A 70,974-nucleotide genomic window follows, 5' to 3' on the forward strand; every position below is an offset into this window, starting at 1 on the left:
CGCATACGTGATTGCGCAACGAGGAACGATACCAGAGTCTCGAGAGGCGAGATATGAGAAGAAACGCAAGAGTAAAACTTGTAGCTGTGCGATACACATGTAGTCGGCTAGAAAGGCTTGTTCTAAATTTCGATTACACGTTACATAGTCACGTGTGCATACGAGAGCTACCTACAAGTATAGCTTTTCACGGACTACTGACCGACTGCTGCAGCGCAAAGGGTTTCAGCCCACGTCGCATTTAAACGGATATAGGTGTAATGGGCGAGTAGCAGCGTCGACCGGAAACGGAACCGTATAAACTGTACGTGAAATTTTCATTTTCACGGTCGATTGTTCGAGGACGTTATTTCGCTGATGCCGGTTCGGATGATGAAATAAGAGAAACACGGGCGGTTTAGAACGTAACAATTATGACTTTATAATAACATTATGGTAATATTATTATCGTTACAAATGACAGCTATAGGTATGTATCGTATGTATATTGCGTGTGTGCTTCGTACGAGAAGATTGTGAGTTTACCAATATTACTCTACGTGTATCTTATGCGTGTGTTATAATATTATTATATGCGTGACGATGAGGAAAATGATGCTAAATATTTTACTTACAAATCTTCAATTTGACAGCTAAGAATGAGTTGTATACCATATGCATTATACAGTAATTATAATTATCCAATATATATGTACACTCACATTGTACGAATATAATTATAATTACTTACAGAGATATGCAATAAAAAATTGATCGTTATCGTTAGAAATAGTTGTATGTATATTATAGCTAAGTGATCGATTTAGAGGTATGTTTAAGGTACATCTATGACGTAGCAGAGGGTGAGGCAGGTTTCACCTTAGGGATATTCGTATATACGTTTGATAATATCTATTGTATAACATATGATCTATTTGTGACGCTAATAGGCATGGTTTCGTATTTACGGAAACGCCAGTCATACAAACATTATATTATATACGGCATAACAATGATTGTATTTTGTATATAATATTACGCTGATATTATATGTATAGTTATAATTGTATAATTAGTCGCTGATGTCGCGCATTTACGAATTCATTGTGTATATAACGCATATTTTTCTTACATTGCAATGTATATAAATAGTCATTTTATATTATTATAGGTAGGATCGATAAATCGAAGCGCAAGATAAAATATTGAATAGTACAATAAACACAACAAGGATAATTATTATGTAGAGAAATAATTGTCATGTCTGTGAGAAGCTTCCAGGTCAAAATCTAGATAGGTATACCTAAAATTTTTAAACTCACCGACGTGTTCAGTTATTTAATTATTAATCAAATTCGTCGATATTAATCAAATTCGTCGAGTTATCAAATATATTATTTTCATTATCTTTATTGTTGCACCGAGAAAGTTCAGTGTAAACTTTGTGCAGAATCGAACAGAGAAAAAGGATTGCTATTCCTCGCCACAAAACGATTATATATTATTCGAATTTGACGTGATAAAGAGAATTACAAAATTGAAGTAAAGAAAACATAATGTTGGGTGGTGAGTTTGAAAATTGGCTCCCTAAATTGTCCGGAAATTTTCACATTCGTCATATTCTCATTTACAGTACACGTTCAGCGTACGATAGAATTTTGAAGAATAATAGTTGATACGTATATTAATTGGAAACGAATAATAAACAAACAACGGCTCTTATTTCTACAAACACAATAACTATCGTTGAACATACACCGGATCCTTCGTAACATTGCTCTGATACGAGCCGGAAATCAAGAATTTAAATGTACAATTATTTATCTAAATCCATAAACAAGACATATAATATATGTATATATGTAATTGTCGTTAGTATTCTCAACAAATAATCCGCTGCTTTGATACCTAATGTATACAATGTATGTATGTATAATATATATTTAATAATTTTACACAGTTATAAAACATCCGACTTCAATATACATTAATTACAGCTATACGTAATCTCGATTTTTGTATAACAGCAAAACAATGATCCACCAGGCTTGCTTCTACGTGACCGTTGTAATATCAATCTGCATGCACGTTGTACAGTTACAAATACGTTATCCTTCGCGTGCACGAGACGATTCTTCTCATATCCAACGTGTGCCTATTTACAAGTAAATTTATACGCATCGCTTGTTGTGATTAATGTTATCGTAACAATCAAGTTTCGCTGATTTTTCTTCCAACGGCGTCAGACTTCTCAGTACAGTTTACACGATTCTTCAAATCTCCAAATAACTCCCAGTTCATCGACTAGCATCGTCACTCATTATAAAATATGATCGTATTTTTTTTCAATTTTTCACAATTCTCCAAATATTTCCCAATATCATCAGTCAATAACAACCATTCGTCAAATTGAGTTGTTATCGCTGTATTATGAAGAGCCGAGATCGAGGCTCTGCGTGTATTTTCTGTCCAGCGGATTACACATGTAAGTTCTTTAATAATCACTTTTGAAACCCGAGATACATATTTAGCGTTACATACACATGTGTCGATTTCTCAGGCTGCACAGTTTTGAAATACGATATCCATATATCGCCGCAGTAGGCACATGCAGTTCCCACTGGTTACCCGGGTATCGCGTTACCTTCCGATACACTGAACGGACTTCCGGTGCCAGGCGAAAATCCGTTACAGGTGCACTTTCCCTCTCCGTTTCAATTGCGGTCGCAAAAATTATCGGCACGTGAGAAAATCGCACAAATAGCCGTTCACTTTTCCTCTTCACATCCACAGGAAAATGGACATTGGGGGAAGGGGACTGAAAACTCGACATCCGATCTGATGCAAGGTCATTTTCGCGACTCCAAAGCTCCTTAAACTCCACAAGAGGACTCTTCTTCCGGTTCGAAGCTCCTCTCGTTGCCCCGTCGATGGGCTCCAGGGTTCGATCCGTCCATTGGCCGTTCGGCGGAGGGTTGGTCTGTAAAAATAACCACCGGGTCGCCGTCGGACGACACCGAGGATGGCGTCGACGCCAGGCCTGGCGACGGTGGCTGGGAACAATATCAGAAGACGCATGTGCAGTCCTCTGAAACCCGGGCCTACCTCGCTCTCTTCCGATTCAGCTTTGCCAGCTTCCTCCGCTTCAGTATCAGCTGGTAAAGCGTGTCCAGACCCTCGTGCAGACCTTCACCGGTTATCGCGCACGCCGGCTGCACTCGGATGCACGAACTTCCCGGCATTCCCGTCAGCTCCAGCACTCCGAGCTGCTTCTCCAACTCGCCAACCTCCTTTGCTCCTAAAGGTGCTTAGGGTCAGATTCTAAGAGCTATCGGAGACAACTTGAAAATTCTGTGAAAGTGTTCGTTCAATTTTGACGTGAAATTGAGGAATTGAATAAGGGTACTCAAAGTCCTTCCGATATTCTCTTTCTCTTTCCAACGGATACAAATTTGAATATAAAAGATACTGACTAATTCTTTCCAATCTAGTCAAGCTATTTTAAAGTTGTTTTGAAGTTTATCGGAAAGTTGGACAAAATTTGGAAATTGAAACAAAACAGTGGTGGTTGTTATAAACACAGAAACTTCAAGCTTTTTTTTCAAAAACTGTCCAACATGGAAAGCAAGTCTGAGAAAGGAAAAATATTCCTTGATAAATTCTAGATCAAAGTCTAAGTTTACATCTACGGATATTTCGCACCGTTTGAAATATTTCATACAGATAACATTGAAGACAAATCGTAAAAAAACATGAAAGGTTTGGGAAAGTGAAACCGAGAACTCTTATAAAACATTCGCAGAAGAATAATTTTACTTTTAGTAGTTTTCTGGCTAACCGATCCTTTTGAAAAAAGTTGGGATCTTCAGAAGAATTGAACAATTGCCAATGCACGCCTTCCTAGGCTTTTTTTAAACAGCTCAAACTGCGTTTTCACAAAATTTCACATTACCATAACAATTTCGGTGCAAAATTGCCGTCACTATAACTTTCAAGAATTAGAACAAGTGGAAACGATATAACCTGACGAGCATTTCGCCAAGATGAAATAACAAGAGTCTGGATACGTGTGCCGTAATGAATCTGCATCGTAATTTCTCTTTCGCCTCGCTGGTTTTTATCCACTTACCAGGCAGGTCTTGCTTGTTTGCGAGAATCAGGATCGGGACCCCAACGTTGTCCGGGCTTCTGGCTGTCCGCGTTAGCTCCATTTTTGCCTCTTCAAGCCTCTCGGCGTCGCAGGAATCCACGACGAATATGATGCCGTCCGTGCATCGGGTGTACGACTTCCACAACGGTCGCAGCTTCTCCTGCCCACCAACGTCCCATACCAGAAAGTTGACTCCTGCAGAATGAAGAATCACGATAGTGGAATCGCCGCGGGGAAAGGGAAACCTCGGATCTCAGAGTTCTCCAAAATTTTGGACACTGGTACTCACCTTTGGCCTTGCCACTTCCGCCCCTTATTCGTTCACAGTTGAAGCCGATGGTGGGCACAGTGTTGAGGTACTGATCAAACTTGAGCCGGTAAAGGGCAGTCGTCTTACCCGCACTGTCGAGGCCGAGCATTGCGACGTGAAGAGGCGTCCCAGTCGGCAGAGCCTCTAGAAGTCCTCCCCCGCTTGTACCACTCCTTCCCATTCCAGCTCCCATCTCTTTCCTCCCTCGTATACCTCAGGATATCCCTCGCACCATGCAGGAATTACGGTTATAGCTCACCGAGCTATACATATACCAACCTCCCGGATGACTTGAAGCGCACGACCCCTCGACTCACCGTCCCATCCCTGTAACAAGAGTAATTGGGTGTCACTATGCTGGTCCATGGTGTATAGTTTACTGGCAGATGTGACAACGCGTCCTATTGATATTCGGTACGTCGAAAGATGCGATAAGGAGACAGTCGTATTCAATCACAAAGTCACACACTACACTCTTTTAAAAACGGCTAGCCACAACTAGCCGCTCTAATAACCATCTTTGACACCGTGTTATACCTCAATTTCAGCGACAAGTTGTTAGGACTATCGGTAGAAGTATAAACGATCAGCTAGAAATAGGGAGAATGTTCCATGACCAATTCATTGGTAAAAGTAACAATACTCGCCAATGGGTTCCAGCACATCGAAGGACGCGATACGGAGGCAGTTGCATTCAATCATGAAGTCGCACTGTACTTTCTTAAGGACGCTTACCTTCAGCTGGATGCTGTATGAACCATCGTTGACATCATGCTAAGCCTTAATCTCAAGAACAAGTTTCTGGGGCTACCGACGAAAGTAGAATCGAGGTGGAAATAGATGGAATCTACCGTCAGGTTCAATCTTCCAAAAATAAGAAAGGATCTGGCGAAGCGTGATTGAAGAGTGACAGATTTAAGAAGTAAAACGCGCGGTTGGTTTTTCCGTAGAGAGAATTGACGGAGGTGTGCTTCGTTTACGGTGAAACACTCACTGCAGAATGTCTGCCCAAGCCGGACTGATAAGCTCCTTATCAGAGTGAGTCATGCCGAGTAGCTCGATCATTGATAAAGGTGGGGAGAGTGAGCCAGAGAGTCAGGCCATGGTTGTAATGTAGTGGACGAGATCAATAAGTTCTCTGCGATCGTCAAGATCGTGAATACCAGCGTCCTCACGTACTGCTTGATAATAATGAAATCACGTTGGTATTCCGTAAGGCTAAGTAAATTGGACCTGATTTCCGAGATAGGGAGGCTCGGAAACTGCTTTTATCTTTTGACGTCCGCTCTCTGCGAAGAACCCGAAGGTGCGCCTATCTTGAGAGTGAGTGGTGGGCATGCTGTGTATTATACGTGCCTACGTCGGAAAAAGAAGCCGGTATAATTATACACTTGATATCTGGCCCAGTTTCGTAACGGAAACTATATAATCCTGTGTTTATCGCGTGCCGGTTCCTCCGCTTTTGATCGACTCGGAAGCCTCTTGACGAAAATAGAAGCCCGTCTCTCTGAGGATGATCGATACTCAACCGGGCACGCGATTCACGAAATCATGGAACTGGATTTATCTGCGGTAGAACCACCCAGAAGCGTAACCGCCAACGTTCATACGCCAGAGTCGGCTTACTTTGAATACAGTGAAACCAAACCGCGGGCCTTAATATGACCCACTTGATGGACCGAGTCCCCAGTTGGGCGCTAGCTTTGGCGAACGGCGCCTGCAGCAGGCGAGAGAAAAGGCGGGCCCACTATTTTGCCGATCCATCAGTTAACGATGGAAGCTTATACGCCCCGCGTACGTGTCAAGTGTGGCTTTGATACAAGACTAAAACGAGGATCGGTGGCGTCGCCGCGAAGTTTTGCGCACAATTGGCAAGTGTCCGGGACCCAGGTGGTCGGGTGCTCGATGCCAAGATGAATATAGACCGCCGAACGACCAACGGTGGCCAGCGATCTAGAACAGAGGAGAACCAGAAGGGCAAAGTGGTCCACGCCTGGCAAACTGTATAACTTTCTGAAGATCTTGGTATAAGATTGCGCGTACCTGATACAGCACTTTCGAGCGGTGAAAATCTACGGGCAATCAAATCGAATCGTCACGTTGTTCAGAGATTGACACCGACTTGCATATCACGAGTTCGCTTTGCTTCGAGTAACCATCAAACTTTACGGTATTCCCGAGTTGCCTCGCGTCGAAACGGTCCTACGTCTCATATTTTCGGATCTCCTTCTTCCCAACGGATTTAATTATTCCGTCAGGTAGGTACGGTTATCTAGGATTACAGGGAGACCATCAGGTAAGCGTTAGTCCGGTGCTCCAGGCACGTGAATGAAGATTGATTTCAACTCGTAGGTATGTAGGAATGGTTACGAACTGAGCGTGTGCAAGATCAACTACAATATGCAGTTCGAGTATGAATTCTTTCGAAGTTCAAAGCATTCAGACGTGGCCTGCGCAAAGTGGTCGTTATTCAGACTTTCGGCTCGTCCAATCATCTGTCGTATTGTTTCATCAACAACTGTAACAGTCAGTGGTAAAAATCGCTGAATTACGATGATCCATATAGAATTCGTCTAGAACTTAAAAAGTAGCTCCATAAAGGACATGTATAAAACTACGGTGACAAATGCTGCGGTCTGATGCTGTAAAGTAAACAATGATGGTGTAGAAAATTACTCGTCACGAGGTATTAACGAGCTATAGGCCATAAATTCGACTCAAACAACGATCACTAGCCGGTACATGCTACAATCTTGTGGTAATACCACTTAGATGCCGGATTCGTAATAGTGAAAAAAAAGTTTTGCACGGTGATTATCCGAATCAACGATTGGCTTCGTCATTCAATCGCAAGGCAAATTCGTTTCGCGACGAAGACTTCGCAGCTGAATTTATCCCCGATGATCGTATCGAATGTCACGCCTTGTTACGATCGTTCGCTTCGAAACGTAGAACTCGAGCCATCTTGACTTGTCATAATGGCATACCGATGGTTTCACCTTGCTAGCCACTGTGGAAGCCGGTTGAGCAGGACGAGAGGAAACTTAACACTGCGATGCTTCTTCAAAAACTTCAATTACTCACACATCAGTCTCCCGGCTAAGAAGCTCCAATTCACGGATACCTGGAACCAGGACCTCGAGTTCTTCTTGCCCGGAAAAAAGCAGCTGAATCATTTCCAAGAGTAGCAAATAGCGCCAAGCCGGGTCCAGTGCTCTCCGTAACTACAATCCCATCTCTCCGACCGTTCGTAGCCATTCCTCTCTCGATCTTCCAATGCGGCAGCAGGTGTTGCCAGCCAGTGGCTCGAGCCGAGATGAAATGAGATGGCACGAGTTAGCCGGAGCCGGTATGGGCTGCTATGCGTGGAGCTGAAGGTCCAGACGAAGCCAGTGGGTCACCTGCCGCCACATCTCCGCCTCACTCGTCCCTCGTTTTCTCTCCATCTCTCTCCGTCTCCTCGATTTTCTCTCCCATTATCTCCGTCCCTCTCCGACATCTTCGTCCCCGGCACAACGAACGGAGATGATAGCGGTCCATCGCTAGCGAACAGTTAGCTAAGGCCAGGATTCCGATGCGGTTGCTGGTGCAGCGATGAGAGGAGCCTGCATCGCGCCAACCCAATGCGAGCTTTTTATCGTTACGTCCAGAGTTGAAAAAAACGCATGAAAAAGAAAGAAGATCCTCCTATTTCTGAGCGGCGCTAAGACTGGAAGAGGCTCGGCCTCTGGCTAGACTCGGTTTATTAGTCGATTCTTTAGCGCCGTGTGGATTTAGTTATTAGCGTTGACGTACGTGTCTCTTCTACTTATACTTCGCTGATCAACTCTTGTTCGGTATTATTAGCATCGTTGCGAACGAGCGATATCGCCTGTGTTAGCTGGCACCTTTACCGTCGTCGTGACGGACCTGGTCAGTGTAGACACGGCTGCAGAGTTTGACCTAGAGTGCTAAATTTCTACGGCATGCTGCACTGCGCCCACCCAAATTGGCGATGGATCGTTTTATTTATACGCGGACACAACGCAGCATTTATTTACCCTGAATCATCGCATGCGAACGGGCGCCATCGGGCTGCACCAATGTATTTGAACGTCAGCCAAAAAATTTCACGCAAAAAAAAATTCGCCGCGTAAGCTGCAAATTTTAGAACAATTTTTCTCTCCATTTTATTTTTATTTTATTTTTTTATTTTTTAGCTTCGTTTTATTTTTACTTTCGCGACTCGTAAGAGATTCTACGTTTTCGTTGTGCGCTTCAATTTTTTGACCTTCTTTTTAAATTTATTGTTGACGCTCGTTGTATTTTGATCAATTTTTATTGATTTAATTATTGCCAGAAAATATTTGTACGCATGATTTCACTTGATTATTATCGTTCGCAATGGGTGATAAAATAATCGTAAACTGATATAGACGGCGTAGACGGAAATATACGCGATGAGAAATGGGAAATGAAAGTGAAAAAATCCAAACAGGAATAATCGATTTTGTACGGCCTCTCTTATAAGTCAACGGTGAATTTTAACCTACCGACTCCATTTTCTTGTATAATCCTTAAATACATAATAACGATTACGTTTCGTAATTGAAAATAACCTTATTCTTACGACTGTGTGTATTCTCTTTATAAACAACAAAAAGTATCTATTCGCTGAAAATTTACTCAATCTTTTGCTTTGTTTTAAATAAAAAGTTTTTCTACCCATTCAAATATTGCAAACACTTTAACGACTAATTCAAAATCCTATAATTACTCATGATCAAACGGTTTTTTTGTGGTCATATTTCACAATTTTCATGTTGAGTATGTAATCTTGCGTATAAATTCCGAGAACCAAAAATCCTGGTGATAAATAATTTTTCATTGGCTTTCCTCCAGACCACATGTATGCCAAGATCGATTCTTCTTTTCATAGAAACTAAGTGATATTAAAAAAGCGGGATAACCGATCAAGAACTATTAGAATTGTGGAACCAAAAGTATTTCCCTGGTTAGCAAATTATTTATATATTTTGTTAGAATGATCAAGCAGCAGTCTATGAAGCGCATATCGTGCTGATCGCTGAAGCGGAAAAAACCGGTGGGACCAACGCAGTGCTGGGTGGTTGAAAATTGACACGAGTTTGCATAAATAGACACTGCGGATTAAGTTTTATAACCTTCACAGAGGCCAGCTAGCTGATATAGCGGTCAGAGATTCGACTGAACAAACACAGGAGTTACGCAATGCGCAAATTCGTGCTTTTTAGCCAGGATGTAATAATTACACACGTGGGTACAGAACGTCCTCGAATGAGAATTACAGTGTTGAGTTGTCTCTGAAAAAAACTGAAATTATCCGTATCCCGTTTCCCGGCTATTCTGTAAAGTTATATTAGGATGGCGCAAGTTCCGTGTTTCCGAACGAGCGATCGTAATTAACCGTGATAGTCGATAATATCATCGGGTATCTACTAATTCGACTGTGAAATCTTTGTCGCGAAACGAATTTGCCTTTCGTTCGAATACCAAAGTCGATCGTCGATTCGTATAATCACCGTGCAAAACTGTTTTTCACCATTACGAATGCGGCATTTATATATCTTTAAGTAGTATTATCTCAGCACTGTAGCATGTTATACCGACTAATGATCGTCGTTCGAGTAGAATAGATGTGCCTACTTGATGTCCCGACAACTCGTTTATACTTCGCGTCGCGTAATTTTCTGCACCGTCATTACAGCCAGACAGCATTTATTATCGAATGCATTTCCATAGTTGTGAAAAATAGTCACATCCACTCTAATTAGCAATATTTCAATCAAGTTTCGTAGCACCGTTTCATACAGAGGTACTTTGGAGATACTAAACGAATTGAGTACGGATCATCGAAGGTTTTCCGATTTTTGAACGCTGACCGTAACCATGTCATAATCTCTCTGTAAACAATTTGATAAATTCCCCGAGAATTCTCAGAGGACTTATTGACGCAGAAAAATAAATACCTGATAATAAAAATTTAACGTCTAAGATTTATCCAAAATATCGGTTGATTAAGCCAAATCGAAAACTGAAGTTTTTTTTATTATTCTGAACTCTGATTGTAAACGAATATAAAATTTAGCATCAAGGTTACTATCTCATGGTTTTTGATAGCTTGATATCAAGTTTCATTTACTCATCAAGACGCGATGATTAGAGATTTCGATCAAGCTTGATTGACCAAAATTTCAGGACAGTTTTTTTTTTGAAAACTTTCCATATCGTCCGTGAGGTTCTTTTGTTACATTTAAAGACTGCGCGTTATACTTCGTAATGGATTTTCCAGACGAATCGTTTCTCCAGAATAAACAGTGCGGAAAATCTTAAGTATAATTCATTTGGTTGCGGGATTTGTGTGGCTCATGTCAGACGAGGCTTGAGCGACACGATAAGGTCAAAGCCGTATACCGGATTCGATTTTTCGAGGCTTGTCAACAGCCGACCGTGATCGACGATAAGCCGCTGTTGTAATTCACCGAAGGGCAGATAACGCGGTGCAATCTTATGACAACACCTGCTGTCCACAGCGGCACCGTGATGCAGCTCGCGTATTTTCCTAACGCGTGATGCAGGCACATGAATCAGTAATAAGGTTTCCAACGCGTTGATGACGATGCGTTCGGTTGCCGCTGGCGATCGCACGGCACGAATACGATAAAAGGATACAATAAATGCAAGTTCAAAGTGTAGCATGAAGCGTAAATTCGTTCCTCATAGTGTGTATAATTTCACGGTAGACAAATTATTTTTGGCTACTGTACAAAGAAACAATACATCCAAAGTCCACTGTTGTTGAGGCTTCGAATCAATCGTCTTGTAGACAGTCGGACGGCTGTTTCTCGCTTCTTATCTCCTGCTGCAGTGTATTGTGTCTGAGACTGACAACGAATGGCGAGGAGAAAAGACGCGTAACGACGATAAGAGGACTGGACTGCATGCAACGATGAAGATGAGTGCCAACATGCTGCGAATTAGCTACCAGCGGCTAACGACGTAACGGTAGAGTCCAATAATTGCGACTCACTTTGTTCGATGTACAATTACCACATTCCATCCAGTTTTTGTACGACGGTTATTCGCAGTCTATGGTTCAGCCTCTCATTACCTCCGAGCAAACCGCGATCCAAGTCGGAAAGACTTTTCTAAGTTGGTTGAGTTCATCTTCCTGAGTTCGAGTTACGATTGATCAAATTTCCGACTGACCACGATTAGAGTTCTCATCGTCACCTTTATTCGCGATCCAGGCATCATTTAATGCTTGAAAGCTTGGAATTGGAGCTTCGCCCGTAACAAGCATAATGGATTGAAAACAAGGCCAGCTGTCGCGTCTTGTCCTCTTTGCGCAGTTGTACATGCACAGGGCGCATTTAACGGACGTCTTCACGCTTCTACCGCGTACTCGGGAGACCCGAGAAAGATTTCTTCCCAACAATAATACACGTCAGCTGGTTACAGGCACGGCAACAATGAGGAACACGCACCGCACGTGCATCTGTACCGTTTCGTTTATTCAATTCGGTTCTAAATTGGGGGCTAAAACGAAAGCCAGCCTTAACTGATGAACGTCTCCGCTTCTCAAGCGAGAGCAGTGACCCGCAGGATTCTGCTGAGAAATGAGGAGCTGAAAAAATCGGATCTTCGAACTGCGGCTAATTCAAGTCTATCCGTTCCTCTTCGTATCTGTGCAAGACTTTTCTGAAATTCATTCAACGATCTTGAACCTTTTGCAGTAGACCGAGACTCATGTCAGTTAAGGAAGCTTATTTGAAGCCCCTCCTTTATTCTCCTGCCAGTTTGATTGTTAGTTGGAAAAGACACGCGTGTGTCATAGAAGAACGCAGACAGATCCAATATTCGTACATCGATCGTTCGGGTCTTTGCACCTGTCCGATGAAACTCGTACGCCCCCGCAAGCCCATATCCTTGCTACTACGTAAATATTTGACCGAATCAGGTGTAATGGAAGGAAGTAGAATTAAATCGAAACGTGAGTAAACGTCGTGATCTTTGAGTATAACACGTGCTGCACTTGCCGCGCGATTCTACCGAGTCCCGTTTCTCCGGGTGTTAAAAACGAGGAAATCGGTATTTGATCACCGATGATAATTCGCTCGGGCAGTTATTACCCGGGGCGCAAAAATGACAGACGTTTGTTTTTGCGTTCATTCCAGAGTCATTCAATTTCTCTGTAACGAACTCCTGCAGATCACGGTCCTCTGTCGGAGGTGTGAACCGGGCCCGACACCAGACGTGCTAAACGTAATCCCCATGTGCCGGTGATACCTACCCGAGGCTTATAATTCGAGTGTGAAATTGTAATTAAATTTCAAATGGGCAGGTAGACGACTGGATGAAAGACTCTGCACGGTCTCGACGGCCGTATCGACTGGCCATATTGCGCTTGCGCTGCCACCTTCGGCCATGGTGCCAAGGGGAACAGAGAGACGCATGTTGGCCACGATATATATATATTGTCAAAACAAATTGGACGATTTTCATCGTGCTCGCTGACAAAGTTCGCGTGCTCGCAACTTTTCCTGCCGTTCTCAGCCCCGTCAATCTCGTCGGCTTTGCTTCGCTGCCGCGATGACAAATTTTCGAATTCAAAAATTCCGAGCCACCGAAATGCCGCGAAATCGGTGCAGGTGATCCGATTTGACGAACAGGTGAACCGCATCACTCGAACGCATCCCCCGCGGAGAAATCGCGGTTAACTGGGTATACGGGAATAATTTTCTCCTATTACACAACGGAACGGTATTCATGTATAATACAACTGTTGTAATTGCGCGCACTCGTTATCGTTCATACGGGCTGTACAGGCGTAAGGCGAGGTGAAAAAGGCTTCGCAAATAAGGAAAGGAAAAAGTATTACCATTCACCTGCAGCGTGCTGTTTCTTTTTCTTTTTTTTTTTTTCTTCTCTTGTTATTTGTCCAAATGTTCCTCTTCGCTTGTGATTTATATCCGATTCCGAAAGGCACTCACGTTACGATGGCGTATTCGCAGGATGATCGCACACGCTAATCACACTGTAGGACGATGTGTTGAAAAATTGGCCAAACGTCATTTCGTGATTTGGTCACAACGGAACGGTGAATTTCTGGTTTACGCCGAATCGTGCGATGTTAAATTATTCCATCGACTGGTCTATAAGCGTGTCGTTTCATTCGAAACTCTTCACTAGCATTCACATAATATTTGTTCGTTTTTATTTACAACAGCATTGTCATTAGTATTATTATTCGGGTGTATTAATCAAGTTACAGGTATAAGTTAAGTTGCATCCACTTGTTTACCGGATTATTATTTCGTATAAAAACACACACTCGCAAAAACGCACGCTGACCAGGCACGGGTTTACATAATTCTGGAACCGTGGTATACAAATATATCTATAATTCAGTCGTGCCAAAGTTAGGTCGGAATTTTGAACGCTTGAATTAAAAATGGTTCGGAAAAATTGGACTCGGGTGAAAATGGGAAAACGAAAGACAGGCGGACCTGCGGTGTTTGGTGTACGAGGGTGATTAGCTAGCCGGTGTTTCGACGCCGACTACACCTTGACCATGCATCGGCGAGCGATGGCTCCAAACTGTGTTCCGCTCGGCGACAGCCTCCTCTTCAACTACGAAACGACGAGGCGAGGAAAGTACCGCTAGGAGGCAGCAGACGTCAACAATGCTTTCTGCGTGTTCGCCGCACCAACACAAACGCGGCCGGATTCAAATGTCCGCGGTTCATGCGCACAACAACCGCTCTGAAACGATGCGCGCATCGCGTATGCTAATTTCCTGGATTCTACGCACAAATGCTGTTATTACGTGCCTGTCCTACTGTGTCCTTTTCGTGTCCGTTACGCCGTGCGATTGCGTATTTGTTTATTTAATTTTCTTTTTTTTTCTATGCGCTTCACTCGGAGAAAACTTTTTGCTTTTTATTAACAAAATCTTCGAAATAGGGAGAAAGAGAAAGACGACACAGCTGTCAACCGTCCCTTCTATAAGTGCCAGACAATTATTTTAATTGTATTTTCAAGTTGTTTTCTTTAATTTTATTCTATTTTTTAAAATGTATATTTGAGGTAGGGGGCTCCACTCCCAATCCCCCGGTGGGAGCTTGTTATGTATGCATTTTTGAGAATAGATTTTTTCTTTATTAATTTACGTTCTCAATTTTGCACCCAATTCCTGTTCCGATGGTCGATTAATCTTCGACTTTATTCCCTTGTTACATAATGTACCAATCTTTGACACCTCGAAAACACTTATTTGCAGTAAAAGTAGGATGAGCTGTAGTTATCAAGATGAACTTCGGACACTAATTCCGATAGGATGCAACCTAATCATTCTTGATCAAATACCATTGCATGAAACTAAGGTTGACAAGAGCATGTTCGCTTGTCGTTGTTTGACGCTCCACTCAATTCGAGTTACATAAATTGCATTGAAACTATCATTTAATGCAATTACAAAAACTAAACGATCATATTGCAATCTTTTTATGTATATAATTACGTAATTGCAACAAAATCTTGTAAGCATTTCCGTTTACTGCTCAAGAAAGTTCGCATAAATTTTTTGTTTGCTCCGATACAACCTTCGGTGGGTTTCGTATTAATCCAAAAATTTACTCTTGGCAACACAAATTTTGGCTCTCAAAATGAAACACTTTTCTGAGTTTCTCCATTCCGTGATAGGTTGCCTCATGTTTTTGTACGGATACAAGAACACTTCAAAACCGATTGACTGTTGCTTGTCTCTATCTGCTCTTCCTCGCCAATTCATTACAAATCTACGGTGATCGATGATAATGATGATGATTATTGGTCTAGCGGCTGAAATATACATACGTACGTGTTTCGGATCGCGTGCCGTTTACCCAGGGTCGGACCCCTGCACACCTTTCGATTTTCACCTTGGTTTTTTTGCCTTTTATTGTTATGCTCCAATGCGGCATCGAAGACTTTACGAAGGTTTTTTAGCATTCTGTAACTGAGCAAAGGACGGTTTTTTGACACATTTGAGAAAGAATAATTCCGTCACTGAATCCAGCAATTTTCGCAATACTCTGGTGTCTCTTAACACTTGACATCAGATCACCAATCGAATTGGAGCGTTGCTCTATACCCCAGTCGTTTTTCCGAACAATGATCATATGCTTAATTCCACGTAAATTTCATCGATTACTAACGACAAGTAGATTGAAGTGAGCATCATATTCGGAATTTACCTCATTGATTATTTTCATGGATCCAAACAATTTTACTTGAACAATACTTAGCAGTAAACTCATCAATTAACGTTACTGAATGTGTCTTAATACTATTACTTAAGATCCGGCACCTCTTAGTTATAAAATGAAGGGCAAAACGCTGTTTTTCCCCCACAAACTTTATCTTCTTCTTTATTTACACTTAAATTACTACGCATAGTACCAAAAGTCTCGTCTTATGATCGAACCATGAATCGCGAGTCATGCCGTGACGAATTCGTGAATTTGTGATTTTCTCACACCAAGTTGCAGTTTGGTTTGGAAAGCTGCGTTCTGCTGTGTCACTGCAGCATGTGTCCCAGCTGTATGAGATCCGGAAAACGCCTGCCTTCCAGGCATGTGTGTAATATAAAAGAAAGGAATGGTCATACATAAAGCACTGCGTGAATTTGAGTGAAAAAGTTCCCACGTTTACCAGCTGCTGCTTGTTTGATCTGTGATTGCTAGCAATCTTGTCAGCGCTTTTGTTTTGTGCAGGAATCGAATTAGCGATGTGAAATCCCAAGGAAATTCTGTACATTATTTTTCACAATTGCCGTATCGTGAACACGGGATTCACTCTAATCGTAAGTGGTTCAACGATCCCACTTGAAAACAGCAGTAAAAAATAATTATAAAATTAAAGTAGAAACAAAACAGGTTCAAAGGCAAACTGATGACGTCCAATTAAGCTTCGAGAGCCTGATGATAACTGTCCCTGTCCCCCGTAGACAAATGCGGTATAATTGATCTTACTGGCTGCAGAACGGTATAAGAGCAGCTATGAACAACTATTTGGTTTGTATCGCCGAGCGCCGCAAGATGAATTGCTACTCGGGGAGTATCTGTATGATTATTTTTTGTTCACAAACATATGGATAACCAGTCGTTGTGTGAAGCAGAGGCCCGGGTGATTACCGTCATCGTTGCAACGGCGCATCTCAAGGTAATCGATTCTATAGGTCTCCGGGTCATTTTAGCAGCAAAAAGTAAAAGAACGAATCTGAGAAACAAGACATGGAGTGCTAAGGAAATTTAAAACGAGCGAAGATTTTTTTGAAGATGTACCGTAAGTCCAATTTAACCGTAACTAATACGGACGGATAACTTTAGAAAAAGATATAAAAAAATGCGGAGCAACGTGTAGAAAATTTGATCTAGAATGTAATTGCATAAAATATCAGAAAAATTTACTATTGAAAGATATTGAAAATCTGGATTTATTTAGAAATTGCAGAATTGTCGGACATGTAGCGCAACGAATATTCAGACCCAATTCACCGTCGAGATTCCCAGCTCTGATGAAACGGCTGGGAACAATGAGTTTGTTGTATTCAGTGGCCTGATTTCTTAAAATGGATCTGTCAAGCGTATCTGCAGGGAGCCGTAGGACTGAAGCGGGCAGTTTAAATTCGTTAAACTCTACTTACCATTAGTTTACAGGGTTTAGAGTTCAGACTTTCAGTAAGCCCATGATACGCCTGGCTGGACCACACGCTGATATGGTCAACGAACAAAACAACAAAGATGCGACTTGTAAGTACCATTATTTGACCCTATATAGGGAGCTTGAGAAAAAGTTCTCAGCAGCTGCAGTTTCACTCCACTTCTCGGCCCCTTGTGAATAAACAATCAAGAGAATTAAAGCCAGATTACACACTCTTAATTAAATCGTCCAACGATTCTCTTTTTTTTCTACTGCTGCGTAACCGTTTTTGAAAATTCTTTACCCTTTGGTTTACTGACAGAAAAACCTCCAAGAGATCTCTCGTATGTAATATTTTTCAAACAACTTATAACCAGCGTCTTTCCGATGCATTTAATTTGAATTTCTATATCCACACTATTACATTTGTTTACGAATCAAATTTACAATTTGAATATAAATAATTTTGTGAATTTTCTCTATGCGTAAAATCGAGCCGCATTGTCGAGTCCAAAATTATGCAAGGAGTCCGTTATAATTGACTGGAATTCACCACCAACAGGACTATAATTCCTTTCAACTTTGCAACTAATTACTCAATTATTCAAGTCCTCGTGAATTACAAAACAGACGTCGACTCGACCGACGGAAATTTATTTTTCGACTCGTTTAACGGATTACTCAACCTCGAAGTAAATTAAGTATATGCATTTAAGACGAAGAGTCGTATACAGACGCGCGTGGGACTATCAATAACTTGGGGTTCATATCATTGGTGGAACGTGCGCCAACGGAAGATGTACTATTCGAGACAATGGAGTGTACAAACGTACATAAAATACCGTCCACACACATAATACAATTATCTGGCCACTTCATCGGTTACTTTCACTAGCTTCCGGCTATTGTTGGATGTGTAGCTATGATATTCAGACACTCGTCAAACGGACTGGAGACCGGATATCGCGGACAAAGCCTTTGCTTACCTCAATAGCTCGTCACATTAGTCAGACTAATCAAATGAACCCACGACTCAGGTTCGAAAGTACTACAAATTGGAATCATTCGTTACTAATATCTGTTACTCAGGGACTGTTACACGAGGGGAATATCAATTCTAATGGAATTAGGTGACGCGTGAGTATAAAGTCACTTAGTTTTCTTGAACAATATCCCTTTTCCTAGGTTAATATTTATTTCATCTTTTCGTAATAGTAAAATACAGTATAAAATATCATCACGCAAATTAATTCGGTCCCACTGATTGATTTGTGAATCTCCTCGATGACTCGCATCAATTAAATTCCAGTCAGTTTTTTACATCATGTGATCATCTTCTCATTTCTCTGGAAGCCAGATGTCCGAAGTGCAATCTCCGCCTGGGTATCTATAATTTTGGTCATTATTAAACTCATGACTTCAATGATAAAAAAATAACAAGTAACATTCAAAACAATTACCAGATTCAATTTTATGGCTATTGAAATTTTAATCAAGTAAGGGTTTTAACCGAGCAAGTATATCTTCTCGTTCCGTTGCTATTTTCCCTTAAAATTGAATGAACAGTTCAAGTACTGTACAAATGATAAAAGAAAGTAAAATTTGCAATTTACGGCAACTTATTTCCCCACCAAACTTCATTACTTTAATTATTATTATTCGAACGCAAACCTCATCTCGTGAGCCAATAGAATTTCATCCTTATCGGCTCCAAAGTCGACGAGAAAATCTTTATCCAGCGTCATGCCTCCGTTTTGAATATCGACATCGAGTTTCACCATGGTAGATCCGTGTCTGAAAAGCAGCACCGTAAATAACTTTCACGGACCATGATTTGAAGCATAATTCTCCCGGAAAGTACAGGCTCTCAAAATCTTTCACGTACTTGACTTGTTCTGGGTAGAACTGTTTGTCCCAGGGTGAGAACAAGGACGTTGTGACGTAGAGGCGACGTCCATCGAGACTGAGCTGGATCATCTGGGGAGATCCGTAAAGTCGGCGTCCCTTGACGAAGACGGGTTCAGGCTGCTTGTCCAATTCCTTATCTTCCACGACGCGAACTTTGCCATCTGAAAGAATACTACCTCCGAGGAAAATCTGGCCGGTCAGTTTTGGATTCCGAGTATCGGTGACGTCATATTGCCGAACGTCACCGTGGAGCCAATTCGTCAGGTACAAATACTTGTCGTCGAGACTGAGTACGATGTCGGTGATCATGCCTGGAACGGTCGCGTGACGAATTAAAATGAGACTTCCAGTTGAATGCTCACGTCAGTTTCTTTTCATTTTGACACACTCCTGATCAGGAAATGGTCACACGGAAAGAGAAGAAGAAGAAAAAATTGGAGAAGTCACCTTCCATGTACGACTGTATCCAGCCGTCCACTTTCTTCGCGGGAATGCTGATGACCTTCTCGGCAGACCATTCGCCCTCCGATTTCTTGAAGAACCGGAAGACGTTCGAGTGTATCGCGCATCCTACGAAGCCTTCGGCCGAGGTTGGGTCGTGCAAAAACCGCGTCTCCAGCGGGGCGAAGCCCTCCTCACCGAGGTCTAGTGTTTGCAAAAGTTTCCGCTCGGTCCACGAGTAGATGTTCAAGCTTTTTCCGTAAGTTTCTGAAATTACGCGATGGATGAATGAGGATTTCTCGAGTTTCGAACCACTCTAATCTTACCCGCCGTGACGTGACTCGATGCAAAACCCTTCTTGAAGGTTCTCGGCACGCCCCACTCGCTCGCTACCAAGACGTCATGGTAAGGTTGGTACCAGAAATCGTATCCGAAGGAGGCCTCGTCTTTCGTCCAAGCGCCAGTCGTCTCTAGAGTGTCGCTGTCAATCGTCAGGAATGAGCCAAGGGCGTCACCGTTGGGTTTTCCCATCGTGGAGATGATTATTTCACCAGTCGGCGAGCAGTGGGATGTGTGTGGAGTGGCCAGACCCCATTTGTGCATCTCTTTTGGCTCCAAGACCTAAGGTGAAAAAAAGCATTCCATTTATGATCAAGGCCAAGTGAGCAGTAATAACGGTCATTGGTTTCAGCAAGGTGCAACCTTCTTAATCTTCGGGTTCCTCTCCTCGGAGAGGTCGACGAAGTAGACGCGGTCCGAAACCAGGCTGGGAAGAACCATGGTATCCCGTTTCTTCGGCGAGTCGTAACAGCTGCTGCAAATGTTCCATCCCGAGTGATGAAGCTCGTCCCCAACATTCGGCATTCGGAGTTTGTGGATTATCTGCGAAATTTTTAATCTCGTGTTGATTACTGTTCCATAACATACAAACAACAAAAGCAGCTAGCAACGGACAGAGCATATAGAAAGTCAGGTTTGGAAAATAAATTATCGCGATGAATACAGCTGGCTAAAGGCACACGGTATCATCTTAATTGTATAGTTATGAGTTCAATGATAGATTATAAAGGCGTAAGATATATATATGATGTCGGTAAGGCTTACGAAGATTACGCGACGGACATACGAAGTGTCGCAAGATAAACACATCGGTGGGTAATCTCAACAAATTCCATTTACAAATAATAAATTATCACCCTGTAAAAATCTGGCATGAAATAATGTATATAATACTTTTGATAAATGAACGCGCCAACGATAATGTTTGTTACTCAATATGTAGATTAGATTTCCGTGGCTGTACCGAGCGTCGCAGTTTGCCCGAGACTTTATTTTTAACTCGTGCCACTGCGACAACACTCCACCATTCTTATTGCTGGTTAAACAATCAACTGTCTTTTCCACCTGCAGTCTGTTAACGACTGTATAATTTATGCGATGCAGAAGTGAGAGCCGAAGATTTTCATCCACACACCAAAGAGTACTGACTCGGGGTCCACGACAAAATTTCTAGGGGTTTGACTATAGCTCGACGCGATTTCGCAAGGGATCAGCCGATTAAAAAGAGATGAACCAGTGAACCTGGGAGTACGTTGAACTCTTCGGGTCCACGTCGACCGTCGCAAGGACATCGGGTTTCGTGGGGTCGGGCTGGATGCAGACGACGTAGATGATCTCTTCTCTTGGTCCCTCAAGCATGGCTGCCAAGGGGCTCTTGTACCCGGGTCCAGCACAGCATCCGCCTTCTGGAATCATGACAGACACAACGATGGACGGACAAGATCGAGCAAAAACCTGCGGTCGCAGATTTCGTTCTTCTGGCTCAGGGCCAGAACCGAAGCTGCGGATTCACAGCGTAGATGTAAATTTGCAACGTGGCTCAGGGAAAGAGAAAGGGAGAATGTTTCCACTCAGAGTTGACGAAAACCAGGGCAAAAATATAACGCTCACCTTTTATTACCGTTGCCATGATTATTGCGTTCCTGTTCGATGTGCCAACGTCTGGTAAAGACTGGTGCCGATGCGACCCAACGACGCCGGGTAGCCGAGTCAAACTAAACACATCGGCGCCTCTGTGCGTCAGTTGACTGTGTTCGAATTGAGCCGGCTCACTCACTCACTCGTTCTCTGCCTCTGTCCTTCTTTATTTTTTCACTATCTCTCTCAGTGATACTCAACAGCCTTGACCAAGACCAAGACCGCTTGGCTTCGGTGACAGCAGAAGACGTGCCACTCGAGTTGCATCCGGACGGTCGTAAGGCGCAGAGTTCTTATTCTCGACTTGTCGGGCAAGATTAAAACAAGTCCAAGTGATTCACCCTGATTTTTTTCAATTCACCTAGATATATAAAATATTATTCGGTCACTTTCTTTCGGTTCTTTGCTAAAAATATCAGATCGATTTCGTCTAATCGTATTTTGATGATTTGTAGGACAGTCAGGATGATTGTACGTATGTAGGTGAGCAGCGCTTCCAAAGTTTCGGGGAACTTTTAGCGCTTCTTAGACGGAAGCTGATCTTTCCATGGCTTCGTGATTGACCCTAGCGTATGGAGATCAGCAGCTTCTAAATTGAATTAAAACAAAAGTCTGATAATTTTTTTCTCGCAAGTACAATGTACACAGCAAGTAAATATCAATTTCTTCGCCCACCGTTACCATACGAATGATCAGCATTCTTCTCGTGTTTTTCGTGAAGTAGAGCACATATCATCAAGTTGTCTCTATGTAAAGTCGCGAGCTTTCGGAGTTGACCTTTAGCCACTTCCGTTCTCGACGCGATGATGTCGAAGCCGTCGTCCAGTTTATCCAAGTCGGTGCTAATGTTCGCTACCATTTCCAGTAGCAGAGCATTCCGCCGGGCTTCCAAAGCGAACTTTTTACTGGTCAGAACGGCAACCAGGACGATGGTCATGAAGACACTGAGACCCAGAAGACTCTTTTGAAAGCCAGTCGTCATGCCGCAGGAATGCAGTTGACCCTTGCAAACGTCCTCGACCCTCCCATTTCGTGCGGAAAACTCTGTTATGCTGTTATAAGCAAGTCAAGCACTAATTCACCTTTACCAAAAAACACGGAACCACTCGACACTGGAGGATTTGTCAACGGCGATGAAATGGTCTGGCGAATCGGGTCCCGCCTGTATCGTCCTTCGAAGCAAAATCGGCGCGACTCTTCGAGCGAGTGCAGCAACTCAAAAGCGAAACCATGAGCACTGGGTGAGGTCACGGTGTAATTAGATAACAAAGAGCAATCATTCCCGACGAACTCCATGAAAGGCTGGAGTTGGTGTATAAATAGACGATGTAATATAACTCACTTGGTACTTGTTGATACACCCGCTTCTGATGGCCGATGTAGGCGACCGCCCCACGTGCAGGCGCGGCTCACCCGCCCTCAGCGTGGACTCCGAACTGCCTCGCCGTGTGACAGTTAATACAGACGACTCTTAGCGGCCCCGACAGCGCATGCGTACGCGAATCAATAAGTTCGCATTCTCATGGCGGTTCTTTGAACTGGTTACAGAGTCCAGAGCGCCGGATGTACATTCTCAGATAACTAGGTTCTAATGGTTTGCATGTTATAACGTGTCCCTACCCCTTTCAGTCTACGCCATTTTTAATCGACAAGCCATGAATATGCTCGATCGATTATCAATGTTCGTGATGTTCAGCTATAGAGCTAGTTACTACCATAAATAATTTTACAGTTGTCCCTCAACATCTGGCTGCCATACGTATACCAGTCACGCGATGGTTACCGGTCATTTGATACCACTGAAACGAAATGGTATGACGGGACAGGTAGAAAAGCTTGTTGGAAATGAACGAGACTTATTTCTCCTTCGTGGAACATTTTAATTCGTCTTGTACCCGTACTTAACAACAGTGTCGAGCAAGATCCTTGAACTAGCTTCCTTGTCACGTTCACTTGCGAGCTATTGTTCGCACAATGTCTCATTGTAAGGTAAAAGGGTATTTTCACGTATTTTTACACTGCCCGTTGTTTTGTATTAAAAATATCTTAAGACTAATTTTGTGATGTTATAATTTGTATATGGAAATGACATGTGAATGATATCCAAGTATGGACGATGAGATTTACACCCAATGGTTTTCAGCGTGGCTCATTGCATAGCTTCCTTTTCCTTGTCTGGATTAATTGGTATCGTGGGAATCAGTGTCATCCTCACATCTGCGTATTTTTCTCGGGGCAGGAATCTGTGGTATACATAAATAAAATAAACCTCACATTACCTGAGAAGTGAGAATTTTAAGACAAAAAATAAATCGAGGAACTATGAACCTGTGTATCAGCGGCGAAAAATGATCCCTGTCCAGATCCTTGGGGTCTGGAACACCGATGATGTAGCTCGCGATAATGCCACAGATAACGACAGTTACGTAGCCGACAAGGGAATAGTAGAGGAAAGAAACGGTAAAGAGGATCATGGGTTCGTCTTCCGGCTTCACAGGCGGTAGCGTGGGCTGGGTCCAGTAGGTAGCGTTTAATGTATGCGGACAGTTATCCGTGGACGTTGGCAGTGGGTCGTACCGTATGTTCTTGTTTATTTTGTGAATTTGAGCACCCATGACGATCCACGCCGATACGGTGGTGCCTATGATACCCCCGATTATGGTGCCCTTGTTATTTGCCCATGGGACCAGCATCCCCAGGGTAAATAAACCGAGAGTAGTTCCGGAAGTCACGCCAGTCATGCTCGCGGACATTGTGAATATATCACCTAACTGCTCGGCTACCAGAACCAGGGCAACGCAGAGCATTCCCAACACAACGACGGTGGCCTATCGGTTCAAAGTGGTTTCTAGTTCTGATACTGATTCTATGATTGCTGTCTATGTCTTTTCTATATGCCCTCACCTTCATAACCCTTGTTGCCGTTTGTTCCTTTGTTTCACTTTCCGGTACCCAACGGGAGATGAAATCTTCCCATATCGTTCCAGCCACTGTATTCAAGGCACTGCTCATGGATGACAAGGCGGAGCTAACGAGAGCAGCTAGGAAGAGACCTGGCAACCCGGGAATTCTACCGGCAATGTCCATCACATAGTAGGGTAGAATCTGGTCTGGTTGGGATACCGTCTGTGTGATATTTAACATTTTTTTTTAGATGATGAACAGTCGTTTCAATACTAAGAATAGGTTGCGAAAACCTTTCAGAAATCAACTCACGTTTGTCACAATCGGATCGCAGTCATGATATTTGGAGTACATTATCAGCCCCGTGTAGACAGAAATGCCTTTTACCACGACTATACCAGCGCACATGATCCAAATGGTTCTGTTGGTAGCACAATTAATAGTAGACTTTGAGAATATGAAAAATAGAGCAATCTCGACATGGAAAAAACCTTACATTCTGGCATCTGAGAGAGATGGTACTGAAAGAAACCTTTGTAAAGAATTCTGACTGATGCCTATACAGGAAATCCAGGTTGTCGTTAAGCCAATGGAAACACCCCAGAAGCTAGTTCGAACGAATGGGCTGGGGTTCATGCTACGCCACAAAATTGGACGGTTACTTTTTGCTGGATACTTTCACTAAGAATTGGTTAATTGGTTACCTACTCGAAGAATATAATGCGGCCACCTTCTTCGGATATACGCCAAATTTCCTGAAATCCACCGATCGAGATTATGCCAAGAATGAGCACGGTGAAGAGAGTGATCACTGTTACAGTGAATTGAATTGTGTCCGTCCACACTACTGCTTTGAGTCCACCCTGAAGTTATAAAGAACTTTGAGGATTGATGATTATCCATTTCACTCACACGATCAAAATATAATTCATGAACGATACTCACCACAGCCGTGTAAAAAATGCAGACAAGTCCGATGATGAGCGCGATATAGTGGAGATTGAAACCAGTAACCTGAGCGAATGCCAACGCTGGTCCGTAAACGACGATTGGAGTGTGAAGTATCAGATTAAGGATGAAGATAACCGAGGCAAACTGTCGAACTGATCTCGAAAACCTAACCTCCAAGTATTTGAAGGAACTGGTTAACTGCAGTTTGTAAAAAACCGGAAGAAAAACGTACGACGTTACGAGGCCAGTGATAAATGTGGTGAATATACAGGCTGCGTACTGTGTTCCGTATCGGTAAGACTCGGCAGGAACTCCGAGCAAAGTAATTCCTGACAGGTGGCTGAAGAAGGACAAAGTAACCACGTATGAACTGAGCCACCTCCGTGGTATGGAAGACTGCATATAGTGAAATAAAACATTCAGATACCAACCTAGCAGTTATGCTCAACGCTACTGGTAAATAGCTCATGGTTTTTCCTCCTAGTAGATATTCCGTGGTAGTATCTTGCTTCTTGCTGAAGAATCCGAAGTAAGCTCCGACCACTGCACTAACGCAGAGCATCGTGACGAAGAGAAAGTAGTCAACCCATCCAAAGGTGAGTGGTTCAATATTGTTCTGGATGGTATTCACCAGCGAGAAATTGTTTGTAGACATTTTTAATTTTATTTCTTGGTACTAGACCAAGAGTGTCACGAGCCTAACAAGTAGAAGTCGAAGGTGAACATACGTGGCCACTAAAAAGAACGGAGACAAAATGATCGTGAATAGAACCAGAAAACGTGAATTTCGAAGAAATACTGACAGACAACTGCAGTATACAGTCGCTCACAGTGGGTATAATTCTATGCATGTTCAGCATTTAAAAATGACAGATAAAATGATTTAGTGTTAGCTGCCGCCTTAACATATGCAAATAGACTGTAATATAAAGTGCTTATTTGAATTTCCTGTAAGCCCAGGGCTGAAGTAGTGTTGGAATTTGTAGTAATAGGTGAGAACACGAATACCAGCCTCAATTTTTATCATATTCAATTTCCAAATGAACCAATAGTCCCCAATAGTCCCCTTCCAGATCCAGGCAAAATAAGTAGGGGGGATGATTATTTTTTCTGAAGTCTCATCCACAAATCAGATTTCAGACCATGACTTATACGACGGAACGCTGAGCCGTTCGTACGATGTGTCAGTCATGTTTGGTCGTTTGCATTGCATAAAGCGTCTGGCCCGAATACTTTTGCGAGGAGAGCAAATATTAACGAACCTCCTCCACAGATTTCAACTCACAAAGATAACGTGCAACGATAAGATCGGTTTGAATGAGACACGTGCAGTTCAATATTTGGCAAATACAGGTTTAATAATAAATTGCTCGTTTACATGTTCACCAAATACATTTATAAATAAATAAAGCTATCATACAATGTAGTTTTGGCCGAAGTTCTCATGCGGGAATCAAGTTACGCAATCCACAAAGCAGCTTTCACTCATGTCTAACAAAATTTATATACACAATTTTTTATGTCATGCTCCATCCAAACTGCGCAAATCTGGAAGCAGACTGACATTCCGATAATTTTAGAATAAACTCCATGATGCTGCTCGAGTACCGATGTAGTGATTGGAATAATTTGAGTCTCTTTAAGCTCCATTCGATGTTTTTCGCCGTCACAGTGAACAGAGACTCTTTGAGTAGGGGAATCACGTTCACTTCACATGGCCTCCTTTTCTTTATCCGGTACCTCGGGAATTGGCTTCAGGGGTACTTCAGTGTATTTCTCTCGAGGAAGGAACCTAAAATTGAACAAAAATAAGAAAAATAAGACGCAAGTTCAAGTACGATAGGGTAAGTAGCCCCACAAACCTCTGAACAATCGGAGCAAAGTGATCTCTGTTCAATTCATTGAGCTTTGATCGACCAGTGACAAAACTGGCCATAGTTCCGCTCACTACGACGACTGTGATTCCGATCAGTGAATAGTAAAGGAAAGAAATGGTATAAAGGATCATGGGTTTGTCTTCGGAATCGACGGGCGAAGCGGACGTCGACTCTGTCGAATGCGTCATGTTCGGTTGAATCGCGCAATTAGCTATCGAGGTTGGTAGTGACACGTAGGTGTCTTTCACTTTCTCGACTTGGGCGCCCACTATGATCCATGTTGAGGCGGTAAAGCCTATGATCCCCCCGATTACGGCACCCTTATAATTCGCCCATGGAACCATCATCCCGAGAACGTAGAAGCCCGTGATAGTTCCAGCCGTAACACCGTTCATGGTCGTAGACACCATGAATATGTCACCTAAGTGTTCTACGATGAAAACGAAGAAGATGCACAGGAATCCCAATAAAACGACGGTAACCTGTTTGCAGAAATCGATTTTTCAAGATCTCACTACGATTGCTCCCCTTCGGTTCCTCACCTTCATCACTTTTGTGGCCATTGCTTCTTTCTTTTCACTCTCTGGAATCCAGGGGGAGATGAAGTCTTCCCATATGGTTCCAGCTGCCGTGTTTAATCCACCGCTCATCGTTGATAAAGCAGAGCTCACAAGAGCGGATATGAAAAGGCCCGGCAGTCCAGGAATGTTTCCTGCGACGTCCATTACGTAATAGGGTAACATCTGGTCTGCCTTATCTACAATCTGGATTATGCTTAAAGATTATTTCATGATGCTGTTTGACATGTGACGTACTTCAGCCGAGGAATTGAACTCACGTTTGCTGTAACCGGGTCGCAATCGTGATATTTGGAAAACATTATCAGGCCAGTGGCGATGGATATCCACTTTGCAGTGACCAGTCCAACACACAGTACCCAGAGAGATCTGGAGTATCAAGATCTTAGTACCGTCGGACCACAGACGAGCTTGCGAAATGAAAATTTAGTATGAATAAAAACCTTACACTCTGGCTTCCGAAAGGGTTGGCACAGCAAGGAATCTCTGCATACTACTTTGATTGACGCTGATGTTAGCAGCCCAAGATGTTGTCAGACCAAGAGATACCGCCCAGAAGCTACTTCGAACGAATGGACTGGGATTCATACTGTCGGAAAATTTGAACCGTTTTTAAAAGTTTTCATATTCCTTGGTTATTTTCTTAACAATTACTAACTAGTCTCGTTCTTACTCAAAAAATATCAGACGACCTCCTTCCCCGGATATCCGCCAGATCTCGCCAATGCCCCCAACGGAGATGATGCCCAAAGTAAGAACGATGAAAAGAGTGACAATAGTGACCGTGAACTGAATCGTATCAGTCCATACCACGGCTTTGAGTCCACCCTTGTGTGAGGAAGACATAAGTGGATTAATAAAACATAACCGCTTGTACGTGCAGTTTCGATGTTACTGAAGCTTAAATTACAATTAATACTCACTACAGTTGTGTAGAAAATACAGACACCTCCTATAGCAGGAGCGACGTAATGCATATCAGAACCAGTCACCTGGGCAAAGGCCAGTGCGGGTCCATAGATAACGAGGGGCGTATGAAGGATCAAAGATATGGTATAGAGAACCGACGCAAGCTGTCGAACAATCCTTCCAAACCTTAGTTCTAAGTACTCAAAGGTGCTGGTCAGCTGGAGCTTATGGAAGACCGGGAGGAAGATGTACGAGGTCAAAAAGCACATGAAGATGGTAGTGAATATGCAGGCTGCGTACTGAGTCCCGTACTTGTAAACCTCAGAAGGGATTCCCAATAGGGTGATACCCGATACGTGACTGGAGGAAGAGACTTTTTGCAACAAATGGCTTGGACATACAATTATATTAATCTGATTTCCTTTCTTTTATTTGCATACTTATTGTCAACTGATCACTGTCTGTTGACCGTGTCTTCGAAATATGTATACTGACCCTGCAGTTATGCTCATGGCGACTGGAAAGTAGCTCATTGCTTTCCCACCGAAGAGATATTCCTTCTTTGTGTCTTGCTTTTTGCTGAAGAATCCAAAGTAAACACCGACTGCGGCGCTGATGCTGAGCATCACGAAGAACAGAGTGTAGTCCATCCATCCGAAGGTTAGGTACGCGACAAACTTCTGGCTGGTGCCCACTAGAGAAGAATTATTGGTTGACATTTCTGGCTCTTTTCTTCCCCAATAAAAGGAGGCAGCAGCGTCGTGAAGCGTGTCTTGAACACTGGGCTGTGGATCTTTGAAATTTGATCAGAGTAATGATCCGACACGGAAAATGCGATCACCAATCTGAGTAGAGAACGTCTAGGAAGTTCGAGGAATACTAAAGGTAATCTAGCGATGGGGACTCGTGCGTGGAAGACACGATTCCACGTATATGTTCATGATTTACAATCGACAGATAAACGGACTCTGACGCCTTGAAATTTACAAACAAGTTCTACTGCGTGGTTGGAAGGTTTGAACTATCATATGCACCCAGAGATGAAATTCCCTTAGAAATGGTCGTCCTTTTTGTCGTAGGTTCCGCAGCAAATTGTACATTTTAAGACTGCTTTCGGGATCTATGCGTTGTTCATTTAGAAGAGAGATGCCACGATTTGCGGTATGCGTCGGAGTGCCGAGATTTGTAAAGTGATACCGTTTCCTCGATTCTGCATCTCGCGAACCGTGCATTTCGTTATCTATAAATTGCGGAATTAACGGCACATCATGTTCCTACGTGTTGCATCAGGGTCTGCAATCCGGTAATGTCGTGAGTAGCCTGGTATCCGTGACCTTTCCTTCAAGCCAAGACAAACAGTCGTTAAAACCGCTGCAAAAACGCGGTTGGTGTATCAAAATTATCAACGTCAGGTAAAAATAAGCTATTTATGGTCAAAGCACATATTACCTAAATCAGAATCAGGCTTCTACGCGCGTATAAATTTGGCAACAACGACCTTGTGCTCCGTTTAGCTGCGTTGATTTGCTGCTCTGCAAACTTTATCTATTATCTTATATTTTCGTCATCTCATATTTACCTCAAGATATAAATCTGCCAATTAATTGTTCGTACAGTGATTCCTTGAATGAAATGACGATTCAATTGACGATTTTTAGGATTTAGAAAATGCATCAGAAAAATATGAACTCTCACTTCAGAATTTATTTCAATATTTACAGTCTTCCGTTTGCAGATGTGAAGCCGTGTAAGACATATTTACAATCTATTTACAAAACTTATTTCCTTTATCACGACTGGCATATAGCCAGACTGTTGATTCGAACTTTAAATTTCACTGGGGGTACGTCCCTACGTCACAACTATCGTCGTAACATTTTTCTAATTTTCTAATCTTAAATCATACAATTTAACCAATGTACATCTAACCAAGTAGTGATATGCCGATAGACAAATTATACCTTGTTTCTAGCATCTATCATATAATATTCGTATATGATTATCATTTTTATAAACACCAATAATTGTATACCTAATTTCTTTTACAATAAGTGACTTTGAAATCGGTTTGCTGAGTTGTAATAGGCCGAATATACTAATTCTAAAAAAAAAATTCGCAACTGTTACTTTTACAATACAGTTAAGGTTATTCTAGCTAACTTATCGCAATATTCACAAAGATTCACAATTTATCGTACTATTACCGTACAACAGTTTTTCCCCGTCATCTTTTTAACTACGCGATAAGCTTTCCAAGGAAAAATATCCACGTGCGTGATACATTATTTCTTTTACATCGCGTTCATTTCGTGTAAAAGATGTACGACCAGTTGAGATACTCGCTACATTCACTATATATATATATATATATATATATATATATATATATATATATCAGAATTATCTCGAAACCGTTTAACTAAAGTCAAAAAAGATTCCGTCTATATAAAGTTGCACCCTAGTGTCGATATCTCATCAAAATGAAGGAAACGTAAAATTCTTTCAAGCGTTTCCTTTTCATAAAGTTAAACGGAAGAATAATAATATTATATCTTATAAATTAATCTATTATAGGTTTGATTTTGATTGATTTTTCAGGTATAAGATATTGTGGTTCCTTAGATCCCAGACTTACAGCCGAGAAGTGAATTTATCAAGCCCATGTTCGTCACTAGTCGCCCGAAACTGGTACGAAAACCCTCCGCTCAGGTAAGTAGCCTTAGCATCGCTCTCAGAAAACTGAGAAGCAAGAGCGGAAGGACAGTGCCAGGTTGATTATGAGCGATCGCCGACGAGGGTGAGAAGAGCCCATACTTGAGCCCGACGATGGTTCTGAGATGAGCGCGAAGTCCGGAATTGTGAGAACTGGTGGGTCCGCACTGATAGAGCGGAGCGTTCCAGAGGCTGCTGTCCCTGGGCCCTAGGAAGAGAGTGTATTCGCCGCTCCAGGTGACGCCGACGCGAGCCCTGAGTCCAAGGATAGCCGGCGCCTCGAGGGAACGCGGGATGCAATCGGGGGGCCAGGTGGCGAGCCGGCCGCGGCCGCCGCAGCGAGCAGCGACCCCTGGGTCACCGGGGACAAGAATGGACTCGGCGACGTGGAGGTCAAGCTCGGTGGTTCCGGTCGGAGTCGGTGGCGTCGGGGTGACAAAGACGCTGGGCGTCGTTTCTTCGTAGCGCTGGTTACCTCGCAGCATGGCGGCGAAGGAGAGCGCGAGAGAGGGATGCGCGTCTTGAAGCAGATGGCGGTAGGAGTCGTCCTCATCAACGAGGCTGCGCTTGGAAAGGTGGGCCTCAGATTCGGGGACCTTCGGCGCGTCGGGCGACCGTGTGATGGCCTCCTGGATCTCGTCCATTGACGGGAGCATCTCATCCGCCGACACTTGCTCCCGTTTCGGGGCGTATATGTCCCATATGTTCTTCGCCAGCTCCGGAGTCATCCAAGGCACCACTTCTCGTCGGGCCCGATCTTCGAGGCGGTCCCCGTCCATCGCGAACTGCGGAGCTTCCGACTCTAGCTCTTCGTGACGCCGTTGTCGCCCAGCCCGCTGAACGTAGCTTCCAGCCGCTGTCACTGCGTAGAGGAACGAGCTGCACTTCGGATCCCTGAAGTAGTCCCATTGCCCCGTCCACAGTTTGTCTCCCGGCCATACTCGAAGTTGTCTCCTCACCCACAAGCCTCCCTCTTCGCTCTCGCAGCTCTTGCTCGTCCAGCTTCCACCCAGCAACGCTGGCAGTGCTGCGACCTCGTGCAGAACCGGAGGACTCGTCTCTGTTCCTCGGGATATCGCGTTGCACATTGGACACCCCGTTGTCTGGTGACAGAAAGAGAAATCATTTGAAATTGATCAATGTCACCTACAAATGTATGACTGACTGCATCTTTTTCTACATGAGTGAATTTTTTTTCAATTTCTACTCACCGTGTCAGACCGCAGAAGCGCGGTTGACTGTAAAGCCGTGGGCCTGTGGGTGAAGCGAGTTTGAGTCGTGGGCGGAAGACCGCCCAATAGGAGTTCGACTCTTGGTCTGCCTACGGGCTTGTAATGGGTCGTTTTTGAGACCGAGGGTCTCTTTTGGACCCTGAGGAGTCGCAGTTCTCCAAACTCGAGGCCGAGTGTTTCGAGGCAGTCGATGCCGCGCCGATTCTGCGATGGCTGATGACCGTGAAGAGAGTTGTACCTGGGCCCTTCCCACAAGGGATTGGGAACGCGGTGATGAGGTTGTTCGTAGACGAGCTGAGGGACATACGGCCGCCATTTTGGCTGCGGCCCGCACGTTGAGTTCACCCTGAGTCCCAGTTTGTGGGCAACCTGCGACACAAGGAGTGATTTACCGCTGAGAGGTCTTGTGGGTATAATTATAATCAGTGGCGTCGTGATAACAGTCCGTCTCGTACTTCGCTGTCAGTCAAACTCACGGTGTTTCTCTTTGGCACACAGTCGCTGGATCTGATTATCGTTCACGTTGGCAAATTGACGGCACCGTCTGGCTTCGCACCGCGCAAAATACGCCTCGTGATGTTAAAAAATAGGAGACTCAAAATCGTATCCATGCTTACCTGCCGATTTAGGGGGATCACGTGGACCGTGTCCAGCTGAAACCTAGCTTCTGTGGCTCCAGGAGTTAGAATGGACGCTGAGAGCAGCCGCAGCACACCTCTGGCTGTCACTGTGTGAGTGGCCACACTGCACGACTCTTCAGCGTAGTGGTGACGCAGCAGCAAAAATGTATCGTTCTCGTAGAAGGTGTACTTTCGGATCACGTACTCGGGTCCCGATCTCGTCTCGCACCTTTTGAACGAAAAACATGGAGTTTGAAAGGCTGTTAGAATTTTTTTTGTTCATTGGTAGCACTAAGTTTAAATTGTCAACTAGCAAGATATTCAGCCCAACAAAATGGCCAACGTTGTACTTCAGGCCACTTTGTTCTTAATAACTTAAAAGAAGATAAGAATCCTTCAACATATGTTCATCTTGCGGATTCTCCCTTGTTAAAATAGAAGCAAAGGACTCGGTACACTTCGGGAGTAAGAGTCTTGGAGCGTGAGTTGCCGTCGGGGCTCGTCAAGTAGGCACAAAGGGTCGCAGTTTCTTATAAGCACGCTACAACTGCTGCAAGTCGGTAACCTATGAAGTATCTGACTGTCTTTTTGTCAACAAAAATAGCTTCAAAAGTTTTTCCAACATTTCTGTCAATATGAAAGCACTGCCGATGTAATCAAACCTTTTTTTTCGCGTAATCATATACTTTTTGCAAAATTTTGATTGCATTTTTCTTCGGTTAATGTAACTATTATCAAATTGTTGGTGAAATGACTTTACTAGGTTTGCAGATTATGAATATCTTGAAAGAGACATGGTCAAAGATCTTACAGGCTGTGAGGAATGTCGAGTTATTTTCGTTGTTCAGGCTAAGATCTTTGTGATCGAACATTCTACGACCGAACTGAGCAGTTTTTTCAAAGAATATCCGTTCTAGAGCTACTCATTTTGGTATAATAATATATATAATTCAACGTCTCAAAGCGTTTCTGAGAAAAGTTTGATCATGGCTTTACAAAAAGGAGACGTGAAAATACAAATAGAAGTCGTCGAAGATCAAGACCGAGGGGTTGACTACCCTTAATATCTAGTGTACACTATTCATGAAATCTCATGAAATCGTTCAAAATTTCCGCAATCTTAGAAATCACATGGAATCTCTGAAATCCTATAAAATCCTTAGATCTTTGAAATCCCCTTAATTCTTTAAAACTATGAAAGGTAAAATCGTCTGAATCTATCTCTTTAAAATCACACGAAATCCCCCCTGCAATCCTTTGTAAATCATTGAAATCCTTTGAGATCTTGCAAGATTATCGCAAATTTCTGAAACATTATGAAATCGTTTGAGATACTGGAATCTTTTAAGTCCAATGAAATCGTAGGGAAATCTAATGAACTCATTTGGTTATCCAAAATTCTTCAAATCGTACCGAAGAAACGAATTTTGGGAACGCAAAGAATACTAAAGATGGTTCAATAAAAACTCACCCCTGTGATAGCCAAGTGGCGTGCAATCTCAACGGGGTGGAATCACCAGCGGTCGCAAAATCGGAGACGACGGATTCTCTGAAGAAGGCCTGGCACTGGTCTCCGCCTCGTTCGGGGCCCCAAACCATGCCGAGGGACGGACCTGGAAGACAAACGGTAATAAAAAGGACAACGCATATAGTGTCATACTTAGCCTTACGGGGTTATAGCGCTCCGGTACCGAAGGGGCGCATCCTGGGCTTTCGGATCTCGTGTCCGAGGTATAAAACCCAGCAGGTACCAGAGCAGCCCACCCGCTGAGGCCCCGCTCCGACGAGGGGTTCGAGAGTTTTAGGGTCTGACAGATTCCGAAAGATAAATTTATTCGATGATTCTAAGTCCCCCGCCACTATTGGACTGCCTATGCGCCTGGCCCGGGATCGGGGCCCCCGTAAAACCTCGTCGTAGCGACAACCCGAGATCTGGCTGGATAAAATATCCGAAATACTTACCAGTCAGAATCCGACCGACACAATCGGTAGAAACGTTCAACCACTCAAGCATCTCCCTGAAAATCCGTTCGCAGAGGTCTTGCGCAAAAAAAAGGACTCTACGCTCACATATTTTATTGGTATTTAAAAAAGTACATTCATAAAAGAATGCCTTGTAATCTTTGAACGTTTTTTAATAACATCATAACGGCTTTATTTTAATTGTTTTGCATCGACGTTGAGATGTTCTGGACGTTTTCTAATTTTTCATGATAACAGATTTCTTAGATCTCGATGTGATACAAATAATTGCAATGACTTTTAGGGTGAACTTGGAATCGGTAATTTCATTTGTGAAAGGGAATATTCAGTCGACAATTAGAAATTTTCACTTCACTAGTTTAATTGAACCTCGGTGAAATAAATTGGTGATTTACATTTATGCGTCTTACTTGTTTTTTTTTTCTAGTAATGGTTGTAAAAGTTTCACCCCAGAATCGGATAAAAGTGTATAATTATCTAAGCAATTTTCTCAAGGGAATAGAATAATTATTCCTACATTTTAATGAATGAGAATTTGAATTCAAAGTTTTCCTTTCAAAATTTTTGGTACACGTCGTTCGTTCAATCCGCTGACTCAATTTGCGGGATTCGTGCGTCAAGGCTCTGGACAGCTGGGTAAACTCTGACCTGGTACGAAAATCGTTCGAGGATTGATCACTGACAGTGAACAGTAAACCCAACTCTACGATTCTTGGGGTTCCGGGACCCGCATGCCTCGTTCTTGGGTTTCAAGGGCTTTTTACCCTCTTCATCCTCCACCCTCGCCCACCATGCAGTCTTCGAGAATGATGTTATGTTTTAAACATATGCGGACGTCTGCGTGTGTATGCAAGGAAAAAGGCCGAGGGTTTAAACACGCGATGGATTCTTGAAATCTTATAAAAACATGCTACTCGCTCCGTGAACAGTCTGCCGCGTTTGCTACTTGTCGCCCGTTTTTGAACCCTGCAGCTCGACAATGAGTCGGTATTGTTCAAATACATACTTATGTGAAGGAATTTGTTATTATCAATTACGACGTGCTGCCAAAAATAACGACAAATTCATTTCACTTCAAAATCTACACATTTCGTACGATTGTTTGGAAATTTGATAGTGACCATAGTGATTTGTAGATTTAGATGAAAATGAAATTTCACTGATACTCTCTTTTATCAAATAATCAAATACACCTTTGTTTATGGAAAATTTTGATTTTCTACTAATCAGTATCGCAATACCGTCAATACCGTGATTCAACAGGCAAAAATCTAAATAAAATCTTGATTAATTATACCTGTAAATTGAGTCGTACTTCATCCGTTCAATTATTAAAAATCCATTCCGTAAACCACATAAAAAAATGTACAATCAACTTATTAAACTAAAAAAGTAGAGTAAACCTCAGAAACTGATTTTGCGTAGCAATAACCAAAAAAGGATCGACGATAGCGCAAAATGGTTACGCGTACCTCGTTTTTCGTAATTTCAACAATATTCGAACAGGTTTTTCAACGTTACCTGTTTTATTGAATTTTTCTAGTTACTCTAACAAATTAAATTTTTCTCAGTGTATTACGAAAATTTGTCACTTGATTAACCCGTGATTGTTAGCATCGATCAGTTCACAAATGCCCAATAATACCCGCGTGCACCGCGCTTAAGCGTTCGTCCGCGAAAGAAATTCCCACGTTCGGTGGGCGCCACGCGGCGATACGTTGCCTCAGCTGATTGCTAATCTTCGCATTTCGTATTCTGCCCAACTTGACCCGGCTAACGACGACTGCAACGTCAACAGTCGAGGTTGAAGGGGGTGCAGCCTCCGTGGTCGTGCAGCAATGCATCCCGCGGCGCTTATAAACTTAAATTAAACGATTCCAAGCGGTGAAATTGAACAAAGCTTCGCATGAACCCCCGCGTCGTTTTCCCATTTCCATACGTCTTTCCCCCACGGTATGATAGTTGATTCTTAAAAAAGGCGCCGCAATCGCGTGGATAAAGCATTACAGTTACCAAAGCTCAGCGATTTTAAGCAGTTTTATTCTCTTTGATTATGACGATACAAAAGATCAAACGAGATTTTGGTTTCGTTGCCCAGTTATTATAACAAGAATTGATTTTTCGAATCATTCATATTTTGGACAGCTTGAGTTTGTTAATACATCAAAATCAAAAGTCGGGTTTCAAGTTTAATACGTTGCAAACGAAATTTCGAAATTTTTTCAAAATCTTGCGGTGAAATTTTATCGAAATTTTTATCACCACCTTGTGTTAATCAACGTATTATATAGTAATAATAAACCAATCAGTTGAATTGATTCGGACGGTTAAAGAATATTGACTTACAATTGGAAAATTACACGAGGAAATGTATAACAATCTCTAAATAAACGCTAATGATATTGTCACTCACCGATAAGGAGAATCCCAAGGTGGATGATCAGGGCGACAGCCATGGCGTTGTATTAATATTCTTCGAGATGTTATTGCAACAAAAATTAAGCTAAGGATCCTTCTCCATCGTCATTTTCGACTTTCGTGTGCAACGACGCAGGACTGTTCGTCTTCCCTGTCACTTCAGCCAAAGTTTAGTTAAAACTTCTCTCAGAGCCGACCTACCCCACGCTTATATAAACTCTCGTCCCCACCGAGGCTCCCAGTGAATTCAGCGTCGGACCCAAGGGCCCAGAGCCCATGCAGGGGCGCCGAGTCTCGGGCCCCCTGCTGGTCCCGCTGTGAACATCGAGCGACGGGCCCATTCCCCACCTGCACAAATTTATGTCCACCGTACGTACACAACTATTGAGTTTCCTGTGCCGCTATCTCGGCAATAAATCTCTGGGGGTCCAGTGAAATCCGAAAACTGGCTTTGAAAAACTGAAGGCTTTGATAACTACGGTATATGTCCAGTTGAATTTACCGAAAATGTGTTAGTTTAGACAAAAATGGAAACTTTTCAGTAATTTTATTACGAGGAAAATTTCTTTTTAGAAAATAGACAAGTATTAAACTTTAGAATTTAAAACAAAAACTTTTATCCTTTGTTTTGAATTGCTTTAAAATAGCTAAAAATGTAGTAACTTCAATGACAACGTTGAACTGGTTATTGAAAAAAATCTGTTGCAGTGGCTTTGAAGAAAATAGTCTTTTGAATAAAATGAGTCATCGTAGAGTGAAATCGGACAAACCTACTAAATTTTCAACCATGTTTGAAGCAATTTGAAACGTAGCACCGATTTCTAAGCACTTGTTGATTACGTAGATATTTACTATCATTGCATTTTGAAAAAAATTTCCGTAGCTTGGGAATATAATAATTTGAGGAATGGTATGGAATTCTTACCCACTTTCTTAATAAACCCCTGTGGATAGAACAACTGATAGAAAGCGACGATGGGATAGGACTGGTCGACAGAACTTTCGGCGATTCTCGGTAGGCCTCTGCTTTTTCTACCTAGGGACAGAATTGCGATGAATGCCGGTGCACTAAGTTTCACGGGGAAAATGCAGGATAGATCCCGAACCCTGAGGACAAGGGCGCATTATTGTTCCGGTGAGCGGTATTGTCGGAGGGCAACTGGAGTTTCGAATTTTAACTTGGTTCGAGACTCGGGATTCTGACGCGTCAATGGACGTGATTGAGAAATCTCTCTTGGGTGGCCCCCGGCCCGCTTCTATGGACCCGGAAAGAAGAAAATCCCGATACCTTACGCCAACATCTGCTCAAAGCTGCACGCCGAATTTAACGGTCGTTTGGAAAAAATAATTCATTCGGCTTACTATGTGCACGAGGCAATGTGTGAATCGCGAGGGGGACGAAGGTTGTGATCATTCAACTTGCGGTCGATCCTAGATCTCAATTCGTCCCTGACGCGCTAATTTCGTTTGATACTCTGAAAATCGCACAGCTCTCAAGAAACGTTTAATTCATGACTAAAGTTGTGTAACTGATGACATTAATTTTCAAGTTAACTTTCAATAGCTGATATTCAAATGAGCAGATTCGCAAATCAACGATTGAACGGCTAGAAAATACTTGCTTTATCTTCATTCTACACTTTAAAATTTTACGAGATGTCTACAAATGTTTAAACTATGACACCTTCGACGGGCAACAGAATCCTCCACGAGCCTACACTTTTCATGTTATTATCGTGTTATTCACTATCGAAAACACAAGAAAAGCTAGGCGCTTTTACATTCAACTGCACTCTTGCAGGTATCGCCGGAATAAAAAACATAATGTCGTCACTTTACTTACTTTTTTCAGTTTTGAGAGACTTTGTTTCGAGTAAAATTAGTGTAACGTTGAGCGTTTATGGACCAATCTTCGAATCTGAAAGCTTAAAATAAAGTTAAAACTAGTATCTTTCATGCGTATAGAATTGTTGCTTATTTGCAAATCCTCCCGTATCTATAACAATTATTTAAAACTATCTCTAAAATAAATCGTGAAAGGATAATCATTACCCTTAAATTTATATTCACGGAATAGTCGTAATATTTTTCTCCAACGGTTTAATATCCAAGGCCTGCTCCAAAGCGTAAATAGAGTTCCCAATTTCCGAACCGATATACCTTTATGTTTACATTTGTATATTGTGAGAGGGCAGTAGGTGCCTGGATTAAACTGTTTACAAATATATTAGAGCGCCTCACGTCCTTACTTCGCCAGTATAGTCACAGCCGTGGCCGAGCTGATTTGTATCCGCATTTAGCGATAGAAATAAACGTTCTGTTCTCGTTGAAGTATTTAACACGGAAAATTGCAGTGAAATAAAGTCGGCGCACGCGCACATTTGAAATTGTATATTTTATGCACACGGGCTTTCTTTAGCGCACGCGTATTTTCCAACAACTGAATTTTACGCTCTGTGTCATTGAGCGTAACTTACCTAACAACGATGTTACGCGCTGTTAGTGGCACCTTTGTTGCTTCTCAAATTGAAGTACCAAAGCAGGTGTTGGAAAAAATAGTGTGGGTAACATGTGCGGGTGAGCGATATCTAACTCGAGTGATTACAGAACTCGTCTTCGCCTCGTGTCGCCAACTTTGCACTCGTATTCGTCTGAACGTAGGTAGCACTTACTTACCTTTGCGGCTCAAGATACAAACTTTACACTCATCAAAAATTGCCCACTCTCTACACTTGTAACACAATACGCGATTTTCCAATTTGTCTTGTTAGTCTTGAATTCAGTTTTTTCGTGTCTAGTGCGATGATTATATGTAAAAAGCACGGATGAAGTCTTTAGTGACTTGAGAGAAAAAAGGCAAAAAGTTTCGCTCTGTGATCAAGCTAATGATAAAAATAGAAGCAATTAATCCAATTGCGAGTTGTTCAAGGATCTCGGATTTTGTGATTAATTCCGATTCCACAATGACGAACGTTTTCGCAGGTTTGAATGGTAAATCGAGCAGGCGGGTCTTGACGCCAGGTAGGAAATCGTGGTCTGCGTACCTCGCCTCTTATTACTAGCCGACGGGTAAGACCAATTCGTGTTATGCAGGTGTCGTCGGGCGTGAAATATCTTCTTCGAAAGTATCGTGTTTAATGATACGAAAATACAGGTGTACGTGCCGAAGTAAGCAGGGACAGATAAGATAGAGAGACTTGGAGAATTTTCGTGGTGACGATTTTGGTCTTTTGAAACCGGCTGGAGACACCCGAAGCTTCTTGGAAGTAACAAGAAAAACCTGCATTAGCATCAAGGTTGAAAGTGCGTCGTTTCACGAGAATCTCATAGAACCAGTGAGGATCACGGATGGCCATCGAAGTGGATGATTTTCTTCAATGGTCACTGCAGTGACCATTATAAGCAGCTCACAATGGTTGAAACGGTTGGCTGACTGCTTCGTTGAACGAAATTCTCCGCATGCTAACTCACAGCCGTGAGGAGAATTCGCATCTCGACTTGAAGAAGCGTGTGACGCACGTGCTTACACAGCAGTGTTCAGAAAAATCATTAAACTGCAGGTTTCAAGAAATTGCTGCGACGTGGATGCGTTGAAATGATCGAAGAATACTAAGTTTTGCCGCGTGAAGAACGATTCTCAGTTTTCGCAATCATTGTTGCACTTCTTTTCGCCACGAACAGAGCAAGAAAATAATGTTGGCGCATGCGCACAATGGAGCGTGGAAATACGAGAATTAACATACTCAGCCTTCGAAACGTAAAAATATTGATTACGTTGAGAAGAAATTGCGGACTCGTGAGTTTGGATCGCCACACGTTTTCCGCGCGCAAAATTTTTAAAATTGCCGTCAATAATGAACAGTGCTGTCAGACTTAAGACAGTATTAACCGTCTCATTGGAATGTTGTCAAGACAAAAGTATTATACTTTTGAATTTAAAATCAGACTTTTTATAAGCCATTATGTATTTTCACTTCTGCTGTTTCTCTGCAACGAACTCAGAACGATGCACCAAGCATTTTAAATTGCGCAACAGCACCTAATTCCTGCAATCCTAACGGTTGGAAACACATTTTAGTACGTCTCCACCGGCATTATCATCGGAAGAACATCACATTGACAGTGAGTAACAATGAAGAAAGACAGGTTAATTTTGAAAATGATTGAACATATACCTGATATAAACCATTTATGGGTGACATTACACTCAACGTCACTCGATAAAGTATTCACGACTGCATAATCGATAAATAAATTTCGAAAACAGAAGTCGGCGGAGTTCATTGCGTGGCGTGCCGCGAACGAGGCGAACAGAGCCACGCGTGGCAATACAGAATTGCCAACTGTCAGTCGAGTTGTAGCGTGTTACCACGGGGATAATCGATCATTCGGAACGGCGAAGGTATCGGCGCAACGTTCAAGCGGTTGTTTGCGATTACTTCAGTCAACGGCGATTAGTTGGTAAGGTCTCGACAGTGAACGTAGCAGGGTTTCTGACATCAAGGGTGAGAGAGTGCATCAGATTTTGTAACCATGCAGAAGGTTTTCTTCAAGTCGGGTTTGCCACTGGCCGGTAATATGAACGACGCAACGCGAGAACGGGAATCATGTTCACGTATCCCGGTACGATAGCGATTCGAAAAACTGTGAACAATTGAATAAAACGGATAACAATGTTCGGGTTACGTTCAGTGTGCATTCAGTTTCGTAAATTGTGGCATTGGATAGTGATGATTGGATGGTCCCGATGGATGATGGATGATCCCGAGCAAGCGGAAAACGACATCTGGAATGGAAAACACTTCGGGCGGTAAGTAACACAGACGTAATTTCGTAATTGTGATGTCCTAATGATGTTTTAAAACTCGTTATAACCCCCCCTCCCCGATTAGTTTCGATGCATCACAAGTTTTGTTTGTTTATTCTGATTCTGAATAATTGGTTAGAGCTAGATGAAATTGCTGTTAAGATATTTCAGACACCTACGTTGAGAAGAATCTTCTTTGTGTTCTTCTTTACTGACGTTAAAACTTACCAGTACGGAATTCCCTTTCTTACCGGCCGCGAAGGGCTGAGTGAAATTGCAGACAACCGGATATTTAGATACGTAGAGTGGGTTGCCGAATGTCAGGCGAAGCGGTATTAACGTAGCGAGCGCCTCGCCGCTGTGGTTATTAAGGCGCAATTCTTTAAATATTGATTGAGGAAAGACGGGGATATTGCTAGAGACAGCGCTCACTGACTCGGCTGGGGAGAGCGAGATGAGAAGGTGGCTAACGATAAGGAGAAGGAGGAGCGGGAGATGAGGGAACCACTGGGAAGGGGGCAAAGAGGGGGCGAGAGAAGAGAAGAGAGAACCGTGTATTATATATGATGGGTGCGGCCGTCTCTATGGATTTTTTTAACCTCCCCCCAACATTATACATGCAGCCGATTACTTTTTTATGCTCCTTACTTTTTGCTTATCTTCGAGCTTTCGTTTCTCTTCTGTACCTCGATTCTTAATTGCAAGTACGCTGGAGTGACTTGTGTGTTATAGGTACATCTGCTAAAAATTTTATTAACGGCTGGTCACAGTCAAGTTCATATATGCTTGGCCATTTTTCTTCTCATCTCTCAGCTCTCATCGTGATTGAGAACGAAATTCATATATCCCGATTGTAATTATTCTTCGTCGTTAAATGGTGTTTTTATTTATAAATTTTCCTTGTTCAGGTTATTAGGAAGTGGACGAAGAAAGTTACAACGATGTAATAGCAAGGTTTTAAACCTATAACAGTTATACTTAAAATTTGTTGCGTTAGAGACTGAATCATGGAATGAAAGGAAGTCCTGGGACCATTTCGTATGCTTTTGATCAAAAATAAAATTGAAATTTTTAGCCTAATTACGGTGGTTGGTAGATTTTCCACTAACGCAAATACCTTGTGATTGTTCGCAAGTCGGATAAAACGCATTTTTAGTTTTCGTTTAAACGCCGCCCGATTTTATTCGGCATTCGAACAGTGGACTGCTCGCATATACCTATCATCCTACATAGTCGCACATCTGTCATACATAGTTGGGGTGAACTTTTGCTCATTTAGATGACGAGATATATTTATCTCAGTAATACGAAACTATTGCCAAGTGACATGAAGAAGTTTTGTACAAAAATGCAAGGATTTCATCACTATTTTAACAATTGGTTTACTCTCTGACTTTCCGTTCGCAAATATATCCGCCGGTTAAAATTTTTTTCCTTACACTTTTCTCGTTACATCCGAAATTGGACTGTCTGAAACAGCCAAGAGAATCGGTACGGATACCAGAGTTTGAAGATTCATAAAATCCTCTCAAATATTACACTATTCTTCTACTTCGTCCCAGGTACCCGCAATTATACCCATTTTGGTTTATAATTTATTTACAATTCACCATACAGTATAGAATGTCTTGTTAGTGAGGATGCAATCAATGTAGCGATGATGAAATTCTTAACTTTGTAAATTAGCACGAATATAATCGTTTCATACGATACAAACATTTATGGTATAATCGATTGAGAAAGGAAGCTGATTCCATTCGTTCTGCCTGTCCATTTTTTTTTCTCTCGTGAACACACACTGAGAAAAATTTCATTTGTTACAGTATCTAGAACAATTCAGTAAAATAGGTATCGTTAGAAAAACTGTTTGAATGTTGTTGGAATTACGAAAAACAAGGTACGCCTAACCATTTTGCGCTATCGTCGATCCTTTTTTGGTAATTGTAACGCAAAATCAGTTTGTTCGTTATACTGTAATTTTTTAGTTAAAGAAGGCTTTAACGTCAATTTATTGTTGCACAAGCATTCAATTTTACCAACAGTTGCAAGAAAATATAGCAACAGTGATCGTAATAAAAAAGAATAGTAACGGATACTAGACTTTCCGGTAACAGCTAGAAAACTAATTTGCATTTTTTACCTACAACTATGTTCTTCAATTGTGGTAAAAAATGAAAAATAGTTAAGGACTGGGTAACCGGAACTAAAAATTTCTCTCAGTGCATGCATCGTACACTTTAGAATACTCGTACAAAGCTAGAAACCCATCTTTGTACAATGAAAATGTTATAAAATCACAATCGTACTCTTTATTCGTGCAAAATATACATATAATTCATTTTTTAACTTATCGCACATTTTTTATTGTATTTTACACAATTCGTCGTTACATCATATCAGGATAAAGACTGAGTATCAACACGATGCAGCAGGCTGTAGCAGTGACCGAAAATTATAAAAACATGCGTGTACAAAAATACGTATGCATCGTCGTCGCCATGTTGCGGCTACCTTAAAGGCCAAAGCGCGAGACGCGCGAAATGTCGCCGGCTTTTGTTTTGCCTTTAGCGCCAAACGCGCCTCCCTTAAGCCGCGTTCTTTCCGCCCCCCCTCTCTCTTCCTCCCCTCTCTAACCGTCCGACTTTCCTTTTCTTCTCTCCTTCTCTTCCCTCCTTTTACATCGAAGACGTCGCTCTTTCGACTAAGGAAAAAAACGTAAGAGAAAGACGCGAGCATAATAAGGTTGCGAATAAGGGAGGGGGGGTAGAGCCGCGACAAACCCCTATGGATTTTTTTTTCCCACCGCTCCGGCACCCGACTCTGCATCCCCCGTCCGACCGGGTCGTCGGCTTAAAAAATCCACCCCCCACCCCCCCAATCAGAATTCTGTCGGTCCGTTCGCGCTCACCCCAACGATTTGTTGGCCGCGGCTGTTTAATTGCGATATCGAGTTTGTTTTTCTCCTTGGGAATCTCCCCCCGCCCCCCCCCGCCTTATAACCCACACTCTACCCTCTCGCTTATGCATATTATACGTATTATATGTTACCCCAGGTTTTTTTTTTATCGCGCTGTTGGTGGTGTTGTTCCATTCTATTTTACTAATTTTTTATTATTTTTTTTTTTCTTTTGCTTTTACTTCTTCTCTTTTTTAGCCACCCTTCAACCCCTCGTTGCTGTTTTTTCGCAATTTTTTCAAGCCGCTCTACATGTACCCGCGATTCATCTCACGGGTTGGTAATTATGTGGGCGCGCCGGACCAAACAAGGGGTGTTCCAACGTGCTGCATGTGGCTTTCGCCGCGAAAAAGGAGATGCGAGCTGCGAGAGTGAGAGAGACGGATGCAAAAAAAAAACTGGGCAAAAAACGCAAAGGAACACGCTTAGCATAATTACCATATTTAAGTCTAACAGTAGGGATTTTTTTTTTTTGTTTTATTTTTTTTCACCAGCTCAGGACGAGGCGCGGCGTTAGCCTTGCGGAGTATTTATATTGCGCTGAGGAAGGGGGTAAAAAGGGCGCGTGCCCGGCTTGTTTGCACATACGCGTATCCGGAGACAATTATATCGGGCCACTGAAGACCGCGACGAAAAAACTGAGGTACGATCATAGGGGGAAAGGGAAATATGGAAGTAAAAAACGTTTGGAGAGAGAAAATGAAATGTACACGAATGATTGCAGGTAAAGGATGAAAGATACGCGTGCATGATGTGTGTATAGAGGCAAATTATTACACGCCCAATTGCTGTAATTGCTTTGTTTAGAGGGCAGAGTATATACTTCTGATTTAGACACAATGGGCTTGAACCTGAACAACCTGAGAGTGAAATAATCATCTAATGGGATATGGAGTATTAGATTTCATTTCATTCGCGTGCCTGTAGTTTTGCAATTCTATGTATTTGAGATCATTTTTACGCGAGAAAGAGAGTAAGAAATGTATAAAATCAGGAATAATTTATAAATCTAAAACAATCAAACACGTAGCCTTGGAGGATTTTGTCTCACTGAAATTGAACTGAAGTTACACTTAAATTTCACTTCGATTGCACTTTGATTTGACAGTTGGTTGAGAATTTTTTGTACTGTAGTTTTACCGCAATTGCGTTAAAAGTATAACAAATCCCAACGGAAAGTAACTGAAATAAAAATTTTCAAACCTACTAAAATTACACTGAATTGTAAATTCATACTTATAACTGAAATCACACTTGAAAGATACTAAAATTAAATAGTGAGGAAATACTGTATTTAAAAAAAATCTTATCAGTGATACCAAAGTGGACTTGCGAGTATAATTTTGGTAAAACCGCAGTGACAAATTTCATAATTACACCGAAGAATTGAGTGAAAATTGAGCGATTACTTGGAATATCACTTCAATATCATTGATTTTAGGATCCACTGAAAAAACACTCTAATAACACGATAGGACCGAATCCGCCAGGGAGAAAAACAAATACGAGGCATTTTTGAAATTATATTATATTAAACTGTTATTCACGTGAAATTTTTCAGACATTTATATTTACGTTACAGTCTGTGAGAGGAAATTTCGTAGCGTGTAAGAAATATTCATTTTTATTCACTCCACAGCAGTGATACTGAGACAAGGCTTGAGAAATTCACCGTAATCAAATAGATACTTCTTCCTATTTAACTTATAAAGCAAATCTCGCTCCACGCTGATTTTAAAAATATACAATTTAAAACAAAAGTGGAATTGAGTAAATATTGTCTTTCACTGAGAAAAGCGTCTTGTCATAATTAATAAATATATTTCGTTGACTATTTTCAGGAACCATTTTTTAACTGTTAAAAAACTTATTAAAGTCTAATAAATATGTGTGCTGTTAGAACTACAATCGAAATTTTGTAGCATTTTAGGCAAATAGAATATCAACCTCACCCTAAAGTACGTCTAATATTGAAAACATTGTACTCTAAAATTGTGGCAGATAAAGCGAGAATTAGTTCAAATTTTTTTTTCCTTATCAAAAAAGTAACACTAATTGTAAGGAATATCAAACCGTGTTGTCCCAAATGAATATTTATCAACAGCTGACGAATCTTGTTTGAGGATTAGAAGTTCATAAACCCAGCAATCGCACGTTCCAAGCACGTTGTTTATATTTTACAAGCAGTTCGTAGGCCAAGCGGTTGATTTATAATAAAAGCCGGTAATGTTACGGAGCAGATATTGAAATCTTGGAACTTATCCGAGCTTCTCCCGACACTTAAATGTTAGAGCGGTGTGTTTTTATTCCTAAATTTCTGATCTGGATATGCGAAATTATGTTTAGGGTTAGGTGCGTGCGATATAAGATTTATTTCCGACTCACACGGAGACATTCGGGCGTTCGTTTCACCGACTCGATCCAAACTCACGGTACTTAATGTTCATGTCCCAAGAACGACGCGAACTTTTCGATCGTTCCAGAGTGACTCGGTTTGGAAAAAGTGACAGTGGCTGTATCCGTAGTACGGTAATTACGCAACAAGTATGTAAGTTTGACGTCACTTAATACGATTTTCAATAAAATGGGTGATAGATTAACGATTAATATATATTCATTCGGTATCAATGTTTGATTAGTTTAACATTGTGCTCGATTGATTTCTATAACAGGATACCGCTTTTAAAGAAATAGATGACTTGTTAAGTATTAACAAATCTTCGTTTCACGCAAAGAAGTATGCATACAAATCCGCGATTCCTTATCTATAACTAAATATTCATTTCGCCATATTAAAGTATACGATTTTTTAACAGTAAATAAATCCTCTTCACTATAACAAGACTCTCTTCTCAGTGTATAAGAATTCGAGTAAAAATTCTTCTTCACATAGCTATGATATAAGAAATTGATAATTAGTAGAGATTGATCTGCGTTCGTTGAATTATGAATTTTTTCATCTTCTTCTCTTTTACACGGCGAGTTGATTTGACTGAAAAATATATCGTATTATTACAGCCTTCGTGAATTGTTTATAGAAAGTTTGAAACACTCAATCAATACCAAATGTGCACTCGAGTCTCTAAACAAGAATCGCAATAAAATCGAGAAACTAATTTTAATTTCAACATTTTCCTCTCGTGTGACAATACGTAGGTGAGGTATAAAATAAAAATAAAAAAAAAAAAACCGAGAAATAACAGCGTTGGCTATTGATACTACGAGTCTAGGGATCGTGTTACAAATGGGCGCAGGCATCAGATGGCGAGATTAATCAGGATCCTCCTACTAGCTCATAAATTAGAATTCAGAAAATGAGCGTAAAAATAATGGAGAAAGGCCACGAGATCCACGATCCCTCGTGCCGGAACTAATAGTTTTTTTCCTCTCCTCTCTTTCCCTTCTCTCTCTCTCTCTCTTTATCTCCTCCAGCATCACGACCACCAAGCCACATCATCACACGATTCTCGTAATCCTTACTTTACACATTCTTCCCTGATGCTTTGTGTTGAATTTCCTCGTTATAGTATAGCGCGAACCGATTGGTTCGACAGGCATCGTGGACTCATTTATATACCATAGGTGTATGGCGTATGTATCGACGGGTTTGGCTGACACGGGAAAATCGGCAGATGTTTGAGTTTTTTGCGCCTGCAGTCACCGTTATGAGGAAAAAGGGAAAAAAGGCGGACAAAAAATTACGGAAAATAACGGGAATCGGTAGAAAATGAATACTGTTTTTTGTTTTTTTTTTAAACAATTTTTCAACCCGGTAATCGTAATTTACTCACGTTTTCTCTCGGACCGGTGAAACCTTTTTTCCCCACACTTGAAAACTTGGCTTGTATTCGTCGACGCATCCTCTCTTGTAGATGTTTAGCGACGATGACGCGACACCGCGGGTACAACATTCGGGTTAGGCTGGATTCGAATTTGCCAGATCGATGAGCTCGTAACCTTTTACGCTCGGGACACACGAACGTTATTCCCTTTTTGTTCGTGTATAATAGTACGAGCTTGAAAAAATTCCACTCACGAAATTGGCAGAGACAATTTTTCTCCCACTTCTATTTCTTTCGCGAATCCTCGTTAACGCGAACTCTTGTTTTATGTTTATGCGTGTGCTTTTGTAAAGACTAATTGTTCTAAGAGTGCTTCGCAGAGCTGATGTAAAAAAAAATTCAAATCACCGATACATTTTATTGGTATTCTATACTCACTTTTTTTTATCAATTGCGAAAAGTTACGTATATAGGTATAAAGGAAAGAGCTGAGATCGATGAAAAATTATTAGATTCTGAAAGGGTTGAGGAAATTTCAAAGATTTATACCTACTAACGGAATATGTTGCAATGGACGCTTGAAGAACGAGATTTTAAAACAAATTCCACAATTTATGCATTGGCTCCAAATCTTAAATAAAGTATACAAAACTACGACAAAACTTGGAAATTTCATTTCGGAAAACCTTTGAAGTTGCCACTTCGAACTTCTTGATAGTATAATATGAAAATCTTAAACTATCCTCGATTATTACGAAAGACTTTCCTTTACAATTGGATCGTTGTATGATAAAAAAACGAAAAAAAAAAAACAACGTACTAATTTTTCTCCAACTATCCTAAAATACAAGAAAGAAAAGAATAATAAAAAACACTGACTTTGTGGAACTTTGACTCGAAACGTGACTATTCAACGCCGATCAGCTACGTTTCGCTTGATACGTATAGGTATACATACACAATAAATCTTCCATTATGCTGACGTAGCGCGGATGCTTTGACCTCGACGACTTATCCGCGTTATCCATGTACAAAGTAAAAGTGGACAACAAAGCGGTGGTCAGCGTATTACACACGGGCATTACACTATCCGTGTAATCCTGCATATCGGTGGTGCGTGACAAACGTAATTGGCGTATGATAATCTAAATTTCTTTCACCTTTCTTTTTTTTTTTTTCCTCTCTCTACTTTTTTCACGTTCTTTGTAGATAATCATTTTTTACCCTCGCAGTTTCTCTTTTCCCTCCAAAGCGCGTAATCCCTCTCGGTGAACACGGATGCGGGATAGAAAAACGCAGAGGAACCGCGATCCGGGCGTAACAAGCGGCCGACCGTGATCGTTCGATCCTTCTCAGCCGCAGCGTGGATCGCTCCTCTGCTCCTCTACCTTATATTTCTATGTGTCCTCGACTACCTAGAACTACTCCAACCCCCCTGTGCGAGAGCGGAAAAAGGGGGATAAAAAAATATAAAAAAAAAAAACAGGCTTGGGGCACGCGCTTGAATCCTGGGGTACGCAGCGCGGCAACCCCGACCTACATAATCTGTGAGCGAAGGGTATGAGAAACCCCCCGGGTGGAAAAAAAAACCGCGCTTGTTTGCCGCACGAGAATTAGCTTCTCGAAATATTTATGCATGTGTCTTGAAAAAATTTTAATTGAAATTGAAAAACAAAAAAACAGTTTTCTCAGTAACCCGGATAAGATTCGTTGCATCATTTTTCATGTTCAATTTTAAATTTCAATTTGTTTGGGAAAATAAATCCGGAAAGAATGAGAATGAGAAAAAAATTTAAAAAAAAAAAACAAAAAACAAGTCACCGCGCGATTTCACTTTCCATATTATTTTCTACCCCGGTGTTTTTTTTTTTTTTGTTTTTTTTGCGCTGTCGAATCGCTCACGGAATATTTTTTTATCTCAGCGGTCAGTATTTCATTTTGGCGCGAAAATTTAATTCCTCGTCAGACTGATTTTGATGAAATGACGATTCTTGTCAATCATTATCAACGTGCAGCAAATAGAAAGAATTGAGTACCTGTAAGTTACGTGAACTCAAAACCTATAATCTTCATCTTGCGGATTTCTATTTGATGAAAAATTCGTAGTTACTCTTTGCCAAGAAACTATTGCAAACTAAAATTCGCAACATTTCAGACGCAACATCGGCGCCGGATATAACGGCGGGTAAGCCTCCCCGTTAGAAACATTCTATCAAATGGAATCAATTTTTTATTTTTTTTTTCTCACTTGGTCCCGGCACGATATCCATTTTTTGTGAAAATAACGATCGATCGAACATTAATTTTCGATCGAGGGTAGTTTTTATACCTCGCTGGCGTCGAGAACGGGGGAACCACCGTTCGCTTTTTTATACGGAGGGGTTTTTTCTTTTTTTCTTATTCCATACGAGGGGGGCAGGGAATTTTTTTTTATAACGGGGGTCCCGACACGACTGGGGTGGGTAGGGTGTCTGTGTACTTTTTTTTTTGTTCCTCCTATTTTTTTCACATTCATTTCTGAGGGTAGGCCAGCATCTGTACCCCGTAAGCTCTCTCTCTCTCCTTTTTTTTTTTTTTTTCTCTCTTCCTCTCTCTCTTTCTCTCTGCCGTAATCGGGGGATGGCGAATTTTTCAGTCAGTCACTCACCTGGCCCACATCGAAGTAGAGTCCACAAGTCCCCCGCCAGGCTATCCATCGAAAAACACGCTGTATTAGACGAAAAATTTTTCCTCATTCTGTGAAACGTGTAGTCCGCTGCGGGAGGATAATCGGATGTCCGATCGTTGTAATCGCCCGATTTTGTGAACTTGCCCGCTTAATCTTATATCTGTAGCAGTGCTTGATGCGTGTGGATGGCCGGAAGTTTCCTTACGTTGTACCCCGGTGTTTGAAAATTGTGTGACAAGTGATTGGGAAAACAATTGAATCGATGTTTTATAAAATGATAAAGAGAAATTTAAACTATTAATCTCGACGTAACTTATAAATCAAACATCATAAGTAGGTGATTCAACGACGAGTAAAATGAACGAAGTGATACAAAAGTTTGACACAATATTTCGAGTGTGACTAAAAATATCGATATAATCGAAAAAAAAAACTGAACAATGATTTATCGGTGTTGTTCGACAAGCGTATACCTTTCAAACTCATGACATTAACGTACAATTAATTATACGTGCATAGTCAAATTTTTTTAATCTCAGAAGAAAATAAATTAATTGAACGCAAACTGTTTTAGGAAATAAACTGAATATCAAAAATCTCGCTCACCAGTGCAACCAATTCTCTATACACGTAATTAAAATTCAATTCCATTTCAGCAATTAATTTATTTTCTAATTATCTTCTTCTGGAAATTTATTTTTTTACGCGTTTCTTCTGCCGTCTTGACATTCCCAAGTATGACGAACGGAATTAGGGTTTTTAATTAAATACCGAGACCGCAAATTATATCTTCACCATGGCAAATTACAAAGTATATTATACATATTATAAGTATATTAAATAAGGAGAAAAAAATTAATTTACGAAGGTAGACTTGGTCTTTGGCGTGGGGGAGTGGACGGTGTAGGGGGAAGGGGGATGGAGTAATTTTAATTATATTCATTACATTACACACTGTCATTTAAACAAGGTAGCGATGGGGAAGATCCGAGGTATATGGAAGCTTGTTTATTATCAAGAGACTTGAAAGTTAATTTATAAGTAAACTACCCGGCTACCCAGCTTACATTGCAAAAATCCAGGTTCTCTGCAGAATAAGTTGGCGAGACGACGCAGCGCGGCAGGGCTAATTTAGTGTAATTTTTCAAAACTCGCTTCTCTCCCTTATCTAAAAGCCGCGTGTACGCGGACTTACACCAAATTGCTGGCTGCTGACGCGATTCAGTCGGCCCCTGATGAGTGGAAAGAGAAAAGGAGAGAAAGAGAGATAGAGACAGAAGGAGGGAGAAACAGAGAGAGAGAGAAAGAGAGAGAGAGAGGAATGAAAGGGATAAGAAGACTACGACAATAAGTGCAAAAACTGAATGAAATAAGACAAAGTTGAACGACAAAAAGAGTAAAAAAATAAAATTGAAAAGAAAGGAAATGAAGGGACGAGAGAAAGGGAGTAAAAGAGACAGAGAGAGAGAAAGGTCTCTGAAGAAATTCATGCTTGAGCAAAAGAGTGGAACAGAAAAAGCGGGAAAGAAATATGTGTGCTGGCAAAACAAAACAAAAAGAAAAGGGGAAGAGAACAGACAAAATAAGAAATGGAAAAATTGCGATAATAATAATCCTCGGGGAAAATTCACCCACAAATACGCATTTTTGCCACTTACGAACAGAAATTTATCTCTCTGCGGCATTCTTTGTAACAAATTATGCCGTTTAAATGGTATGGGATGCTATGGTGAATAATTAGTTATAATGATGACGTTTTGGTGTCTTGAAATTAACACGTGCTTGCGTACAATTTCTCAAATTTCTCACGAAATGTGACAGGATACGGTTATTATTTAACAGGAATTTCCAAATTACAATCAGTTATAAGGATGTAAACATCTCAAGATACTGTCGTTTTTTTAGAATGAGGTGCATTCAATTTTATTAATTCAAATTCGGAGATTCATCTACTTAAAGAATTCCACTTAGTCATCTTCAGAACAACTCACGAAATGATATTAATGATATGGCAAAATTGTCGAAAATTTGATAATTTTCACGCATATTTACATGCGTCGAACAGACCTTAAAGAGACATTGAGAAACAAGCAGCAACGTAAATGCGCCAAAATGAAACCCGAGATAATCGTATAAATGATAAATAATTACTAGTTAATTCGAATATTCACTTCTATATCTGCAATTGAATTTATTCAACCTTTTTTCTTCACCTCTAATGCATATGAGCTACATTTTTCGACCCACAAAAGTGAAGCAATCGAAGCAGCAGAGTTTGAGATGAACCTATATACAAATCTACTATAACGGGTTTATCTACAATACATTATACACTTACTACTGGAATAAAACGTTCCTTTGGGTGGGGATGAAAATAAAGAAAGACTAGATAACAAAAGTCACAATGTCGAATTTTCAAAAACGTGATAATTTGTTTCATAGGATTTCGAAATGCCGTAAGAATACTGCCGACTCCGTGCAATGGCTTACTAAACTTCGACCTTTCAACGCTTCGAATTTCCCAAATTTGTGCGTTCTGACTTCTGTAATAAAATGAGTTTTAGCGTTTTTAAAAATTCGATATTGTGACCCTTCTTTTATCCAATTTTTCTTCATTTTTACCCTCACCCGTTTCTTCAAATTAAATTCAATCCATTTGCTGTGAGTAAATTTTTAATGGGTTCGTGTGCATACAAAAAAAGATTTAAGTTGCCTGAAGCACCGCATTCATCTGTGTGTAATTCGCTCCTTTCTCCTCTCTACGGCACCTTTTCAAAAACTCGGTGTAAAAATGAGTATACATATACAATATATACATATACATACCTATACACAATCTATATCCACACTAAGAAACAATACCGCGAAGGATGAAAAGTGAGGAGAAAGAAAAGGGGGCAAAGGAAGTTGACGCAAAGGTTGCAGCTTCTGGGGTTGCAGGGACGGAGGGAGGGTAGAGAGTCTGCTGATCAAGAGAAAGTAAGAGAGAAAGAAAGACTTTTCACCACCGTTGGGCTCTCGGGTCATTGAGGAGGTTGCCTCGCTGCCTGGGAAAAGGGGGAGGAAAAGGGGTTGGAGGGCGAGGGTGGCGCGACTCGGCACCCCTCGTAGCAATTTCTTTCTACATACCAACGGGGCCGCCCTTAAGAGACGAGCGACGTAGCTAACGAACTAAGGCGGTAATGAAACGAGTCATTAGAGTCTCTCGCCTCCTTGGCCACGGGATTAACTTTCCGGTGAAATATTAATAATTATGTTAATATCGTTAGTACGACGATCGCGGGGTGAACTCGACGCCGCGCGTTTTCCTCCCTCCTCAACCGGTCTGGTGGGGGTGGGGGAGGGGGGAGGGGGAGAAAGGCGCGTATTTTTATCAATATCTCACGAGCTGCGCAGGCGTCCCGACGTCCAGCATCCCTCCGGGCGGTAGTCCACCCCCTACCCCCCCCCCAACCATCCCCTTTTCTTCCTCCCCCTTATCCCGAATGCGAGTGCGTGGGTGGTCGGTTGCCGGGACGTTGTTGTCTGAGTAGTCGTGCATGGGACCCCCACCCACACCCCCACCCCCCCTCGTCTCACCCCCTCCATCCCTCTCAAACCGTCAACCCCAGACCACCTATACCCACCTAGGGACAAAATGGAGCCGGCTTACCGTACCCAGCACCAACTACACATACACGAGACTCGTTATCAGCGAAGCTGTCTGCACATGTGTGTGAACGCTCTGTACCGTTCTTGCATGCGTTATTGTACGGCGGTGAAACAACTTATACGGGATATTTTGTCGTTAGTTAAGCCGCGTCCTAATTTCTCTGCCCGTCTCTGAATTATCGGAATTATTTTTTTTTTTTTTATTGTGTCAATTTTTTGCGAGACGTTTCTTGGACGCTTCTTGATTACGTTTGCGAATAAGCTGGTTTTAATCTCGCGTGTAATTGTTAGGCGTAATGTTCTCGGGTGGAAATTCAGTGTAATTTACACAATTAGGTAAATTATTCGTTACGACTGCGGTATATTATACGTATAATTTTAGCGGACGCAAGGGGGGTTGAATTTGAATTTACAGTGATTAAGGTCACAGAGTGTAATGAGAGCGAAATTTTAACGTTAACGTTAAGTTGATGTATCGTACAACGTTATGCTTTCGTTAGATTATGGTAATTACGTGTCTGATTCCCAACTTCACGTTCGTTCCGTTTGTCCGAATATAATTTGCCTTCTGCGTTTCCGAATTGAAAAAGCGATCATCGCCATCTCCGAGTATTTTAATTACTCATGCTGTTCGGTTGTTCATATTATCCTTAAATTTTTGTGCTCCGCGAGATTGAAAACTTCGTGCGGTGAAATGTTGCACCTGCAAAATAGCTTTGAAATGAGGAAAATTGTCGAGACTATTCTGAAATCATTAGAAATCATGCTTCAAAATAACTCAGAGTTATATATTAAATTGATAGCTTGAAATGATAAATATACGGTAGAGTAAATAAGTATTACATATTTGTTGAAAAAGTTTGTAATCGCGCTGCGGACGCAATTCGTGAAGAATAATGAGGAAATGACGGTAATTTTCTTCGATATTTGAAGGGTGAAATTAAAAAAAAAAAAAAAAATACTGTCATCTTTCATGCAGTGCTGATACGTGCAGGGAGAGTCGTGGAGAGCGGACGGTGAAAGCCTGTATTAAATTTATCGATCATAATGAACTTGAGTCGCGTGTCAAGGAGGGTAGAGCTGGAGAGACCTCCGCGAGTTGGTTTGAAGAAAAAAGGAGAGTACAGCGGAAAGGAAGGGGGGAAAAGGGCTCGCAATCAGAGGGCGTTTCCCCGGCTGCGTTTTAAAAGTATGAGACGAAGGAAAAACGCGGAAATACTATAAGGAGAAGGAAAAAAAAAGAAGAAGAAGAAGAAGAAGAAGAAGAAAAGGGAATGGACGGGAGATGAAGGAGAGAGAAAAATTTAAGGAGGAGAATCGAAACCCAGCCGCGGGTTCGCCGCAAATTCAAAAGCGGAAACAATCGTCAGGCGCAGCGGCCCGGCGCCGAGGAATCCGCGGGACTTGAGTTTGCAATTAAAACGTTCTGGTTCAAGTGTTCCCCGATTCTTTGACGATACCATCAAGGGGAATATCCGGGGATCCAGAAATCCAGAGATCCTCTCCTCGCCAAATCATACGCGCCACGATCAAAGGGGATTATTTCATTAAGCCGACTAATCATCCGTTCGTATATATCCTGGCGGATCGCTGCTGCCCTCTAAAATCTCCCTTTATCTCCACCCATTTCACCCCTCTCACTCTCTCTTTCTCTCTCTCTCCCTCTCTTCGTCTTTCGCTCTTCACCGATGTCTGAAGTACGACGAATTCCTATCTGGTCGCTGTACATCAGTCTTATATCACGAATGCTTGATCCTTTCCGCGTTATAACGCGGATCTCGGAGCTGTAGGGAAGCACATTTTCTGTTTATACAAGGAATTGCTTCCTAATGAGCGGAATTATAACGTCGAATGAATTCATAACTGAATAAGACATGCGTGTACACTTGGAGTCAGTGATTCTGAGACGGCTAATTTCTTGGAGAAGTCGGTTATGTTGGCAATGGAGAATCAGACCACCACGCCACTACCGGTCGCCCACGAAACTTTGTAAATTTAACACAATTCATAATCGTCAAATTTGTATTTTCGGGTTAGATTCGACGGTCATGAATCACGCTATACTTACGATTAAATTCAAGATTAAGATAGACTCGAAGATTAGAACCGTCGGATTTTTTCATTCTTGGATTAGATTCGACAGTCATGAGTTACGTTACGTTTACAAAGATTGAGCCCGTTTCGTGGCTAGCCGATGGTGGCGCTGTAGGCTGATCCTGCATTGCCAACGTGATCGAATTGTCCAAGAAATGAACCGTCCCAGAATCACCCACACCAAGTATACTTTTACGGATGGAGAACGAATTTCAATCGTCATGGTTGATAGATAATTCTAGTAAAATGTTTAATTATTGTTTTAAATATTGTTGGATTTGTAAGAAAATGTGACACCAGTAATTATTTGATGCGATTGTAGTTTTCAATCAAGGTAAAGATTATTTATGTATAAATTCGCCTAAATAATATTGAAAATAGTTTCTCACGTAATTACTTCTGTGAAAGACACGCGATTATCCTCATTTTTATCCAAATCATAAAAGAGATATCGATTAAACCGGAGAATTCTTAGTATCATAAATGAATTGTCGGTTTAAAAAAATATTACATTAATGAAATACGTTGTTACTTCGAATAATATTTTACGAAGGTAATGAAGGATCTGGTCAGATTGAGTAGAAAAAAATTCTTTGCTTGGCAGGAACAATCTTTTTTCTTAGTGATAGTATAGACTGCAAATGATCTCTTTTAGATCATTTTTATTGTTATATTTATCTTTGCAAAATTACATCAGTCTCTCAACTTCGAATGGCGAAGTAAGCATTTAATCTTATCTTTGTATCGTAAAAACTTGAAGGTGAACAGCACATTTATCTGCAAGAAGATGAAAGATGAGCCTGATTTTTATCTCTCCAAGACAAAAAACGAGGCGAACGTAAGATCATTATTTAAGATAAAATTATCCAGATAGCATACAACACTGATTGTTAATAGTGCGGTATCTGGTTATTGCAGCATTAAATTCGTTTATATTTTGTTATTTTGGTCATGCCAACAAATGAAAATAGTCACAACTAATGTCTCTGGATCTATTACTGAAAATAGTTACATTTCAACACCGAAGTAACTCATTATCGGATTTATCCAGAATCCAGATGAATCTTAATGATTAAGTCAACGATATTAACAGATACATTTGTAAAATTCTAATCGTACGATCAATTAACGCAGCTTTGGTATCATCTATAATTTCTTATTTTTTCAACTGTTAAGTCGTCTTTACTCCATTCTCTTCTCCAATAACGTATTTCTTGGTACAATGTCTAACATTGCGGTGGACATAATTAAACTTCTTTTTCTTCTTCTTCTTCTTGATCTTTTTATTGAACTCTCCGAGTTTATTTCAACATGAAAGATGTGAAACTTAGTCTTTTTCGTGGCGAGTTTGGTTGTAATTAGTATTACGATCAATTCTTCAAATATTTACCAAGCGTTGAATTTCCTGATGAACTTTCTATCTTCTTCGCCTTTGACGAGATGTCAGAGCACCGATCGAGCAGTAAGTCGTATAATTTTACACTTTTCGTCTATACTGCGAGATGAAATCGTTACAAACTTTGGAAAGTGATAGAATTTGCGATTGCGTTTATGTAGTCGTTACGATAAAAGTTTCGAAAATTGATAGAAACACTTGAGAAATGATTCTCACCCGCCACTTTATGCCCGAATTCCTCGCCGAGTTTCATATTTTCCTTTCTTCCTCGTCAGTTTTTCGAACTTTTATTCAGTAGCCACAAAAGCGTGATCATAAATCACGATTATTTCCTATTTAAGTGTGAAGCAATTTCATTGCTCAGAAGCAGACTACAAAAGTGTGAAATACCTGCACACGATTTTCTGAACATGTCGGCGAACCTTGTAGATCCAACGTTCCCCAAAAGGACGCAAAGGGACGAAAAGCGCGTAACGGTAAAATTATAAGATAAGTACCATTATCTCTATCTGTCCCTCGTCCTTTTTTCGTTTTCTTAGTTTCTCGCGTTTTTGTACCTCTCGCCGTTATCTGCACACATCCCGGGGTATTTAAAGACTTTCGTTTTTTGGAAAGCTGCAGCCCGGGGATGAGAGAGTGGGAGAGAGCTTTCTCTCTCTCTCTCTCTCTCTCTCTCTCTCTCTCTCTCTCTCTCTCTCTCTTTCCTAAGGCAGTAATCCTGGGCGAACTCGCACACCATCCAACCAACGGATTGAGCGGAGACCGAGACAAATACTCACCGACGTACCCAGACGATTTCGCATCGCCTAGAAGACCGCGATCAAGTGGGATTACACCGTAGCAATATGCTCCGTCTCTCTCTCTCTCTCTCTCTCTCTCTCTCTCTCCGTCTCTCCTTCGCGGTCTTAACCCCCCTTCTCTCACCCCAAAACGCAAAGGGAAGGACGACGCGGTATCTCGCATCTCTCTCTCTCTCTCTCTCTCTTCGGATCTCTCTCGGTGATTCGCAATGGCCGTTATCTCGAAAACCACCCCAAAATGAGAACTTGCTGTGGTGTATTCGACCGTTCGACCGTCGAATGGTTCGTGGTTGTGTCGGGTGTTACGCTGGATATGTGACTAAACGCTGACCAACGGCATTACAGTTATCTACGTCTAGATCTTATTCGACTGATTCTTTACTCGTTCCTGATGCTTCCGCTCCTCCAGCTCCTCCTCGTCCTTTCACTTTTTCACCTATCTCAAACCCCTCTTCTCGTTTGTCATCCTAGATTCCCATGTTTAAACTACGGTTTATATTATTTACTCACAGAATTCTATTCTATTATTGTTATTATTGTTGCTTTCAACAATTCGTACGTTCACGAATCCAGTTTTTTGTTTTTTTTTTTTTGCTGCTTATCGTATCGAGCATCGTAGCAGATATATTTGTCAAAGAGGCTGCCATAAACGCCAGTCTCAGGATTATATCTATATAATAATAGCTATAGGGAAGCAAACAAGAAAAATATCATATTTGCCGAAATCACTCAAAATTTTGATACACAGCGCAGATGCTGTCTAGAGAGCCAAGTAATTTCCATCCATCCAAAACCAGTGTAATTCAAACAATAATCTAAAAACGGAGAAACAGAATTGGAGGGAAAAAACCTGTAAATGGTGATAAGGATGGTGGAAAAAGTGAAATTTTTTTTTCTTCACCCACGGTCGTTAGATTGGCTTTGCAATATAATCCAACGTATTTACGATGTTAAAGGTTGAAATGAAACTATGCCTCGTGTACCTTCCCCTTCTGTCTTTCCAAAAAATTTCTTTGCGGATCCATACCATTCTCCGAGAAATTCTCGGCGAATATAATATAATATAACCACGCTGTTGTACACGTCTGAGGAATTTCGTGGAAAATTTTTTCTCTTCCTCTCCTCCTTTTTTTTCTCTTTCAACTTTTATAATACAGCGCAATAATTTCCGGTTCATTATAAACGCGGTTGTAATTTAAGTATAGAGATTCTTCAATTCATTCCCTCTTAGGGTGGGAAATGAAAGATAAAAAATAGAAAACAATCATGAGCTGCAGCATGTGATTTAGTTCACGGATAGGTATTTACAATTAGATCATATGCAACTGAGGGCGTAAAAGAGAAAACGTAAAGAATAAGATTGTGCAAGTAACTAAAAATCTCGAATAAGTCGATACGAATTCGAATAATTGTATTTGATTCGTTTTTTGAATACTTGAAGTATTTAGAGCTTTCGAAAACGGACTTGAAATTTCTCAAATCACAACCGCGAATCTGTGATTCTTATTTTGCGTACGCTTTTTCAATCCATTTTACGATTCGAAGTATCACACAAGATTTGCACCAATAAATTATTCTATTCTAATAATTTGATTATCTAATAACTCGAATAAATTATTCGAATACTCGAACATCCGATTCGATTTGATTACTATTCGCACAGCCCTAGTAAAAAACGAAGTTGAACAAAGAGACAAAGATTGAGCCACAGCAAATAAAAAAGAGCAAGCTCGACTAAATAAAAAAAAAAAAAATCAAACGATAATTACAACACACAATATATGAGCACGAGAAATGCACATACATGTGTAAATTACACGTACGTCGTACGTTATGCGTCTATACATACTTTGAGGCTGTATGAAAGTAAAATAAAGTAAAGTGAAGCAAAAGTCAAAGCAAAGTAAGGTAAAGTAAAGTTAAGTAAAGTCGGACGACTGGTGGGGGGTCGGGGGTGGGTGGGGGGTGCTTTTGGGGTGGTGGCGAAGCGGACGGGGGCTGGGTAAAAGTCCGCGAGCCATTTTTCCCCATATAATTATAAGAGAGCGGCCGGGCGTTGCCATGGTGACCCACACCACCTATCTCCACCCCCCGCTGCCCCCCCTTTTACTTATATGCCGGAGGACTCGCGAACTCGCACACACGCACACACACACACACACGCACACATGTTCCTAGGGATTTGCCTGTGTAGAATATAATACGTATACATTTTAGCCCCATCTCCAACATTTACATCCCCTCCACACACGCACACAAACACGTTACGTATATATATACGTATGCACGTTATATAATCTATCTGTCTATCTATATGCATACGTTGTGCATATATATGCGTGTATATACGTACACTTATGCTGCGGGGTGGTTGCGTATAGTCTGCACCTATAACATGGGCGGATATTACACACACGGCTCGCTAAGGGGATGACGGAGACCGGGGGCGGGGGTGGCGGCGGTGGCGTGGATGCGTGGCGGGGGTGAAATTAATGTATTTGTTCTGCGGCCACCCTTATATACGGACGTGCATGGCAGAGCCCTCGGACCGCGGTATAGGGAAAGAAAGGGGGTGGTTTCGGGGTGGGTGGCGGCGAAGAGACGACGGAGACGGACGAAGGATGAGAGAATGAGAGAGCGAGTGAGAGGCAGGAGGCGGGGGGGGTTATACGCTGCTGGAGCGACGAACCAGGGTCGGGGGGGGAGGGGGTGGGGGTGGAATACCATATAGAATATCTACGACCATTATTGCTTTTGTGCGCAAAAGATGTCGCCATTCTTCTGGGATGCGGGGTACATTGGTTACCGCGATAACACTCCCCGCGTCCCCCTCGAAAACCCCCTTTTTCAACTCACAGTCTCCACCTTCACCTTCTCGCCTAACCGCTCTTTCAAATTTATCGATAAATATATGCACACATCTGTACCGTAAATGTATATGCGGAGTATTGATATATATATATATATAATGTAAAAAACACGGATCCGTGGTATAAAAAAAATTATCTTAAAGTTTGGAGTGGAGGTTTGGAGCATTCGCTCGTGTAATGAATATTCATATTTTTGAGAAAACTGGGGTTTAATTATTATACGTGTAAGAGGAAATTAGTACAATCGGTTTACCGTGAATTATCAACATTTCACGGTAATTAAGTATATATAATTGACAAGAATTGGTGAATTAATTTTTTTCCACAAGTTACGTTGACTTCTTTGAAAGAAATTTAATTATTTGAAAAGGTCAGTCTGTAAGAATTTATGCAGTAAATTTCGGAAGCGTGGCTTCAAGCTAAACCCATAAGACTTTGTTAATATCGAATGTGTTTTTGGCGGAAGAAGAGCTTTTAAAACTTTGACATACCTATAACGAGTTTCGAGTTCGATCCACTCTTCAACGTGCTTTCTGAAACTGATGAACGAAACGACGCTAATTTCGATTGAAATATTTTCATATCGTCTTTATGAAATGGCTGAAACTAAGCCTCACACCGAAGAATGGTACAGATAAAACACCATTCTGATGTCGTGACGCGTTTATTTTTACGACAACTCGCACAATTATATCGTATTTAAACTAAATATTGATATTAAAAATTTATTTTATAGAATTATTCTCACATTGCGAGATGAATGTAAATTGTGACAAAGAACTCGATTTCCAAATCACGTCCAAAGCATCTAAAAATCGCCCACAAAGTGTTTCTCTACTTAAATACACGCATTTCGAGTGAATATTTTCATTTTAGAGTGAACGGATCAAGCTGCCTCTAGCACTCCATTTTTCCAACAACAAGTGTGCATTCGTCGAAATTCGTAAGCCTTACAGAGCCGGAAATCAGGTCGAGTACTGAGACACCTACACACGATTCTAGCGCAGGTGCGTACAGGCGGTAAAATAAGTCCTCGTCGATTATTCTAATAACCGTTTCTAACGTCGATAGGGCAAAATGAACGGAATTTAGAACATGCACCCCACCAAGTCCAACTTTTGGTGTGAGAGAGAGAGAGAGAGAGAGAGAGAGGGAAACCGCGCGTGTGTGTGCGTGTGCTTTAAAGGGCGTCGGAGGGGGAGGGGGGAGAACGCGAAACGGAAGGGACCCGTAGGGGTAGGTTTCAACTCTGGTGCAGCGGCGGGGAGAAAAGAAAGCCGTTTAAATAGGCGCGGGTCTCCCGTTTCCGCGCCTCTTCCCCTCCCCGCCGGCCCGACGCTGCGGATTTCTTTCTACGACTCTATCGCATCCCGAAGGAGACCCTGGACCCCTAAGCCTAGGCCATCCCACCTCCACCCAAGACCAGGAACCAAGCGTCGTGGGCGCTGCCTAACTGCCGGCGCTACATCGTTAGAATAAAAAAATGTTGCGGAACAGCATCGCGGAGACGAACGCTAATGATTAATTTACGCCGACGGTTGTGGAGAAAAAAATTCTATGCACGGGGCGCGAATTAATTGCGAAAGGTTTATCGTTTATCATCAGGCTTATCTTTCGTTACTTTTTTTTGTTTACGCCAATAAGTGGTTTTTATTTTTCAATACATCGATTCGATTTGATGTTTTTGTTGGAGTTCTTCGGGGCGTACGAATTGTTTACTCGAAATTTAATCTACTCGATTACGTGACTCGAGCTAATTAATGAATTGATTAATTTCATTAGCGATTAATCTTGTAATATTAGTATCAGTTTGTGTATGAATCTCTGATTCAATTTGAAAGCAAGAATTGAGTTGTTTACATTGTTTGTGTAATATTCGATAATAATACATTGTGAATTTTAATTTTCTGATGCGTAACTGAAAATATTAAGGCCTGGCGAAACTACTTCCGGCTTCTTGATCACATCCCGCCACTCGCGATCATATAATCACATACCTATACAATAGTGAACAAAATATGTGAAAGTAGATTGATTCTATCAAATAAGATACCAAACATATCGTTACGTTTTAATTTCAATTGCCAAGTTAACGATGAATGGGGTGAAACGGTGATAGTTTTTGTTGCTTCAGTTGTATTTTACATTTTGAAAATTTATTAAGAAATGTGCACGATTTTAGAAATAACGACGTATATGTTTATTATATATATATATATTATATATATATATACGTAAAGTTGGGTCTCCTCGTCAAAGTCGTTGACCTTTCAAAAGCGATCGAGTTTCAGCTTCGGAGAAAAAACGCCTCTCCACCCTTCATTCGCCCCACAATCATGTGCGCTCACACACTCACATTTTATACTTGTATTCGCATTATAAAAAACACGCAACTTCTCACCCGGGATCGTCTCGGATTCGCATCTACATTTGGAATTTGGTATCTACACGTGATATTGCGACAGGTAAATAGAGTATCTCAGAAACCATTTTTCTCCGTCTCTGGGAGTTAAAATACCAGAATAGTTCAGCAATTTTCAATTAAATTAAAATTCGTTTCGACTAAGAAAATGATACATTTTTTTCACACAGTTTTTGTATACATGTGCGAAACGCTTGACGGTAAATGTTCTACATTTTTGGTTCGATTATGTGTGTTTGACTTGATATAGAATGATTTTTCTTGTATGAAAAGAGAGGAGTTAGAAGCAACAACCTCGTTGAATAAGAAAACTTTTCCTAACAGGTACGAATACCACTTATACCGAAATTCGTTGTCAAACTAAACACTCCAAGCCAGCAAATAAGCAATCAAAATTACATTCCAAATATGTAAAAATTTAAAATTTTGCTTCGGTTGCCCGTCTGCTGGTGTTCAGTTTAACGGAAGACTCTCGGTACGTAGTACGCTGCACTGCATACCTTTCGAATTCAAACAGAAGCAAGTGATAGAAAAATGTGGATACGACAGAGAAGCAGAGAACTATTTGAAGTGCAAAGAAGCGTCTCTGAAAGAAAGTAAGAAACAAAAAAAAAAAAAAAAACTAAAATAAACGTGGAGCAAGAAGAAAAAAAAAAAAAATTTACAGAAAGAGATTCGCGTGAATAATTGAGCCGAGTAATTTATCGCGTGGAATGCAGGCACACGGGCTCTCTCCGTTATTCGGGACCCGCTTCACTTCGCCGGTGCCAAGAGGGAGGGTGGGGGTGGGGGAGGGGGGAGTGAAATGAGGAAGAAGACGAAGAAGAAGGGAGAGAGAAAGAGAGAGTGAGACAGAGAAGGAATGGGGGTGGAAATTGAATTTCGATCGAACACTCCGCGTTGCACGGAGGGGGGTTGGATGCTGGCCGGGGGTGAAGAAGGAAGGCACGGCGGGGGCGGGGGTGGTGTGTAGGACATTACAGGACATCCCCAGCGGCGCGCTATACGTCCATGTATTATACTTCCCTCCCCCCCCCCCCTCATCCTTCCTCCCCGCACCCACCATAAGGACACACGCCGTCGGCCTCGTCTTCGCCTCCTCCGTCCTCCTCCCTCCGACGAACAAATGAGCAATCCTCCCGCTTCCGACTTCCTTCTTTCCATCCCGCCTTACCGACGTAGGTACCCCAGATGATGTCCTGCACGTACCTCCGGCCAAGGTATACCTATGTACGTGCACATACGTATAGGTATACGAAGGTGCCCCTAACCGGCAGGGGGGTGGGAGGGGTCCGCGCCGCGCGACGCTCGAGATGATCTTAGTTTAAAATTCCTCTCGCGGTGTGCGACTCCTCGAGTGGTACCGGGGGGTGGCTGGATGGGTGGGCGGTGTGCGGGGCCGCGAAGCTGGAGGGGTGGGAGGGGGTGACACGTCGATATTTTGCCCCGGGGGCGATCAGCGTGGATGAGAAGGGTAGAAGGGTGGTGGCGGTGGGGAGGGTGGGGGGGGGGGGGAGGGGGAGGCACCGCCAATTGATCCGATATACCATATATGTATATTGTATCCGATACCTTACAGATGTATGTATATAATACGTGCCTATATGTGTGTTTGTTTTGTAATGTGCGTGGAAGGCTTTTTTGCAGAACAGAATATGCGCACTGCATTATAGGTGCAATTAATTTGAGGATCGGTTAGCTGTCGAGGGTGTTTTAATTTTTTTCAGTTTCAGAACGTTGTCGATATTGTTGAAAAATAATAACGAGGATTTGTTGAATTTGTCAAATGATGTCGTACTGGTTCAATCGATCATCTGTGCATTGAGAGAAATTTTGTCGCTGCGGGAATTAAATTTATACTCTCTGTGGGTATTGTGTGCTGAATATTTACTTGCCTGGTTAGTTTACAGTCATTGATATGGATGATCGTATGCAGAATGGGAGACGGTGGCTAGTTTTCATATTTATTACTCTCTGATTTTTGGAATTTCTTTTCAATACAATTTCATTTCATTTAGATAAGAGGCATTGTAGATGCATCCTTTGCGGACCTAGAGAAAATTCGTGCTTGTTCGAAAGCAAGTCTGAATAGGCTTTTTAGAAGTTGCAAAAAAAAAAAATTCGGAACGTGGAGTTGTACCAAATATTTTAAATGACGGAAACGGGTGAAACATGATGAATAATTCGTTTTTGCAGGTTTGTTTTCTTGTTTTTAGTTTGATGTGAGAAACTCGAGTTTTCAATGTATATTTTTCAGCAATAGTTCTTTTCTTCGTTGTATTTTTTTTCTGGAAACCACAAAACAGTCGATCTAGACTCCGAAAATTCCGAAAACTATGAAAAATTCAACTCACGATCAGACTCTGAAAATCCCGAGAAACTTGACCCGGACACAGAAAACCACAAAAAAGTCTAAACAGGGCAAGTTGTCGCGAAATTACGAAATGAAAGCGACAAGAATCACCTTTACAAATATCTTATTACAAAATATCCCGATGCAGCCAAAAAAAAAAAAAAACAAGAGCAACATACGTAGAAGATGGAAAATGATTACTCACTAGGTCCAATTTTAGTTTTTCAATCACTGCGAGGCCGCATATTATGCGAAATTCTAGTTAACAGCATTCATTTGATTCAAGCATTGAACTACAACTTCGATCTGTAGCGTCGGTCCTTTCGATATCTAGCGGCACAGATACGAGCCTTGTTAGAACTAGTACTTGTGATAACGAGGACACCTTTATCCTAATACATTCATCGATTTCGAAAAAAAAGCACAAATTCTCCACAACAATATGGTGTCTCTCAAATATTACATTTCTTCAATTTTAATTAAAAATATTTTTAGACGACGTCGAAAGAAAAACTTGGCAGAATCACCATCATCAATACTAGCTCTGCTTCTGTTTGTGAAATTATAACAACGTTACTGAGATTGAAATTAACATGATAAACTGAAAAGAAAAATAAGATTGAACGATTGATTACGTACAAAACAGATTGTTATCTAATATTGCGAAGACTAATGGCGCAGTTCTTTAGAGTAAAAAATCTGTGTCTCAAAAGCATACGTCCTAGCTTGTATAAATTGGGGAACTGGAGATCAGTCACGTGGAGTACCCAGCTGGTATATCACGTGGTCGGAAAACGTGCGTCTATCCACGCTCTCTTCCACAGCTCTTCGTTCTATCCTACTTTGTGTATTTTTTCTCATTCATTTTCTTTATCTTGGCTCATCTCCTATCGATACGTAACGTTTTTTTTTTTTTAATCCTCAAATGTCATTGACGTCAGAATGAGTTACGTTCTTGATGTACAAGTAAATTCCGTACAATTTTCAATCATTTCTTTACAATGATTTTTTATTGGTGTGATTTCTGTAGAATAACCGATTACACGATAGTCATCTATATCGATATAGTGCATGTTACCGTTGAAATAAGACAGTCGCGTAGTGAGGTATTAATTAATTATTTACGGTTGTCACTTTCGTAGGTTATACAGTCTTGTACCATAATGAACGTAATAATATAACATAATTAGTTTCCTGTATCATCAACGAGGCTCTTTTAAATTAAACTGAATATTCAATCCGTGGAAAATTTGGTTAAAAAAATATGTTCACAAAAAATCTCCCGAACGAATGAGTACATTTTGAGATCTTCTGTTTCGACAGTCTACAATTATTCAATTCGAATAGGGTTTATTTTGTTGAAAAACATGGAGGTAGAGACTCATTTGAATATTTATTTAATATTAATATAAATTAATAGGAAGCATTGTTATCGAGAATAACGTCAACCACTTCGCTCGGTGACATAAATGTTTGATTTGTTTCAAATTTACAGGCACGATCCTAACTTCTTTATCAATATATTTTTTTATCAATTATATTTTTAAAAAAGTTCTAAATTTTGGACGAAAACTGAAATTTCAAAGAGAGAATTTCGGAACGTGGTAAAGGAGGTGAACCATCCAAAACGACTGTCTCCAGTTTTGAAGTAAATTCGTTTGAGGGTTTATTGAAACATCGTAAGCACCACAAATTATGAACATTTCAACGAGCCGAATGGTTGACGTTTTTTTCAATAATACCTAACTTTTCTTATCAACGGATTCTGACTAATAAAAATATATGCAAATGAAGCCCGATCTGTGTAATTGTGAATAAAACAAGGCCCAATCGAATTGAACTATCGATCGTCGAGACGTAAATTTCCAAAATTCTCTGTTACGCTCGCGTTTTCACACCCCCTAAAAATCAACCGATCTTCCCCAACGTCGACATTGCAGTTTGGTTCTCGGACGGGATCGCCTTCTACACCCGACACGTACCGACGTCGGGTCAGCCAACACACCGCGATGTTTATTCGGAAGCAATCTGTCTGCAAGGATGTTTGGTCGTCCGGAGTTACCCCGTCTCTATACATATACGTACAGTTACAACAGGTATACCCCAAGTTCTTCTCCGCCGTTCTTGTCGGTGTTATAATTATCAAGAAAAGGGGCTAATTTCAAGAATACTGACGTCATTCCCAAAATATATTCTACAAGAGTAATTTTCTCTAAATCTCGTCGCTCAACGGCAGATTTATGCAACCGAAGCCACATTCTCTATTCCTACATATTGAAAACGTAGTTTCGGTTGCCTATCTCCCGGCGTCGATTGGTAAGTTTCACATGAAACTACCGCTAAATGTTTAAATAAATTTTTCACGGGTATCCGCAGCTGAGTAGGGATGGTGTAGGATGAGAATGAATGCGCGAGATGAGGATGGAGGGAAGATAAGAAGAAACGAAGGACTCGCCTAACGTTCTTTCGCGGGGCGCAGGGGGGGGAAGGAGGGGGGGAGGGGTGTAAGAAAATGGCCGTCCAGCCATTAATTAATAATAGAAGTGAAGTCCGGGAGAGACGAACATGGCGCGACGGGAGGCGTCGGTGGTAGCCAACGGGGGGAAATAGGGGGTGAATGGGGGGGAGGGGGGGTAAGTTACTGGGCGGAGGGTTGCGGGGGGTGGTGAGGGGAGGGGAGAGTGGCTGCTACCGGAGGAGGGGGGGGGAATGGGTTTTATGCCCACGGCGAGATATACGAGATATATGGCGGCGGCTACGCCCGGGCAAAAATAATATTAATATCGGAAAGGGAGGGAAAAGTTTCGCAGCCCGGCGTCCAGGCCAGGCATAATCATAATAATAACCAACCGAGTAGGGCGCCATTGCCATTGCCAGCTCTCTACTACAGTATATATATGTATATGTATACATGTATACGATATATGTATATTGTACAGTGTGTAATATCGTGTATAATATGTACATGTATACATACCGAAACGTGTAGATGCATGTACACACTAATACATTCCTGTGGGAGAGTTCACCTCGTCTTACCTCTCGTCACATACGTATGTAATATGTACAAATGTAGAGTGCGTGTATATATATATATATATATATGTGTGTGTCCATTTACGTATTACATTGTATGTACATAAGGATTGCGGTGGGAGAAATAGTTAAGCTCAGGAAAGAAAGGAGAGAGAGAGAAGGAATGACGGAGCGGATTAGATTAGCTCGGTCAGGACTTGCGGAACGTTATCGGAGATTGGTAGAGAAAAAATGAGGAAGTGTAATATCAAGCTTTTCTAGTTTTGCGTATATTTGTGAATCGTACCTGCATTTTAGCCACTTTTCGTGGACGTTGAAGAGGAAATGAGAAACCTTGAACGTGTTTTATTTTTCGGTTATACTGTATTCTTTTTGTATAATTATATTTTTCTCTAGGTGCCGGAATTTTCAAACAACGCAGTTGTCATAATTTCCATCGCGGCGTATAAATATCGATCATTCTAGATCTGGAATGTTTGTGATGATGT

The 70,974-nt window shown here is 41.5% G+C and overlaps 6 protein-coding genes across 11 annotated transcripts; all 6 read right to left on the minus strand.

Moving 5' to 3' along the window:
* Positions 1-396: 396 nt before the first annotated feature.
* LOC124177252 (ADP-ribosylation factor-like protein 4C) lies at positions 397-14,050 on the minus strand. Of its 6 annotated transcripts, none has more exons than XM_046559410.1 (4): positions 13,339-14,050; positions 4,419-4,766; positions 4,109-4,324; positions 397-3,277 (listed from the first exon to the last, which is right to left on the minus strand). In XM_046559410.1, exons 2-4 carry the CDS (start codon positions 4,630-4,632, stop codon positions 3,081-3,083), a joined length of 627 nt encoding a protein of 208 aa, XP_046415366.1. In that variant the 5' UTR covers positions 4,633-4,766; positions 13,339-14,050; the 3' UTR covers positions 397-3,080. The 6 variants fall into 6 exon arrangements, with proteins under 6 accessions (XP_046415366.1, XP_046415371.1, XP_046415369.1 ...); XM_046559415.1 differs by having other exon boundaries at positions 13,346-13,369; XM_046559413.1 differs by lacking the exon at positions 13,339-14,050 and adding an exon at positions 7,524-7,827.
* A 4,248-nt stretch (positions 14,051-18,298) lies between these two features.
* On the minus strand, positions 18,299-21,577 carry LOC124177251 (methanethiol oxidase). Its single transcript, XM_046559409.1, has 8 exons — positions 21,441-21,577; positions 21,072-21,235; positions 20,193-20,372; positions 19,817-20,111; positions 19,497-19,757; positions 19,027-19,360; positions 18,813-18,935; positions 18,299-18,528 (listed from the first exon to the last, which is right to left on the minus strand). The coding sequence occupies exons 1-8, from the start codon at positions 21,457-21,459 to the stop codon at positions 18,480-18,482; spliced, it is 1,425 nt and encodes a 474-aa protein (XP_046415365.1). The 5' UTR covers positions 21,460-21,577; the 3' UTR covers positions 18,299-18,479.
* Positions 21,578-21,930: 353 nt separating this feature from the next.
* On the minus strand, positions 21,931-22,449 carry LOC124177254. Its single transcript, XM_046559416.1, has 2 exons — positions 22,149-22,449; positions 21,931-22,053 (listed from the first exon to the last, which is right to left on the minus strand). Exons 1-2 carry the CDS (start codon positions 22,447-22,449, stop codon positions 21,983-21,985), a joined length of 372 nt encoding a protein of 123 aa, XP_046415372.1. The 3' UTR covers positions 21,931-21,982.
* Positions 22,450-23,334: 885 nt separating this feature from the next.
* On the minus strand, positions 23,335-26,125 carry LOC124177250 (sodium-coupled monocarboxylate transporter 2-like). The gene is made up of 8 exons (XM_046559408.1): positions 25,754-26,125; positions 25,317-25,662; positions 25,080-25,234; positions 24,868-25,008; positions 24,684-24,792; positions 24,372-24,593; positions 23,796-24,295; positions 23,335-23,710 (listed from the first exon to the last, which is right to left on the minus strand). The coding sequence occupies exons 1-8, from the start codon at positions 25,975-25,977 to the stop codon at positions 23,617-23,619; spliced, it is 1,791 nt and encodes a 596-aa protein (XP_046415364.1). The 5' UTR covers positions 25,978-26,125; the 3' UTR covers positions 23,335-23,616.
* Positions 26,126-26,657: 532 nt separating this feature from the next.
* LOC124178106 (sodium-coupled monocarboxylate transporter 1-like) lies at positions 26,658-29,564 on the minus strand. The gene is made up of 8 exons (XM_046561250.1): positions 29,182-29,564; positions 28,701-29,046; positions 28,451-28,605; positions 28,226-28,366; positions 28,038-28,146; positions 27,742-27,963; positions 27,185-27,681; positions 26,658-27,114 (listed from the first exon to the last, which is right to left on the minus strand). The coding sequence occupies exons 1-8, from the start codon at positions 29,403-29,405 to the stop codon at positions 27,033-27,035; spliced, it is 1,776 nt and encodes a 591-aa protein (XP_046417206.1). The 5' UTR covers positions 29,406-29,564; the 3' UTR covers positions 26,658-27,032.
* Positions 29,565-31,391: 1,827 nt separating this feature from the next.
* Positions 31,392-35,264, minus strand: LOC124178288. Its single transcript, XM_046561524.1, has 5 exons — positions 35,213-35,264; positions 34,722-34,863; positions 33,248-33,479; positions 32,610-32,999; positions 31,392-32,501 (listed from the first exon to the last, which is right to left on the minus strand). Exons 1-5 carry the CDS (start codon positions 35,262-35,264, stop codon positions 31,392-31,394), a joined length of 1,926 nt encoding a protein of 641 aa, XP_046417480.1.
* Positions 35,265-70,974: the final 35,710 nt, after the last annotated feature.

Source organism: Neodiprion fabricii, chromosome 3, assembly GCF_021155785.1.
Source record: "Neodiprion fabricii isolate iyNeoFabr1 chromosome 3, iyNeoFabr1.1, whole genome shotgun sequence".
NCBI classification, from domain to species: domain Eukaryota; kingdom Metazoa; phylum Arthropoda; class Insecta; order Hymenoptera; family Diprionidae; genus Neodiprion; species Neodiprion fabricii.

Bases quoted from the DNA above. Each gene is read 5' to 3' on its own strand.
- LOC124177250 (XM_046559408.1), bottom strand. From the start codon at position 25,977: ATGTCTACAAACAATTTCTCGCTGGTGAATACCATCCAGAACAATATT. The intron at 25,235-25,316 runs GTGAGTATCGTT...TTATAACTTCAG, and splicing joins GCATTTTTTACACGGCTGTG to GGTGGACTCAAAGCAGTAGT. The intron at 24,594-24,683 runs GTGAGTTGATTT...AATATCACACAG, and splicing joins GCGATCCGATTGTGACAAAC to ACGGTATCCCAACCAGACCA.
- LOC124177252 (XM_046559410.1), bottom strand. From the start codon at position 4,632: ATGGGAGCTGGAATGGGAAGGAGTGGTACAAGCGGGGGAGGACTTCTA. The intron at 4,325-4,418 runs GTGAGTACCAGT...TTCATTCTGCAG, and splicing joins CGGAAGTGGCAAGGCCAAAG to GAGTCAACTTTCTGGTATGG. The intron at 3,278-4,108 runs GTAAGTGGATAA...AAGCACCTTTAG, and splicing joins AAACAAGCAAGACCTGCCTG to GAGCAAAGGAGGTTGGCGAG.
- LOC124177254 (XM_046559416.1), bottom strand. From the start codon at position 22,449: ATGACGACTGGCTTTCAAAAGAGTCTTCTGGGTCTCAGTGTCTTCATG. The intron at 22,054-22,148 runs GTAACGGTGGGC...TCAATTTAGAAG, and splicing joins GAATGCTGATCATTCGTATG to CTGCTGATCTCCATACGCTA.
- LOC124178106 (XM_046561250.1), bottom strand. From the start codon at position 29,405: ATGTCAACCAATAATTCTTCTCTAGTGGGCACCAGCCAGAAGTTTGTC. The intron at 29,047-29,181 runs GTCAGTATACAT...CTCTTCCTCCAG, and splicing joins GCCATGAGCATAACTGCAGG to TCACGTATCGGGTATCACCC. The intron at 28,367-28,450 runs GTAAGAACGAGA...ATTTTCCGACAG, and splicing joins GGTCGTCTGATATTTTTTGA to TATGAATCCCAGTCCATTCG.
- LOC124177251 (XM_046559409.1), bottom strand. The intron at 20,373-21,071 runs GTTCACTGGTTC...AAAATTTCGCAG, and splicing joins AGAGTTCAACGTACTCCCAG to ATAATCCACAAACTCCGAAT. The intron at 18,529-18,812 runs GTTTGCGTTCGA...CCAAAATTATAG, and splicing joins CTATTGGCTCACGAGATGAG to ATACCCAGGCGGAGATTGCA.
- LOC124178288 (XM_046561524.1), bottom strand. From the start codon at position 35,264: ATGCTTGAGTGGTTGAACGTTTCTACCGATTGTGTCGGTCGGATTCTG. The intron at 33,480-34,721 runs GTGAGTTTTTAT...TTCGTTCAAAAG, and splicing joins GCCACTTGGCTATCACAGGG to GTGCGAGACGAGATCGGGAC. The intron at 33,000-33,247 runs GTAAGCATGGAT...CTTGTGTCGCAG, and splicing joins TGATCCCCCTAAATCGGCAG to GTTGCCCACAAACTGGGACT.